The sequence below is a fragment of the Tachyglossus aculeatus genome, chromosome X3 (assembly GCF_015852505.1).
Source record: "Tachyglossus aculeatus isolate mTacAcu1 chromosome X3, mTacAcu1.pri, whole genome shotgun sequence".
In the NCBI taxonomy this organism is placed as follows: domain Eukaryota; kingdom Metazoa; phylum Chordata; class Mammalia; order Monotremata; family Tachyglossidae; genus Tachyglossus; species Tachyglossus aculeatus.
The window spans coordinates 24717716-24789804 of NC_052099.1; the positions used below are offsets into that span (position 1 = coordinate 24717716).

General features: G+C 44.0%; 1 protein-coding gene across 1 annotated transcript; it reads right to left on the reverse strand.

Moving 5' to 3' along the window:
• Positions 1-11971: 11971 nt before the first annotated feature.
• Positions 11972-34002, reverse strand: ANKRD33B (ankyrin repeat domain 33B). The gene is made up of 3 exons (XM_038770505.1): positions 33898-34002; positions 18152-18292; positions 11972-12825 (listed from the first exon to the last, which is right to left on the reverse strand). Exons 2-3 carry the CDS (start codon positions 18204-18206, stop codon positions 11972-11974), a joined length of 909 nt encoding a protein of 302 aa, XP_038626433.1. The 5' UTR covers positions 18207-18292; positions 33898-34002.
• Positions 34003-72089: the final 38087 nt, after the last annotated feature.

Here is a 72089-nt window from a genome sequence, read left to right on the forward strand (position 1 = left end):
ATATAAAAAAAGAGCCTAGGTTTAGAAGTCAAGAGTTCTGGGTTGTAATCCTGGCTCTGCTTCTCACATGTTGCATGTCCTTGGGCAGGACCCTTAAATTCTCTGTGCCTCAGTTTCCTCATTTGCACACAGTAAGGGCTCCATTAGGGAAGCAGCGTGGCTCAGTGGAAAGAGCGCGGGCTTGGGAGTCAGAGGTTATGGGTTTGAATCCCGGCTCCGCCACTTGTCAGCTGTGTGACCTTAGGCAAGCCACTTAACTTCTCTGTGCCTCAGTTACCTCATCTGTAAAATGGGGATTAAGACTGTGAGCCCCAAGTGGGACAACCTGATCACCTTGTATCCCCCCCAGTGCTTAGAACAATGCTTTGCACATAGTAAGTGCTTAACAAATACCACCATTATTATTATTATTATTAGATTCCTTTACATCTGCCAGGGCAGATCAGATTCCTCCAAATGTGGAATATAATATGGGATATTGAACCGTTAGAGCTCCAAGCAAGAGAGTCAGAAGTTAAGGAAAGGGAAACCAGGAAAAGAAAGGAGTAACAGTGGTGATAGAAGTTGTGGTAGCATTTACTGAGCACCTATGTAGTGTGATGCACTATACTAGGTGCTAAGGAAGTACAGAATGAAGTAAATTCCCTTCCCACAAGGAGCTTAAATTCTAATAAGGGAAAGAAACATAAACATTTTTTCACCTCTGCCAAAATAAATGAATTGATCAGACATGTATACATGAGTGCTTAGGACTGTGAAATTAAGGTCATATGTGCTAGAGAATGGTTTTGCTGGGGGATAGGAAAGGGAAACCAGAGTGCTGCAGGTTGTGCAGAACCTTGGCAAGGTGCTAAGGGGGAAGGCCCAGGTGTCCCCAAGACTATATGGTGTGTGTGGGGGGGTAAAGGGTGGGGAGGGTTAAGATCATTCCTTATAAGAAGCCTTCACAAGGCAGCCCCCTGCTTGTAAATGCTCTCAAGCTCCTTGTACAGTGCTCTGCATTCAGCAGGGGCACAGGAGGCATTGCTGACTGTGGAGTAAATGTGACAATATTCTTTGTGCTGCTAGTAGAAAAAGTTGCCTCTCTCTTTCTTCCCCTTCGTTTGGGGACACTATGTAGAACATCCAGCCAAGAGACAATCAGGATCCAGAAATCACACAAATTTCCAACAGAGCTTGAAGAGCCAGGTGACAGAACTCCACCTTCCCACATAAGGAGAGGTCGCTCCTTCCCCTGGCAAGTAACGGTCACTGCTCTGTCCCTGTTCGCTATTTTCCACCACGCTCCACCCTCCGCCGCATGGAGCTGTAAGGTGGCTCGTTGCACATCATGGAAGGCCCTTCCCGGTCTTGATATTTTCCCTGTTCTAAAGTTGCTCTTTCCCCAGAAGAACCTAATAAGAATAATACTAGTAATGACATTTGTTATACACTCACTGTGTGCCAAACACTGAACTAATCACTGGGGTAGATATAAGATAATCACATCCCACATGGGGCTCAAAACCTAAGTAGGAGGGAACACAGGTGTTGAACCCCCGTTTTGCAGAAGAGGGACTGAGGCACAGAGAAGTTAACTGATTTGCCCAGGGTCACACAGCAAGAAAGTGGCAGAGCTGGGACTAGAACCCAGGTCCCCTGAGTCCCGGGCCCAAAGGCAAATCTTTCCACTAGGCCATGCTGCTTCCCTACATGTTTATGTGGAACCCACCTGCGTCCCAGGCACAGATTAACAGCAGATTAAGGCTGGCAGTGACTTGCAGAAAAGCATCATTTAAAGGTTGCTGTGTCTTCCTAGCATATCTACCAAGGGAGCGAGGGCCTTCTCTCACTAAATCTACTCTGCTTCCAACCTAAAGAGAGTCTCCATTTTAATAATGAAAGATGATATTGGGGCAAGACATTCTTAGAACTGCGCTCTAGCATAGTGAGTAAAGGTAAATTATTTCTAGTCATAAAGGAATTTAGCTCACTGCTCCAGAGCCAGAGCTGACCTTATCGTGGGTGAGTCGCTATATCTGGGGCTGCCCGGCTTAAGGGCGAGGGGAAGCCTCCCCACTGCCCCTGAGTTACCCCTGTGACCTGTCCTCACTCTGCACTGTCCTCTCTTGTTGGTATTCATGGTTGGCAAATTGGTAGGGACAGGTAAGGGATCACTGGAGGTGCTGTGGGTTCCATTCATTCAATCGTATTTACTGAGTGCTTACTGTGTGCAGATCACTTCTCTATGCACTGTTTCATCCTCTCCTGGAGAAAATATAAGGTCTCCCAAGTCCTATAGCAAGAATGTGGTGGGTGGCAGGCAGGGCCAAGGCACAGAACAACTTGTTGCTTGTCTTCCCACCCCTTAGTGCTTCAGTCACTTCACTGGGGTGATGGTGTGTGGGAGTCTGTCTCTGTGTCTGCATATGTACATGTGTGCAAGTATGTCCATGCATGTGTTGGTGTGCATGTGCGCATATGTATGTGCATTTCCATCCCACTAGGTCCTACTGCACCTGAGCCAACAGCACTAATAACAATTCTCCCCCCAGTTTGGGGGTTTGAGCACTCAAAAATTCTTAATCACAGAAAACAAAAGTTGAGTTAATAGGGCAGACATTTATAATTCAATTGCCTGAATTATTTCACTCCTTTGTGGGCGGTAGTAAAAAAAACCTAAAAAGTGAGTGGCAGGCGTGAGCACTGCATCCCATCAATTTCACCCAAGCACATAGTGAAAGCAGTGAAAGGTGAAGACAGCCCGTTTTGTCATGGCCTAACCAGCTCTCACAGGAGAGCGTCTGACAGTGAGATAGATACTGCCTTGATCTGCTGCAACAAGCCCAGTCTACAGTTCCCAGGTGACTCTAATCCAGGAGCCTCTACTGTCAGTTCCCAGTCTCTTCTGCTAGAGAGAGATGTAACACTGTTTGGACCGTGCAGCTGCTGGCTCAGACCCCACAGATGATCTCGTGCTAGAGAAATTGCCACAGTTAATTTGGACAGGAGAAGCGAGACAGACTTCTGGGCAAGTGCAAATATTCTCCTTTCAAGGCCCTACGGAGATTCAGCCCAGATCAGCGGTGAGGGGCAGTAGGGTGACAATGCACCCCATTGCAGACAGGTGTTTCCCTCTAGGACATTTAACCCTAGTCCTACCCCAAACCCTAACATTAACCCTAAACCTAGCCCCAACTCTAAGGGCCCTACCCTTAATCCTAGTTCTAGCTCTAGGTCCAACACTAACCCTGCCCCTGTACCTGGGAGCCCCTAGGAGTAAACTCTGCTAGTCCCCAGAATTTTGTTCCCCCAGCAACTCTTTGCATGCTATGTGCACACTCTGTTTGCAAAGAGTGTTTTGCACACCGTAAGCACTCAATAAATATGACTGAATGAATGAATTCTCACAGAGCAACAAATTCTCCTCTAGGTGTTCCCCTGTGGGACATTTACACCACTAGCAAATTTAGTGGTGGGAGTGGCACAGAGCAGATGCCAATGTCTGGGAAATTATTCTTAGTATGCTATTTGTTCAGCACACCCTATGTGCTACGCGCTAGAGTAGACTCAAGATAGTTGGAACTGACAGTCTCTGTCCCTTACAGAGCTCACAGTCTAAGCAAAAGGGAGAACAGGCATCTCATCCCCGATTATAGATGAGGAAACTGAGGTAAAGAGAAGCTAAATGACCTGCCCAAGGAAAATGAAACTTTAAGTAGCCTGTACTGTTTCCTGTATCTCCTCCAATGTGTTCCTGGATCACAACACACTGGGATGATTGGGCTTTTCTTTTGTTCGGCTGACATTACTAGGCCCTTCCCTTATCTACAGTCCCAGGGCTAGCTGTTTGAAGGTGAACCATTTTCATAATCCAGCATCAGGTCTCCAGGATAAGAACTGAGACAATGATCCAAATCACTTAGTAAAAAGTGGCTTGGTGGGAATCCGGGAGTTAAAATAATCCAGATAATTTTATCAGCGTACTGCTTCAGTTAACCAGTAGAGAATCTCTTCCACCTGGAGGATGAAAGAAATACTAAATGGAGCAAGCACTGAGCATGTGACATTATCCTCTCTTTCAATATGAGAAGCCACAGAAGCCAACTGACAGCATGGAGACTAATGAGGATACACTCCCGTGGGAGCATCTTCTGGAGGGCCAGGGGACCTGACTGTCGTCCCGTTGTTGGGTAGGGACCATCTTTATATGTTGTCGGCTTGTACTTCCCAAGCACTTAGTACAGTGCTCTGCACACAGTAAGCGCTCAATACATACAATTAATTGAATGAATGAATGAATGGTCAGCCAGGGGCAGAATTGTGAAAATGAAGACATGGTAAAACCCCATCCGTATAAGCAGCCCACGCTCAGTACATGAACTGTTTGGTGCCTGGACTGGCGGTCATGTGTTGAACCATCCCAGGAGGGAATGGGATTAAAAGTGTCTGACGAAGAGAGCTGCGGTCTCTGTGTTCTCTATGCTACCCCTCACTAAGAGGGGTAGCAAGTGGGACATGCAGTTACTGAAGATAACCCTTTGCTAAGCAAAAATAAAATTAGAAGGTCTCACTTCTTACCTGGCAGGGATTAGTTTTCAGGCATATATGGCAATTCTAACACTTTGATCAAATGAAGCTAAAAATGGCCTTTTGCTCTCCATGTTTTTGGTCTTCTACTCTTCACTTAAAACTTCCTTTTATTTTCAGCTGGAAAAAAACAAAACAAAGTTTAACCTCTATCACCTCCTTTGATTACATCCAAATTCTAATTCAGAGACTCTCTCTCATTTTAATCAATCAGTCAATCAATCGTATTTATTTAGTGCTTACTGTGTGCAGAGCACTGTACTAAGCGCTTGGGAAGTACAAGTTGGCAACATATAGAGACAGTCCCTACCCAACAGTGGGCTCACAGTCTAAAAGGGGGAGACAGAGAACAAAACCAAACATACTAACAAAATATAATAAATAGAATAGATATGTACTAGTAAAATAAATAAATAAATAAATAGAGTAATAAATATGTACAAACATATATACATATATACAGGTGCTGTGGGGAAGGGAAGGAGGTAAGATGGGGGGATGGAGAGGGGGACAAGGGGGAGAGGAAGGAAGGGGCTCAGTCTGGGAAGGCCTCCTGGAGGAGGTGAGCTCTCAGTAGGGCCTTTTAAAGTAAATCCTTGATGGTAGGTACAAATGTTCACTCTGCATTGCATAGTTAATAATCTTACCTGACTCTCCAGCCCCCATTCACAAAGATACTCTCAGAAATACAGTCATAGACCGTAACAATTTTCCAAGTGTCTTCAGAATAGGATGAAGTTACAAACTTTACATTTTTCTTTTTTCAGATGGGTCTCAATAAACGGCACAGTTATTGTTTTCCAGGAGTTGGCTTTCAAACCTTTAATAAGTTCAGTGGAAAACCTACAGAAAAATACTTCGCAACATTGCTAGCCCAATCAAGAGTACAAATGAAAAATTGTATTAAACAGGTCAATGTCCACTATAGATCTTATAAAAACACACAACAGTGAGCCTGCAAGGACATGGTTATTTTAGAGTCTAACAGTCGTTTGAAAAGTAAAGTGAAGTAAAATAGTAGTGAACCAAGAACATCCCTTCCATTGTAAATGAAAATAAATAACTCATGGTTTTAAAAATCATACCGTATAAAGTCTTTCTATAAATTAATACACAAATTAAGTTTATTCAAGTAATTTATCCACTACTTTAGTTAGTACAAGTTTGCATTACCCTTGGTTGTTTTTATTCTTTAGCACTTTTATCATCCCTTGCTCTTTACCAATCCTCTCTGACTAGCTTCTTTCTTTTAACATGAGATCCAAATTTGTACAAGTTCATGACAAAAATGCCCACTGTTTATTTATCAAATATCATGTGGCATTTAGCTGAACAAATTTAATGGTAACATATCTTATCATTTCAACCAGTAAGATTTTAATTTTCTAATTATGCAATTCCTAAACAACGATGATCTCCCTCATCAATTTGACAGTTACACTTAAAAACTCTATTTGGAAGCAGTGGGTCACATATTCTTTACCTCAAAATTGAATTATTCTCATGACATAGAAAAAAATCCAGACGAATGGAAATGCTATTTTTACCCCTCAGAAAATGAAGTGTACATACAGATACTATTTTCTAAACCATGGATCAGTAAATCCTGTAGATAAGTATGTAACATGTTAAATATTCTGAGGTTATGTGGTAGAGCAGTTTACAAAGGCCAAAGAATTTTGATGTGATTGATTTTGAATTTAGAGCCGTGCATCAATATTCCAGTGGAATTCCCTTTTACTGTTTCCCATGTATACTGGTCACAATCCTCAATATCAGCAAAAAAAGCCTCAGGGATCAATTTTACATTTTTATCTCCTTAACATTCCTTCTTTTATCATTCACTGCAGGTTGTTACCCAGGTTCCAACCTCATATTTTTGCTATGAGACTTCAAGACCTCAGATCATTTCCTGGTGTTTCTGAATGCAGCAAAACTGAGGAAGCCGTATATATGCCTTTCATGTGTTTTGTTTTTCTGACCTTGTCTCCTTTGCAAAACAATGTAAGCAAATTCCACTGGGTTATGACATCCAACAGTGGAGATATTGGATATAGTCAAAACAGAGCTCAGCCCGATAGAGAGAATCCTCTGCAGCACTTTGCTTTATTAAGTGTAGGGAGGGGATGCTGGTTTCAAATTGAATGCTTCTGCACAGTAAAAACAATCTATTTGCAGGTTTAGGTCTCTGGGTCCTATGTTCAGGCAAGTCACGCACCACTGCCGATGCCCTTCAGTCTCCAAAATGTTGTTGTTGTTTTTCCACAAGTTTCTCTTGGGAGTAGAATACACTACATGGCTAGCAGTACCCACTATCATCCCCCCAATCACCCTCAAACTTCAATGCTTAATAGGAAAGTGGGTTATCTATCCCCTAACCCAGGAGGCTGCGGGAAGTCTCCCTTTCCCCACCTGCGCTGGCACGGCCATCTTCTTTCGGTGAGTGCTTTAAAAACTTTGTTTTTGGGCAGGAGCCTTCAGATGATACCTGGCCCTTCATTCTGCATCAAAGGAGGACCTTTGCAGGAGCAGGAGTCTCAGAATTGAGAACTAATGCAATACACGCACCTTCAAAGCCTTCTTAAGGTCACATCTCCTCCAGGAAGACTTCTGTGATTAAGCCATCTTTACCCTGACTCCTCCTCACCTTCTACATTGCCTACGCACTTGGATCTGTACCCTTTGGTCACTTGGTGTTCACCCCACCCTCAGCCCCACAGCACTTATGTACATATCCATAATTTATTTATATTAATGTTGGTCTCCCCCGCTAGACTGTAAGCTTGTTGTGGCTACCAGCTCTGTTGTAGAACAGTGCTTTGCACATAGTAAGCACTTAATAAATGCCATTATTATTATTATTATTATTGTACTCTCTCAAGTGCTTACTGCATATAGCAAGAGCTCAATAAATCCCAATGATTGAACAATGGAGCCAATTTTCACAGCAAGAAACCCATTTGCATCACAAGATGCCCAACAGCTCCTTTCAACAGATGACCCTTATCCTTTCTTGGGAAAGACAATACAACAGTAGCTACCCCAGTGTTTTGGGCTGTGAAAAACCAGTAGTACTCCTAATATCATGGGTTGAAAAATCCTGCTTTCAATAATTCCATTTACTGCTTGCCACTGGTTACTGATTCAAAATCCCATAAGTAATGTTTTTAATCTCCAGTCCATCATTTGAAGTGGGGTTTTTAGGCTATTTTTCACAAATGTCAATACAGTAGCAGCTGAACCTAGCATATGGGTCAAACTCGGAAGTGAGTGATTGACCAACTGAACCAGGAAATGGACAGGCAAGATGCTCCTGCACATCGAACACATTTGGGAAGAAATTTATAATGGGTGAAGTTATTACATGACTTTGTCACTGAACTAATGCTGTCACTTCTCTACTTCCAAGTGGGGCTGTATCTCTTTTTGAGGACCTGGATTTTTGAACTTGAGCACTTTTCATTACTATCTCTCCTTGGCAAGATGCAGTCACGTGAATCCGGATCCTCAAAGAACACGTGTCAAAAAGAGTTGGGTTGCATAGCTTGAAGTGTCATGGCTAAGACAAGTACCTGAGCTAATCTGAAGTAGAAAGTGCAGAGATAAGGGCAAAGAAGATCCACCTTAAGAATGAATGTGACTTCTTGTGAAGGAGAGGTCCTTTCTTGTAGGTAATAATAATAATGATGGCATTTGTTAAGCGCTTGCTATGTGCAAAGAACTGTTCTAAGCGCTGGGGAGGATACAAGGTGATCAGGTTGTCTCATGTGGGGCTCACAGTCTTAATCCCCATTTTACAGATGAGGGAACTGAGGCACAGAGAAGTCAAGTGACTTGCCCAAGGTCACACAGCTGACAAGCGGTGGAACCGGAATTAGAACCCATGTTCTCTGACTCCCAAGCCTGGGCTCTTGCCACTGAGCCACGCTGCTTCTCATTGTTTCAGGTAGTATTGAAACACCAACTGAGGGGGAAAATGCCCCAAGATAACTCTGTGTCACTGGAATCTCTCAAATATATAGTAGCAATAAGAGAAGAATGAGTTGGCATTTTCAAGGTATTTTTTCCTTTCCATTGGTAATAAAATATTGGAGAAAAGGTACAAAAAATAGCCATTAACATCATGGGACATACAATTCAGGTAAAAAATGGGAAGATGGCTAAGTCAAACAAGGGTTATTCCTCATGAACCCCAGACTCAGAAGTTACAAAGATGAGAATGCAATGCCTTCACATGCTCTCCTTTAAATTATCTCCCAAAACTACTACCTTCCTGGGTTTAAAGTTCCACAGAGAAGAAAACTACATGGAGCCTCTGTCCACACTTCTTGAAGATGCTTTTTTTTTCCTTCTCAGTATTGGCTAGTAACTATTTTCTTCTCAGAATAAACATGAGTAGGTTTTTGAATATTTGATTTTATACTCATATTGTGCCACACACCTGAGAATTTTAGTTTTTAGACAGGCTACCACATGACTCACTCACATTTTTTGGAGTCTCACTGATGCATCTCACGAAATACTCATTCGACACTCCCTAGTGCATTTAAGAAATTGGGCTGTATGCTCGACTCAGAGGAAGCTGAGGTGGTCCTGCAGAGCACAAACTCCTGCCCTTCCCAGACCATTCCATTTTCCAATTGTGATATTTAATCCTCCAACCAATATAATCAGATCAAAGAATATCAACAGGGCTCAAAGGTCAGACCATTTGAGCAGGTGATCTGTTTTCCAAATTCAAGGGCTGCTACTACATCCCTGAAGCTTAGGCATTTGCCGTTGGGAATGGCTCCAGAGAAATAGGATATTTGCCTGTTTTCTTCTGGGATGCTTTTATTCTAGTATTGGAAGTGTTAAATAAAGTGCTTAACTGTGGACAACTCTAAACTGTAAGTCTTTTCATTATGAATTTAGTGGTGCAAATTTAGTGGTGCAAAAACTTTGATAACTTCAATTCACAGAGCAGATGAAGAGAAAGGAAAGGACATTATAGATGTCCTGTCACACCTGCCCCATGCTGCTAGCTGCCAAATCCATAATCCAGAGTTTTATGGAACAGAGAGGAACTCATGCTCCATACAATGGGACCCACTTCCTCTCTAAGAACCCTGTCCAAGAAAGGGATGAGAAGTCACTCTCCACCATCAGGGCCTTATCTCAGATAAGCTTCCTTGACACCATCCTTCTCTCCCCATTCTAATGTCGGTTTTCCTGGCTGGTCAACAAGTCAGCCAGTCTACATTTCTCTTCTCTTTCCACCTCCCTCCTTCCTTTGCAATTTACGTGACACCATCAACACCCGAGATGATTTATGCAATGCTGATGCTTGGTGACTTCCACCTGAGGAGGTTATTCGCTAAAGGGGAAGTCTTATCCTAGAAAAGAAAAGAATGGGCGGCAAATAATGTTGGATGTGCAAGCTTTTTGCACTTCTCCCTTCCCATCCCTTTCCTCTGCTTTCCTTCTCTGAGACAGCAAGGAAAAGGAAAGGTAGCTCCCATGACAATGGAAGGGAGGAAAAGCTGCAAACCTCTTGTCTGGGTTGGGAAATTTCCTGCATCTGTGAAACCTGCACTGATGAGGCAAAAATGAACACAGTCACTAAGAATCAATCAGTTCAGAGCCAAGGAAACTGCAAGAAATCATTCATGGAAGAGGTGGGTGCCCATAAGTGATTGCCCGGAAGTGCTAACATTTTAATTGTTTTAAGTGCTTTCTGTTTTCTGCAAATAATTCTACTTTAACACCAACACAGATTTTAAAGGAAACTTCCTTTGACCAATTAAAATATTTTTTTCCAGAAAAAAAGGTAACGGGTAGGCTGACAACAAAATGCTTGTTTTTTAAAAGCTATTAGCTTGACAATGTAAAAGCAATACCCAAGTGGCACTGAGTGTTTTATGCACCACTAACACAATCTGCATACTGACCCAAAATGTCTTTTGCCACCAGCAGAAGTTGTATCAAGTGTTTAAAATTCTCACTTCAGGAGGCCTTAGGATGTTGAAAGGAATACAGGGCATTTCGTTGCCAGCAACTTTGATGCCTAGGATCTGCTCAGGATCAAGAGTCTGCTTACGGGCTGAATCTACGTAGTGGCCTGGGCAGGACTCTTAGAATGGGACGTATTCATAAGTCTCTCTGACATCCGTGCGGAAAGATGATGCTCGGCCTCTCGAGTAGCCACTGCTTGTGCTATTCCAGAAAGGGACATACCATCATCGGTAGGGGATTTGGCTACATTTGACCATCCTTCTCAAAGGGTCTGCCTCATCAGAGCAGGGGCCTGCAGAACGTTTCTCCATGTTCGCTAGAAACTGGGACGTATCCATGATATATTGGTTGTAGGAGCTAGTGACAGGCAATTGGCCCAGCACTGAACCTCCAGACTGGTAAGATCTGATGGACAGGCCTAAAGGTGCCAACCTTAATTTTTGAGCCTCGGGGCAAAAAGCACACAGGGATTTTAAGGGGGCTGAAGGCTGGAAAGGGAGATCATTTCAAAAAGCTAATAGGCCAAAATACCACCCTTTCCAGTCATCCCCGACTGGAAACTCTCAGATCTTTTCAGAGACCTGGGATGAGTAAGTGTGAGAGTCTAGTTCAAAAAGTTCCAGGGGCCAGCACCTCGTTTCCTCCATCATTCCATGAATTGAGCACTATGGGCAGGACCTCATTCCTAGTAACCCTGATGACCCAGTCACTTTTGTTTATTATGTAGGTTGGTGTTCCCAAAAAGAGAATGAGATAAGGGAAGTAGGGATGACTCAGTATACTTAGAAAACTCCTCTACACTATAAGCTCATGGTGTGCAGGGAATGGGTCTATCAACTCTGTGTAATGTACTCTCCCAAGTGCTTGGTACAGTGCTCTGCACTTAGTAAGCACTCAATAAATACGATTGACTGCTCTCCGCACAGTAAGTGTTCAATAAATACCACTGACTGATCTTACAGTGCCATTTTTCTAATTGCAACATCAGTCATATAAAGTGCTGCCAATAGTGCATATGTTGAAACACTCAAGGTCAAGCATGGCCACAAATTCCTCCCCTTTCCCCACAGGCTTTTACACATAGGGAGAGGCTTTAGCAAATACATTCAAATAGGAGTGTCTAGTTGCAGTCTCGATTGGGCCTTGGAGCAGACCATACACAAGCTGAGCCTGAAGGTCTCAGCACCTGAAGAGCAATAGAGGGTAAAAAGGCCTTTCCTCCTCAGTTTCTAGCAGCCAATTTCTGGACACTTGCTTTCCTCCATTCTGACTCCTTTCCTCCTTCCCCAAACTTCCTCCTCCCTGGCCCAGCTGGAAATGATGCCATCATTTGGCAGATCCCTGAGCTGACTGCACATTCACAACCTGGGAGCCGGCACTGGAAGGCATAGAGGAACTCCACCCCGATTCAAGTCTTTCTCTTGAGGGATGCCCGCTTCTCTTTCTGAGTTTGGTCGGCTTTCTTCTTTTCCTCCTCCTCTGCTTTTCTCCTCTCCTCCCTCACCTCCTTGTACTTCCACCTGGGAATCTGGAGGTAGGTGCCATTCCGGGTACCGCTGCCGCTCTTCCGCCGGTCGTGCTCCGGCTGGAAGGTTGCCGGAGGCGCCTTGTCGATCCGGACCTTTGGGATAACAAAGCCCGGCCTCACGCTGCTTCTCCTCAACAGGTGGAGGGGCAGGAGGCTGGTCTTGCGGGTGGCCGCCGGGCCCGCCTGGGAAGCTGTGCTGGGCAGAGCCTGGAGGCTGGCCCTCCTGTCTTTCTTCTTGGGGACCACCACGACCCAGGAGTTTGAAAACACCTTCTCGTAGCTGTTCACGGGGTCCCTCTCCTGAGATTGCAATTCCTGGGCCCTTCGCCACCTCAGGATCTCCTGCACCGCCAACCGGCGCTTCCCCACGCAGGGTGGGCTCTCTGGGCACACCGTCCGACAGGATGTCGCCACGAAGGGGCTGCCCAGCCCCGTCGTCATCCTGACCATGTGATCGAGGGCTCCCTCATCCGCGGGCTCCCGGGGGTGGCGGAAGAACAGCGTGGCCCGCACGCAGCCCGACAACCTCTGCAAGCAGCTCTTGGGTTCCACCGCCTTGGCCGTCGTCTCCTTCAACCCGGGCCACTCCGGCTTGTACCACTCACTAAACTGCTCGGGGCAGGGCCGGTCCAGTAGTCTCTGAATGAGGGAGGCCGCTTCATACCTTCCTGTAAAACATGCCCACTCCCGTGCGTTCATTTTACGGGTGGGGTCGGTCGCGTGAATATTCGCCCCTGGAAAAAGACAGCAAAATCAAGGATGAATTGAGCCCGTGGAAATTTTCAGGGGGACCGGTGTGGGGGAGAGAGGCGGTCCCTTTTATTCTTAGTTTTAAGTGGCATGAATCCAATTATCCGGTAGCCCATCAGGCACCACAGTTACCTTACCTTGACCAAGCTGATTCCAAAATTCAACTTTTCTCGACTAATTCTTACAAAATCCCACCAATTTACACTCCCACCCAAGCCTTCATTTTGGCATCATATTTCAGTGCTTTACAATCTCATGTCTGAGCATATCTACAGTCAATCCCATAGACGGTGGTATGTCAGTGCAGAGTCGCCTTGTTCACCTTGTGGAAAAGCAGCGTGGCTCAGTGGAAAGAGCCCGGGCTTGGGAGTCAGAGGTCGTGGGTTCTAGTCCCAACTCCCCAACATGTCTGCTGTGTGACTTTAGGCAAGTCACTTCACTTCTCTGGACCTCAGTTCCCTCATCTGTAAAATGGGGATGAAGACTGTGAGTCCCACGTGGGACAATCTGATTACCTTGTATCTACCCCCCGCACCCCACCCCGCATGCTTAGAACAGTGCTTCGCACATAGTAAGCACTTAACAAGTGCCATCATTATTATTATTATTGTTATTATTATTCAGCAGCATAGTGTGCTTTGAGAGTGTAAAAAGGAAGACCAAGATGTGGTACTTCTTCTCTTCTTGATTTGAGGCAATAATATTTAAGACAACTCAGAGGGAAACAAACAGGTTTGCATCATTTCACTGTCCTATCTCTCCACTGCACTATTGGAGATCTACCCGGAGTAAGCAAGGGTGGGTTTTTCTTTCAGATATATTTTCTAAGAATGGCTAAATTGGGAGTAGTTATCATCATTTAGAACAGGAAAATCAGGAAATACCTCATTAGCTGAAGTATGATTTATAAATTAATAACTAAAAAAGGAAGGGGCAGTAAAAATGTCACCATACAAATAAATGGCGTATTAAAATTTAATTAATTGCATGGCACTTAAAAGGGAACAAACTGCAAAATTAAAATCTTAATGAACAATTCATTTTTTGAAAGAGGCAGTTTTCAATTGCTAATGAAAAACAAAAGGAATGCATAATAGATGTAAAAAGTTTAGGCATCTCTTCTACTATGAAGTAGGTCCCCTATGCGATCTTGGGCTGCCCCAGAGATTCAAGATGTCGAAAACTTTCTGATGCAAAATACTACATAACTCTGGACTTTCTGGTGGGTGGATAGTAAATCAGAGTGAATTGTCTACCCAGAGGTCCCATATTATTCTTAATATTAATTATTGATGAAGATGTGGGCATTGTAATTAAATCATTCATGAAATACTAAGTAATGTTTAGCTTCCTCTTACAAGGGAGGGAACCACCCTGGCTCATCTTAAGATGAGAAGTCCATCTCTTGGCCCTCACAGTCTTCACGTTTGGTAAAATAAGGCTCCCCGGATTCACTTCACTCACACTTTCCCTCTGAGCCCAGGAGGGAATGTGGAGGAGAGAAGAGGGAGGGAATGTGGAGGAGAGAAGAGGGAGGGTTTGACCGGTAAACAGTCCTGCAGATTCTCCTCACAAGTATACCAAGAGTGTCCCTTCGAGAAAAATACAACCAGAGTAGCCTCTAGAAAGCAGCCAGGTGGTAGCTGATTCTCACTTCTCACATCTCCCATTTCTATCCAAGGAAAAAGGATGCTCTGGGGGGCAGGAGGGGGAGGGCATGGATAGCTCTTATTCAGACCAAATGGAAGAATCAGTTCCCATGTTAGGAAAATCATAAGCTTATGCAATATCTGACACCCAAGAACACGCACACACACACATATCCAGGCATGAATTTCACCATCAGTGGCACCTTCAAGTATAAAGAACAATTACACACACACACACACCCTGACATAAGAGGAGCTCAAAGTTCTTCAGCAACATCATCCATTAAATATTAATCTTCCACTGCAATGACCACTAACCACCATGCTAAAATGCTGGGTGAAGTAGAAGAAACAAATGCAGGCCTGGTCTTCTAGAACCTGCAGTCACAAGGCAACATTGATGCAGAGAAGCCTGGAGAATGGTGTGCAGTTAGAGAACGATGTGCAAACCAAGAGGTTAAACAACAGCAAGAGGCCAGGAATAATCACAAATTTTATTTCCATTTAAAACAAGAAACCAAAGCAAGGGGAAATTTAAAAGCTTCTCCAACAAGGCCCAGAAAGTTAGTAGCAGGGGACAGAGATTCCCCAACCAGTGTTCTCTCAAAAGATTTAAAAACAAAATGTTCAGCGATGCTAAAGGCTATATTCTGAATAGTTCTTATTTAGCAAAACGAGAGTCCATGCTCAATTTCTTTTGCCTTCAAACACAAAGGGCACCAGAAAAGGCTCAAAGAAACGACAGTGTTTTCCCTCACTGCCTAATTTAACTTAATGAAGACGTGCAGTTCGAACTGGCCTGAGGCGAGCACCATATCTCTGAGCTGGCAAGTTCATCGTGTGACTACCCTCATGGCCTGTGTAAATTCCTCATGCAGCCAAATTCATTACAACTTCACTAATTGGGATCAGCATGAATATGCAAATCTTTTTTAAGATGTTCAGCTGTCTAACTCACCATTTTGTGTGTGTGTGTGTGTGTGTGTGTGTGTATATATATGTATATATATATATATATATATATATATATTACTCTGGTTTGGGGTTCTGCAGCTCCTTTTCAAGAAACATATGCATGTTCACTGAATTCTGGCTTTTGGAAGATGAAATCAGGCCCTGAATACTGTTGCTCGGGGTAACATATTCATACAGATCTGTCACTTTGGGATATTAATATTTTTTGAATTACCATGGCTTCCATCCCTTGAGATTGTAATTGGCACAGCTGGTATGCCTACTTTTGTGCTGAGTAGCCACTGTACTACTTTCAGTGAATCAGAATTTCAAAATTCAGCATGGAGAAAACACTGGATTGGGCTATACTTTTTTTATTAAATTCATTCATTCATTCAATCGTATTTATTGAGTGCTTACTGTGTGCAGAGCACTGTACTAAACACTTGGAAAATACAATTCGGCAACAGAGACAATCCCTATCCAACAACAGGCTCATGGTCTAGAAGGGGGAGACAGACAACAAAACAAAACAAGTAGATAGGCATCTATAGCATCAAAATAGATAAATAGCATTATAGATATATACACATCATTAATAAAATAAATAGAATAATAAATATTTTCAAAAATACACTAGTGCTGTGGGGCGGGGAAGTAGGTAGGGCAAAGGGAAATTCAGTCAATCAATCAATCAATCGTATTTATTGAGCACTTACTGTGTGCAGAGCACTGTACTAAGCACTTGGGAAGTACAAGTTGGCAACATATAGAGACGGTGAGCCAACATATAGAGCCAACAGTGGGCTCACAGTCTAGAAGGGGGATACAGAGAACAAAACCAAACATATTAACAAAATATGTGAGCCTCAAATTTCTACTATGCATTTGGTCTGCTAGATCAGAAATAAGTAAAAATGTAATCTTAAATATGTGCCTTCAAGCTGCGTACTTTAAGAAGATCTAAACAGTTTTGGGGGGTGGGGAAATCTGATAAACTACTTAACAATTCTTAAAAAGAAAACCTGGCCCTGCTGAAAAAAAATAATAAATCAAGATTTTTGAGACAGTCAATTCTCAAAGGAATACTAAGCACAGCTGGTCAGCTTGGAAGAATTAAGATAGAGTACATTTTTCCATCCTAGGCTTCAATAAATTTGCTACAGTGCTTAGCTTCTGGTTTTCAAGCATGCTATCCCAACTTCCAACCAGTCACTAAAATCGCCACAAAATAAGCCCAATAGATCCTACCATCCCCTATCTTCACAATACACTGAAAATTCCATGTGTCATAACAGCAAGAACTATATCTGAGTCATAAGCTACCATTTTAGGGGGTGGGAAGCGAGGGACAAAGAGAGAGAACATGCACAGGAACTGAAGAGAAGGAACTTGAAGACTTCTGCCGAATGGTCTACAGGAAAGAGCATGGGGTTGAAAGTCAACAGACCCAAGTTCTAGTCTCCGCTCTGCTCCAGACCTGCTGCATGTGATCTTGGGTAAGATACTTAACCTCTCTGCATCTGTTTCCTCATCTGTAAATCGGAGAGAAAAATATCCACCTCTGCCTACCTACTTCACAGGGAATTTGTAAAGATGAAATGACATTACTGATGTGAAAACTCTTGGGGAAAATAAAAGTATTCATCCAATTCAAGGTCTTTAAAGAGCTCAGTGCTCCCATTAACCAGAACCCACTTCTATCAAGAAGGCCTTAACCCTCTAGAAGATCTTAGTATGTGGTCCTTAACCCAGACCTGGTCTTTGAATGTAGCAAGGAATCATTAGATTATTGATTCCTCCAAGTCCAACGTTTGACCAGGGACTTTGAGCTTGACCAGGGTCTGCTGAACAGCACAAAAAGCTTGCAAATTTGGCTCTAAAGAATAGAGGAAAATGAATCAAAATAGCTTTAGGGGAAGGTTTGAAAACCGTGGTAGCAAAACAAAGCCCCAGAGCAGTTCAAAGTGCTGGAAGAGACACCAGTGACTGGGTTCAAGAACAAGAGGAGCCCCACTGTTCCTTAATAACCATGCTGTGTGGAGCGGTGTTCTTAACTACGGATTCTAGAATAAGGGTTGTTTTGAGGACCAAAAATAACAGCAAATGCTCAACTTATTTTCAAAGAGGTAAAGTTACTATGAAATTTACAAAACACTTTTATGCATCCTTGAAAGGTTGGAAATTGTAAAACGAAAATCTTTGGCCTTTCACGGTTATGCTGTGATGACACAGATTCCTCTTTCTCCATTACAGCTAGGTCAGTCAGTCAATTGCATTTATTGAGCACTTACTGTCCTAAGCAGTACAATAAAACAATAAACAGACATATTCTCTGTTCCCAACGAGGATTTGTTAAGAACTCTGTTCCAAGCACTATCTTAAGCACTGGGATAGACACGGGATAATCAGTCAGGCCCCAATCCCTGTTCGGACAAGAATTTAATCCCCATTTTAAAGATGAAGAATTCGAGGCACCGAGAAATTATGTGACTTGCCCACATCAGGCAAGTGGAGGGGAAGGTTCTAAATGTAGGAAAGATTCTCTGAATAACAACCATTCAAAATGAACGACTATTCTACTGAACCCCTTGTGGTTATGTAATTGGATGCTTGTTCTTGGAGTCTCCATATTTGGGGGCAGACAGGATAAAGGGAATTTGTTCCCAAACCAGGCAGAAGCAGTTGAGGCCCAGCGTGTACTTACCGGCCAACATCAGGGCTCGGATGCACTCTGTACGACCTTGCATCGCAGCTTTCATCAGGGCGGTGTACCCAAATGCATTCCTCTTCTCTAGGTCCAGGCCAGGAAAATAGTTCAACAGGTAATTGGTGATGGTTACGTGCCCTGAAATGATGAGTATATTTCTGTTTAAAGGGAGAGGGGAGAAGGGCGAGTGGTAAACCATCCCTGCCTCTAAAAAGCACTCTAGCAAGAAATTCTTTTGTGGTTCCTTCCGATGAAATTACCACCCCTGGAAGCTAGCAAATGCACAGTTATATAATAAACTCTCTTTCTTCAATTTTTCATAGTTACTAGCCGTCATTATTCACAGGCACAGCTGGTGGGTCAGAACAAACGAACAAGCCGGAACCCAAAATAAAATTCAGGTAGAATCGCTGGGGATTGCTTTGCAGAATTAATTCTCGGGTTACTAAACGGCTCACCAGAAAACCGTTTCCGAAAGCAGGCCTGGGAAGGGATGGGATTCCAATGGAACCTTTTGACTGCCAGTGTCTTGACCCGGTTTGTGACCCAGATCAATCTCTCTTGGTATTGGAGTGAAATGGAGATACGGCTACTTTTATAACTGTGGCTACCGCAGTGGAGAAGGATGGGGAGGGAGGAGGGGTGAGGGAGGAGGAGGGGGAGATGGGAGGACAGGCCTCTTTTTTGACCCTTCAGATGGAGTGGGCCGGGTTTGCAAGGCGCAGGTCAGGGAGAAATGTGATCAGGAGCCTGAAAGCAAGCTTTCCTAGTCCTGCCACCCATAAACACTTTAATAAACACTAGAACCTTCACCTCACGCCTTTCCCCCTCAGTAGCTAGATACATACTTTTAAACTCAGTTACTTCCCCCTCCCTGTAACTTATTTTAGTGTCCATCTCCCCTGCTACATAATAAGCTCCTCAAGGGCAGGGATTGTGTTACTGACCCTATTGTATTCTCCCAAATGCTTAGTGCAAGCAGTATGCACTCAATATGTACCATTGATGATTGAATCTGGCCACAGCTACTGTGCTCCATCTTTTCAACTCCAAATCTAGCCACAGACTTGCTGCGCAACCTGGGAAAACATATCACTATTTTTTGCCTTACAGTCTCCATTTACAAAACGGAATATCTTCTGTCCACACACTTTCCCAGATGCTCTGAAAGTTAACAGTGCCCCGGACAATAACTCTCCCTGACTTCAAAGCCTTATTGAAGACACATGTCCTCCAAAAGGCCTTCCCAAACTAAGCCCCAATTTTCCTCATCTCCCACCGCCTTCTCTGTCACGCTGACTTGCTGTCTTTGCTCTTTCCCCCTCACAGCCCCACAGTACTTATGTACATTATCTGTAGTTTTATTTATTTGTCTTGATATCTGTCTCCCCACTTCTAGACTGTAACTCATTGTGGGATGGGTATGTGACTTTATTGCTACATTGTACTCTCCCAAGTGCTTAGTACAATGTTCTGTACACCGTAAGTGCTCAATAAATACAGTTGAATGAATCTGTTAGAAAATTCTGAATGACACAGAAGAAAGGTCAGAAAAAAGTGGAAGGCATCGGTGACATCATTGCCTTGCACAGGGGTGAGAAAAATGTGTACTAAACACTGAGGTAGAAACAATGTGATCAGATAATGCTCTGTCCTCTGTGAGGCTCACAGTTTAAAGGAGAGAGAAAATTGATATCTCATTCCCATTTTATAGATGAGGAAACAAGCGCAGAGAAGTCAAGTGATTTGCCTAATATCATACAGCTGGCAACTGGCAGTGCCGGGATTAGAACCCAGGCCTTATAACTCCCATGCCTGTGCTCTTCCCTCGAGGCCAGCTACTTATCATCTCTCCTAGAAGTTTCCATCTTTTCTCCAAGGAGTGATATTTAGTTGAGTTGAGTTCCCTGGCCTCCCTCCAAGTGAGGAAGGGAAGGAAGAGGTTCTCTATTTGAGAGCCAGAATGTAACTCCAGGCTCTGCCCTGGTACAAGTGGCTTGTCCATTCTTCTCAACAACTGCTTATCAATCACTAGATCAGGGGTCTTTATTGAACGCTTAGATGGCCCAAGTTGGCTTCCCGGCCATATTTTTTTTTTAAAAAAGCAGAAATTCTACTTAAGGAGGTTTTGGCTCTGGTTGGGTGCATTTATCAAATCCCTGCCTCCCTGCAAACAGGAACGGAAGCAGTGGGGTTGCATCGCTGTGTTACGGGGCTCATGCATGGAAAACGAATGAATATCGGACCTTCAGTGTATGATTTATGGATTCTGACAAATATCTGGTGCCTTTTCATCTCATTTACACCATTTTTCCCCTTGTCATTTATTTTGTGATGGTTTAAAAGTTGGCATAATAATGCAAGCTGTCAGGTGGCTGGAACAGCTTAATTGCTGTATGCTGTAAAAAAAAATTTTCTTTGATCTCATTTTGTAGTCCAGTTGAATGTTTTGTGGTGCATGTCAGTTAAATTTAAGCAGGAATGTAAGTGGAGCAGATTGCAATTCGTTCAGAGCAATTAAAAAAAACCCAAAAAACAAATAGCATATCTAGTGCAATTTTCAACGGAAGGGCTTTGCACTGACAATTATCATAGCATTTTTTTTGGAAGAAGAGAAAGGAGGAGCAATCGAATATCCATAATACAAACTGATCGTTCGACATGGTTAGCAGTGTTTAATTGGTTTCCTGCTCTCCTGCTCTCCTCGGGAGAGTCATCAGATAGCCAATGAGCGTTGATTATGGGTTTGATTTTTCAATGATCCATGAAATTACTCAACTCTCTGTGACATGTGCCGGGCCTGGAATGAGGGGCTGACCTTTGTGGTTCAGGTCATCTTGTCCCACAAGATAAGGGTGGGTTCACCATCCCCTGTGGATCGGAATAGGGAGAAATTCTCTACTTTCTTGAAAGAAACCAATCGTGGGGAACCTGAATCTGCTTTAGTAACCAACAGGCCTAAACTCTTCTTCAAATGAGGTGCTCTTGTGACACTGGACTGTGGCTTCTATGCTCACCATGACCCTGAATCTTTCGATATGAGCATCTCAAGTGAGATGCATATAAATCAACTGAGCTCCTCTCAAAATCAACTCCATTCCCTGCTAAATTAAGAATTTTTAATGATGATAATAATAATAATTGGTTTTTGTTAAGTGTTTGCTATGTGCCAGGCACTATACTAAGGAAACTGGGTTGGACACAGTCCCTGTCCCGTATGGGGCTCACAGTCTAAATCCCCATTTTACAGGTGAGATAACTGAGGTACAGAGCAGTAAAGTGACTTGCCAAAGGCCACAAAGCAGACAAGTGGCAGAGCCGAGATCAGAACCCCTGACCTTCTAACTCCCAAACCCGTGCTCTAGCCGCTATGTCTTGCTGCATAATAATAATAGTGGTATTTGTTAAGTGCTTACTATGTGCCAGGCACTGTACTAAGCCCTGGAGTGGATACAAGCAAATAAGGTCGGACACAATCCCTGTCCCACGTGGGGCTCACAGTCTCAATCCCCATTTTACAGATGAGGTAACTGAGGTACAGAGAAGTGAAATGACTTGCCCAAAGTCACACAGCAGAAAAGTGGTGGAGTCGGGATTAGAACTCAAGTCCTCTGACTCTCAGGCCATGCTCTTTCTTCTAGGCCATGCTGCTTCTCCCTTGAGGGCAAGGAAGCATGTTTACTAACTAATGCCTGACTTGCTCACGGTCAAACAACAGGAAAGAGGCAGAGCCACAAGCCCATGCTGGGTCTCGAACTGACTTAGACATTGGTAGCGAACAGTATCAGCAATAATGTAACAATGATAATATTGATAAAATGTGATTCCCTGGCCTCCCATGTCCTATGAGAAGCTGGATATTCCCCTCCTCGCAAACCTCCAGTGAGTCCCTGCTCCTCATTTAAAACAAAACTCCTGGCCATTAACTTTAAAACACTCCAACAGGGGACTCCACCAAATGTATCCGCTTCCTTTTCTCGCTGCATCCACTGTTTGTGCATTCCAAAGACAACTCCCTATGTGTCCTTTGCTATCAACATTCTCACCGTCAATCATAAGCTTCCGAAGCTTGAGAGAGCAAAAATGCATGGAGTGGAAATTTCCACTATTCGTTTCATTGTTCTCTGTTCTAAAATGGCACCAATTACTGAGGTGTCTTGGACCGAACCTGGAGTTTTGATTCTACGACTAATTTTTAAAGGAGATTTTTTGCACGACACATAGCCAGGGAAGCCTAGCCATTGATGTTGTCTCCAATAGGCCCACTGGTATATGTCACCGTTTTGCATCGCTATGCCCACAAAATGTTCATCCTACTCTCCTTCACTTATACACACCTCCTTTCGGGTCATACGCAGGAACAATGTGTACACTATCATCATCCTTCCTGGGCCTTCAATCAAATCTATTTATGTCCCAAGTGCTTAGTATGGTACCCTACACATAGTAAGCGCTCAATAAAGATCATTGATTGGTTGATTGATATATGGGTTTCTGAATGAATATGTGAGAATAAAACCTTAGTGGACCCTCAAATTCTATTGTCTGACACAACAGAGCCTCGTGCTTCAAAGGTGTTTCCAATCTTCAGGAGGGTGTCTCTGTCTTGACGCACCCCAAAAAATAGGGGGATGGAAACTCATTACAGCAATTCCATACATAAATATGTAAATGAGAATCCATGGCCCAAATGAACCCAGAATCTGCACACGATCACTTCCAGACAGACTGCCCGTATCACAGGAAACTCGGACTTGCATTCTGTTTGCCTTGCTCCATTTGAGCAAGCTCTTATGGGGAATATTTATCAGGAGGAATAAGCTGGCATTTTCACATTATGCTGTTCTCTTTGTCAGTAAGAAAGCTACTTAGATGTCAGCATCTTGCAAAGCTGGGTTGCAGCTATAATCTGCAGTCCAGGATTTTCTAAAAGTTATGATCCATACAGAAATTCAGAGGCTAACCACAACTGACTCAGAAAACTCTTCCCAGGCAACTTCTTTCCAAATGTTGAATTAATTCAATGAAGAGATGCCGCTTGAGATCTTACATGTGACTTAGAACAGTGCTTTGCACATAGTAAGCGCTTAATAAATGCCATCATCATCATCACCATGTGACTGCTCTGTTTCGTTGAAAACGAGAGAAGGATTAAAGAGCTAAGAGCTATTAAAAAGTCTTGGCCATCAAAATCAAATAGTTATGGATAGAAGATTTTAATGGATAGAAACATAGTGTGGATTGTGCAAATCTGTGAGGTTCCCTAACTTTAAATTTGCCTTCAGGTTCTGGAAAGTCAGTTGGTTTTGCTTGACCTTGAGGAGACTTCTAATCTCCTAGGTGACTATTTACTAATTAGGATGAGATAGAAAGCATGAGCCTTAAAATCTTCAGAGGTGCCAGGGACAGGATGTTTTGAGAAACAGGCCTTTTTGATGCTATCAGACTCTCTGAGAACTACATTTCCCAGCTATTAAGGCTTACTTGATGGATTCTACTTTGCCAATCAATCAGTCTTATTTATTGAGCCCTATACTGTGTGCAGAGCACTATACTATGGTCTTGGGAGAGTTAGAAAGCAACAGAGTTGGCAGACATGCTCTCTGCCCTCAAGGAGCTTACAACCTCCTTTTTAATAGATGCCTGAATCCTGGTACAGCTCTGTCTCTAGACTGGAAAAAAATAGACTGCTGAGTTTCAGCTTCGGTTCAAGCTAAAACACTAAAAGAAAGTTTGATGATTTTAATATGAAGTGATTGATGATGATGATGATGATGATGGAGTCCCCGCTGAATTCTTACATAAGAGAAATTAAAAGGCACCATAAGTACAAGTGAATTCAATCCAGTAATAACATAATAACTGCATCGTAACTGCCGAGAGTAACTTTTCAAAGGTTTTAGTGCTGGTGTCAAATTAGCTCTCAGTTGCTATGATAGGCTCAATTTGTTCAGGCCAGCATTTTAAAAAACCCAATCTGATAACTAGAGAAATGAAGGAGGAGAATCATAATTTTACAAACCTTAAAAGTAAGACTTTTACGTTATCTGTTAGATCAAGCAGTTATGGATAGAAGATTTTAAAGGATAGAAACATAACTTGAATAATGCAAATCTGTGAGTGCCAATAGTGCAAATCCCTAACTTTAAATTTGCCTTCAGGTTCTGGAAAGTCAGTTTGCTTTGCTTGACCTTGAGGAGTCTTCTAATCTCCTAGTTGACTATTTACTAATTAGTGGCTTCCTTCTTCTAAGTCCCTGATTTTCTCTTTTCCAGCAGCACCAAGGTTCTTGGCTTAGCTACTCTGTTCAACTTCAGGTTTCTTTAAGAAACAGAGAAAATGAGGCCCCACGTGGGGCCATCTGATCACCTTGTATCCTCCCCAGCGCTTCCAAGTTTTCAGGCCAGGGCTCTGCCTATAGTACATGCTCAGTAAGTACTACTGATTGATTGAACTTAATTTCAAATACAAAAAAGGGAGCTTGAGAATCCTGAAAGCATTGTCCTTCACCAACCTTGCTGAAAAGCTGAATCCCGCCTAACATTCAACAGTATTTATGGAACACGAACTGTGTACAGAGTACTGTACTGGGGAGTTCAGAGAGGACAACAGATGATATGGCCGTAGCCTACAGGGAGCTTGCAGTCTACCTGCCAGAAAAACCACAAAAGCATGCCAAGCTTGAGAATGTGGGTTTGTTGCCTTTATTTTTTCTTAATTCCCTCACTGCTTTTTATATGTGAATGCATCAATTGTTCTTTCATTCTTTTAGAGTAAGGTTGCAGTCAAACAGTGGAGAACTGCTATATATAGTCAAACATAAGTCTCTTTGAAGACAGGCTACAAAGCAACATAGGCCCTAGTGGAATAGCAGAGGCACCGTTATTCCCAGAAGAAAAACTAAATACCTGGGAACACAAAAATCACTAAATTAAGAACGTCATTAACAAATTGCTTTCTAAGGACAGGACCAAATCTTGTGAGGGGAACTGGAAAAGCTCCCCTAGGATGTAAAGGCAATCCTATATCACATAGTGATCCCGGAATCTGATTTCCTCAAATGAAATGCACATCACCAACCATTCAGTCTTTCTTTTACTGCTATTCATGAAGTGTTTCCCAAACAATGACCCCTGGTTACAGCAGTATGACTTGGAGAATTACAGTGGGGGCCACCACATACACACTGAAAAGTATGGGGTATCCTCAACTGAGAAAGGTTGGGATGCGCTGATCTTCAGCACAGGATAATAATATTCAAGATGGTATTTATTAATCGTGAGCCCACTGTTGGGTAGGGACCGTCTCTATATGTTGCCAACTTGTACTTCCCAAGTGCTTAGTACAGTGCTCTGCGCACAGTAAGCGCTCAATAAATACAATTGAATGAATTGAATGAATTCAATCGTATTTATTGAGCGCTTACTGTCTACAGAGCACTATACCTAGCACTTGGAGGAGTACAATATGACAGAATTGGTAGACAAGTTCCCTGCTCACATTATGCTGTTATTCTTTGCCAAGCACCATGCTAAGCTCTAGAGTAGATACAAGATAATCAGCTTGGATACGGCCCTTGCTCAGAGGGGCTCACAGGCCAAGACGGAGGACAAACAGGTATTTTATCCTCATTTTACAGATGAGAAAACTGAGGCACAGGAAGTTAGATGACTTGCTCAAGGACACACAGAAGTCAAGTGGCAGAATGAGGACCAGGCTCAGGGTCACCTGACTCTCAGTCCTTGCTCTTTGCATTAGGTCACACTGAACATTTTAGGAATACAATATGTACTTCTCAAGTTACCCTCTGCCTTTAGATCATACACTGTCAAAGCAAATATGTCAAGGTACACAGCTGTGCAGTCCTTCCCTGAAATAAAGAAGCCTGTGGAAAATTAAAGGCTATTCATTCATCTAAGGAAGTCTTGTTGAAACCCACTGTCTTGCCTTTTCCTGCCTCATTAAATACTATTAAGTACAATCCTATGGTTCCCATCTTATTTATAAAGCAACATGCAACTGTTAAATAATATTCGCAATGTTTAGAAATACCGGTGTAATGGGGGATAGGTTGAGTCTTTGGGGAATCCTGCACATAGAGTCCTAATAGTCCCAGGAGTCATCCATTGCATCAACCAAGCATCTGGGTACTCCTACCCCTTTATCTCCTGTTTATTATTGCGTAGTACTCTGCCAAGCTCTTTGTACAGTGTTCTGCACACAGTAAGTGCTCAATAAATATGATTGAATGAATGAATGTTGCACAAATGTCCATATTTTACACCTTATAATAATAATAATTATGGCATTTATTAAGTGCTTACTATGTGCAAAGCACTGTTCTAACCGCTGGGGAGGTTACAAGGTGATCAGGTTGTCCCACGGGGGGCTCACAGTCTTAATCCCCATTTTACAGATGAGGTAACTGAGGCCCAGAGAAGTTACGTGACTTGCCCAAAGCCACATAGCTGACAATTGGCGGAGCCTGGATTTGAACCCATGACCCCTGACTCCAAAGCCCGTGCTTCTTCCTACATTTAATTTATTTCGGTTTCTGTCTCCTCCACTGAACTGTTAGCTCATTGCGAGCATATGTCACATCTACACATTCTACTGTACTCTCCCCTCTGCTTGGGCCACTGCTCTGCACAGAGTTCACAGTTTGCCTAGTGCAGTGCTCAATAAATACTACTGACTGACAACCGATTGATCAATCAATCAATGGTATTTAAGCATTTATTGTGATCCATTCAAACAGAAGAAAAAAGCCAATTCAAGAATTTAGTAGCTTCTTTACTACATTCTACCCAGTAGGAGCCAGTATAATTGACTAAGAATCCCCAAGGCGCAATTTCAACCTATTAGTCGTCAAAGCAACTGCCAACCGTGTCACTTACAAAAGGAAAAGACACACACAAATACTCACAGGTACTCCATCCTTTTAGTTCCTTGAGTGAATGCATCCCCAAACAACTGTAGTTATGGCACAAACCCTCTGGTTTAGAGCAAGAAATTCTAAGCAGACATGAGTTCTTTCCTAAGAACCAGCTACCGATATGCACTTAACCAAAGCCACGCATGCATCACTGTCCCCAGCCCTGGCAAGGAAATGATGGATTGAAATTTAGACATTTGGCTCTAAACATCACCGGTCTCGATCTTGTTTGCCTGCAATGTAACTCACTAAACGAAGCCGTAGAGGGACCTGTAAACTGTACAGAGAAATAATTTTCTTTCTGCAGCTGCATCCTTAATTCCCTGCGGGGCTGCCAGTGCCGAAGGACCCCTCCACTCCAAGGATACCTGTCCCTAAAGTACTCCTGGTCAGATGCACGAGCACTAAGGAGGAATCATAATGGCCATTCCCCGACTTTCCCTGGAAAAATAGGTGTGTGAGAGGGGAAGCCAGGCTCTGCACATAACTCAGGGAACCATTTAGACTTTGCTGCATTGTATTATCGTTAAGAAACGTAACAGTAGCTTGCCTATTTTTGAAGAATTTTGATATTTTCTAGTGTTTAATATCCAAATGCATCTTTCCGGTCTAAAGCATCAGATTTTAGGGGGGATCATCATCAGTCCGAGGTTGACTTGATTGGGCTTTTTTGATTTCCTGCACCGTGTTGTCTTCTCTTCTAGGCCAGAGCCAGATCCTGCAGTTCTTTTGTAGCTCTTCACAGTCTGGGTATGGCTCTCTGCACACAGTGGGAATTCAATAAACAAATACTGTTGCCTGACTAGGAAGAGAATGAAATGCTGGCATAAGACATATCTCCCATTGCTCAAAAGTCTTGCCGATTCATTCTCTTTGTGACTTTAGATGCAATGTTCCTTTCTGTGGCTAGACGATTGACTCGTCCAGGAATTGTTTACTGCTGGAATCTTGCATTCAGATTTATTCAGCTGACAAACCAAGTGAGCGAGAAAGGCTCAGCCAGGCTCGTGGGGGCTGTTTGTTCAGAGAACACAACCAGATACACCACACCACACCACTGGAGAGTTGATTCTGATTCTCCTTAGGAAGAACAGAGATGGGCTAGGAGGGGAATTACCTTTCAGTCAAAATCTTTAGGCAACACGCTGGACTTTGCCCACCAGTTGCCTGTCTTCACCTGTTTTGGTCTGTCTCTCACTTCCAGCCACATTAAACATTCAAAAGAGTAAATAATTTCAAGAAAAAAATACAAGACTCTATGGGCAGTCTGTTCGGATAACTAAACAAAAATGAATCCAAGTAAAATTTCAAATTATTTCAAGCGTCATTCAATAGACACAGCGTTAAATGCACCATGCTTTCTTTTCTCAGTATGAAAGCTGTCTTAAGATTGCTTTTTTTTGCCCCTCTTGGAGTATTGCTCCTTTTGTCCTGTAACTGGTATTGATTTGATATAAATACTCCATTAGCCACTTAGGTTAAACAACATAATTCCAAATCAAATACCAAAAAGCAGCAATCCCGGTGTTTTGCATTTATGAAGTTATCTTTCATTGGAGGATAATACCAAATCAAATACCAAAAGCAGAAATCCCAGTATTTTGCATTTATGAAGTATCTTTCATTAGAGGATGAAACCAAATCAAATACCAAAAGTAGAAATCCCAGTATTCTGCAATTATGTAGATCTTCCACTGGAGGATCTCTGTATGTTATTCAATCTTATTTATTGTGCGCTTACTGTGTACAGAGCGCTGTACTAAGCACTTGGAAAGTACAATTCGGCAACAGATAGAGACAATCCCTACCCAACAACGGGCTCCAGAAACGTGACCTCATTACTCCGTACAACATACCCAAGGGAAAGATAAAGTATATTTTTATCCACATTTCTCATATTAAAAAACTGAGGCCCAGAGAGGTTCACTCATTATGATCAAGGGCAGAAAGAGTATCAGAGCAGAATAAGAACAAAAGCAAGAACCCTTGACTACCCATCCATCACTCATTTCATACTTGGTAAATGGCCATTTGTTTGCCAAGCCTCAGTGAAGGGTCAGCATAAGGGATAATAATAATAATAATGTTGGTATTTGTTAAGCGCTTACTATGTGCAAAGCACTGTTCTAAGCGCTGGGGTAGATACAAGGTAATCAGGTTGTCCCACGAGGGGCTCACAGTCTTCATCCCCATTTTACAGATGAGGGAACTGAGGCCCAGAGAAGTGAAGTGACTTGCCCAAAGTCACACAGCTGACAAGTGGCAGAGTCAGGATTTGAACCCATGACCTCTGACGCCAAAGCCCGTGCTCTTTCCACTGAGCCACGGAGCTGTCTCATCGACCCCTACAAACTCACAGACCACATAATCCTCATGATTGTTGCTGATCAAATCTACCATCCTACTGTATTGCACTCTTTCGAGAGCTTAGTACAGTGCTCTGCACAGAGTAAGCGCTCAATAAACACCACTGATTGAGGAGACCGGAGAGTAACAACAATCTACTGGTTTCCTCCAATTCACCCCCACCCCGTCCTCTGCACTTGGGCCTCTTTATATTTCCAACGGTTAAACATACCTCCCCCTGGCTTCAATGTAATGCTCACGGGAAGAGGTGGAGACTACCAATCAATCAATCAATCAGTTGTATTTATTGAGCGCTTACTGTGTGCAGAGCACTATACTAAGCGCTTGGGAAGTACAAGTGGCAACATATAGAGACAGTCCCTACCCAACAGTGGGCTCACAGTCTAAAAGGGGGAGACAGAGAACAAAACCAAACATACTAACAAAATAAAATAAATAGAATAGATATGTACAAGAAAAATAAATAAATAAATAAATAAATAAATAAATAAATGAGTAATAAATATGTATAGACATATATACATATATACAGGTGCTGTACTCCTTACCAGAAGTAAGGAAGTGCCTGCTGGGATTTTACCCGCAGGATTATCCATTGCTAGTGAAGTTCTGACCAACATATCACCTATTGGGTCTCATATGATGGACAAAATCAGGAGGCATCCTGAAAATACCTGGTTGACATGGGGCAGGAGAGACTGTTAACAAGTACCAAGGTGGACACTCTGTCAACTGCCTACCTGCTTATAGTGCTATGCCTGGTATCAGCACCATGCTGTGGTCACTCGAGCCATTAAAGGGTATTGGCTAGAAAATTTTTACAAGAATTTTACACTCTTTCCATCTCCTCCCGCATTGTGAGAATCAGCATGGAGTAGTGGACAGAGAGCTTACTATGTGCCAGGCAAATTGTTGGACAGAGTCCCTGCCCCCCACATGGGGCTCACAGTCTTAACCCCAGTTTTCTAGATGAGGAAACTGAGGCCCAGAGAAGAGAAGTGATTTGCTCAAGACCAAACAGCAAACAGGAGCCGGAATTAGAATATCCGAGTCCTTCTGACTCCAAGCCCGTGCTCTATCAGCTAGGCCATGTTGCATACCTCAATTATTATTGTTGCTACTCTTGTTACTCCCCAAGCCTCCCCTACTATGCAGATCCTTCCAGACCATATTGCCAGGAACCCCCAAAGCCACAGGGCAGTAGTAAGGACAAGGTGATGATGTCCCAATTCTGCATTTGTGGGAGTCCTGTGACATGTGTGGGTGGAGGGGGGGGGGGGGGGACGACCCTCAGGGCACAAGAAAAGCCAGAGTGGCAGTGATAAGACAAATCTTTTTTTAAAAAACAAAAGAAATAAAAGGAGGGTTTGGAGCTATGGGATCTGGCCCGGGCCTAAATGAGAAGATGCAGGGGATGAAGGGGATAGATGGGTAGTCTTGGGGCCTGACACTTGGCGACTGCAGAGTGGCCTAGTGAAAATAATAATAATATTTATTATTATAGTATTTGTTAAGCGCTTACCATGTGCCAAGCACCGGGGTGGGTATGAGCAACTGGGGTGGGTACAAGCAAATTGGGTTGGACACAGTCCCTGTCCCACTTGGGGCTCCCAGTCTCAATTTCCATTTTACAGACGAGGTAACTGAGGCACAGAGAAGTCACACAGCAGACAAGTGGCAGAGCCGGAATTAGAACCCATGACCTTCTGACTTCCAGGCCTGGGCTCTAGCCACTTTATCACAGGCCTTGGAGTCAGAGGATCTGGGGTCTAATCTCCATCTGCCACTTGCCTGCTGTGTGACCTTGGGAAAGCCACTTAACTTCTCTGTGCATCAATTTCCTCACCTGTAAAAAGTGAAGATAAGATACCTGTTCTCCCTTCCACTTAGACTGTGAGCCCCATGGGAGACAGTGACTCTGACAGATTCTGCTTCACTCAGTTCATTCAATCATATTTATTGAGCACTTACTGCGTGCAGAGCACTGTGCTAAGCGCTTGGGAAGTACAATTGCATTGTAACTACCCCTACTGTTATTGTACTGTTATTGTAGAGCAGTGCTTGACACACAGTAAGCTCTTAACAAGTACCATAACCACCAACCATTACTCCAGCGGCTAATAGAGTTTTGTTAGTAAATGGTGAAAAAATACCACAGTTACTACTGTTATTATAGGGGGAGATTAAAGTAATGGTGGATTGATTGATTGTGCCTCAGTTACCTGTAAAATGGGGATTAAGCCTATGAGTCCCATGTGAGACAGGAATTGTGCCTAACCCAATTATCCTGTCTCTACAGTGCATGGCACACAGTAAATTCTTAACAAATACCGCAATCATCACAATTATTATCAAAGTATAATAGAGCATAATATCATTAACGTATTGCAGCACCTGCAATGTGACACAGCGGCATCAAGTGTCTTAAAATATATGGTTCTTCTAGACTGTGAGCCCACTGTTGGGTAGGGACCGTCTCTATATCATCATCAATCGTATTTACTGAGCGCTTACTATGTGCAGAGCACTGTACTAAGCGCTTGGGAAGTACAAATTCTATATGTTGCCAACTTGTACTTCCCAAGCGCTTAGCACAGTGCTCTGCACACAGTAAGCGCTCAATAAATACAACTGAATGAATGAATGAATAACGGGAGATTCAAAGTTTAAAAGAGGGGCAAATAAAGGAAAATGTAAAAATTAGTCCTACCTGGATGACAGGTGGCAGTGTCATCATGAATGCAAATATAAGATGGTGACACTTAATCGGCTGAGCACCCCATCTCCTGCCTGCCCCAAACTTCCCCAATATTGGGGTACAATTCCAGCCACCCAGTCCACCTGCCCAGGCCCTCTCTCTTCTCACCTTCCTGCCGCCTGCCACCAAGTATCTTCAGCTGCTAAATGTGCTAACGCTCTGCTCGCTACAAGGAAAGCCAGAGTGGCAGTGGTAAGACAAATCTTTTTCAAAAAACAAAAGAAACAAAAGGAGGGTTTGGAGCTATGGGATCTGGCCCGGGCCTAAATGAGAAGATGCAGGGGATGAAGGGGATAGCGTTCACAGTCTTGGGACTGCTAGTCCACCAGAGAGCATTTCAATTCCTGTCCAAGCCACTAAGTGCTTGGTGCTTCTCCCCATTAGTACATCTCTGCCTGGATCCTTATCGCGCTCGCGGGCTAACAAATGTAGACGACACTACTGAGACACTGCCTTGTCCGGACACTCGGTTTTCCTCGGCCACGCTAACCCAATTCATCCAGAGCCTGGCAGTCCTGAGAGCAACAGCTCTTTTCCTTATTTGTGACAGTTGACGGTTCTCGCCTCCCTGCGATGAGGAGCTCCATCTCGGCTTTTTGCTGTCATTTTTCGATGCTCCGGTGCTACCATCTGATGGATCTCAATGGAACTTCAGGACTGGAATGGCAGTTTTCCCAAGCCACTTAGGGATGATTAGGGAGATGAGATTAGGAGGACTCGCCCCACTGGTCTCATCCCTCCTAAAAAAGAGGAAAGCCTGTGATTCTCACCCTAGGAACTACTGAGCGTACTTATGGCAGTAATCTGGTACTTTCTGTGAACCTGCAAAGGAGTTTAATGTTAACAAAATCAAAGAAACATTAAATATGTTCTCTTGCAGCCGGAAAGGTTTCCTCTTTGTTTTAAACCTTGTTAAAGTGCTGGGGCAAAGAAGTCCTTTTTTGTTTGTTTTCAAAAAGGTGGCTTAGTGGAAAAACAGAGGCCAGGCAGTGAGAGGACGTGATTCTAGTCCTGGCTCCTCTACTTGTCTGCTGTGTGACCTTGGGCAAGTTACTTTCCCTCAATTTTCTCACCTGTAACATACTACTACTACTACTACTACTACTACTACTACTACTACTACTACTACTACTACTACCACTAATAATAATAATAATAATGGCACTTATTAAGTGCTTACTATGTGCAAAGCACTGTTCTAAGTGCTGGGGAAGTTACAAGGTGATCAGGTTGTCCCATGGGGGCTCACAGTCTTAATCCCCATTTTACAGATAAGGTAACAGAGGCACAGAGAAGTTAAGTGACTTGCCCAAAGTCACACAGCTGACAATTGGCAAAGCCGGAATTCAAACCCATGATATGGTGATTAAACATTTGTTCTCCTTCCCTCTTGGACGATGAACCCCATGTAGGCCAGGGACTGAATCTTGTATCTACTCCAGGGCTTAGTACAGTGCTTTCACATTGTAAACACATACCACAGTCATTATCATTTTCAAAATTAACAGATAAAACAGTAGTATCTTCAACCTCCTGACATATTTCTCACTACTCTTCCTCCAATACTTAAGATGCACGGTATTGTCCGTGAGTCATTCTCTAATTCTTCAGAGACAGCTACCAAATTCCGCTACATAAATGCAGACATTATTCGTACCGGTGAAATGAAGAGCAAAATCTTACCTGCCTGTGCCGCTGTAATCAGAGCTGTGTTCCCTTCGTTGTCCTGCCAGTTCACATCAATATGGGGACATTGTGCTAAGGCTATTACAATATCCACAAAACCTTCGTAGCAGGCAACAATAAGAGCAGTCTAAAAAATAAAAAAGGGACTCAGTTCAGAGAGGGCAGATTCATTAGCAACAGCAGCATCCACAGTAAAAATTAGTAAAAATTCAGTACAAATCATTAGAGGATGGGGACGCAAACTGCCGAAAGGATTTAGTCCCTGCCCTCAGGGAGTTACCATTTTGGGTTAGACAAGATATGTGCACGCTATTGTTCTCTCCTGAGCACTTAGTACAGTGCTCTGCACACAGTAAGCAGCTGATAAATACCACTGATTGACTAATAGTTCTGCTACAGTAGGGTAGTTGTATTCTCAAACAACCTTGAGTTATTAAAAAATTGCATCGCGGTAATCACAGTAACTGCTGCCATGCGCATGAGTTAAGTTTCTTCTTCCATTACATCAACTTGCGCTGACCAGAGGGTTGCGTTCAGCCAGACCAATTGTGTTTTGGAAAAACTGTTCTCTAGTTCTTCCAGATCACATAACGAGAGCATGCACTAGAGGAGAACTGGGAGCCAGAAGGACCTGGGTTCTAATCCCGTCTCTGCCACTTATCTGCTGTGTGACCTTGGGCAAATCTCTTCACATCTCTGGGCCTAATTCCCTCATTTGCAGAATGGGAATTGAATACCTGTTTTCCCTCCTACTTCAAACCATGAGCCTTATGTAGAATCTGATTAACTTGTATCTCTTAGCTTAGTACAGTTCTTGGTACCTAGTAAGCACTCAGATACCACAAATATTATTATTATTATCCACTGTAGTGTCTTTTTTTAGTTAGACTGTTGCCATGAATGTTGTTCATCATAGCAATAGAACCTTGGTTGTATATAGGGCTTTTCTTCATGAACTTCACAGTACTTAACATGCACAGAATTATTCTTGAAAACAATTTATAAGGTAATGGGGAAACAGGAATTATTATTCCCAACTCATTTATCTTTTCTTTAGGAACATTGCCAAAACCCCCAAATCTCTTGGGAAATCAGAAAACCATTTAAAACCATATAACAGATAGACTAGGATTCAGAGAAGACTAGACATTACACATGCAGCCTCGAGCTAATAATTATTGCTTAATGATAATGAGTTTGGAGGGAAAAAATGATGAATGAGAGCCAAAGGGACAAGAGCCCCAGTTATCATTAAGCTCCACACCAAAGCATTGTCCAAGAGAGGGTGAAATTGAGGCCACTTTGCTGTACAATCATAAGAGAGGATCCAAATCAGCCATCCCATATTTTTGCTTCCAAAGGGGGATGTGGAATTAGGAACTCCAACCAGGAGACAACTGGGAGCTTCCAGCAACTCTGGCTGAACCTGATTAACATCCAAGATGACCTCAAAATCCAGATTTGATGAGCGACACAATTTGGAAAAAGTTTGCGACAGAAAATATGAAATCAAGGTTTGACAAGGTAACATTTAAAGCCACTGAGGTTCGAGACCATGAGAGCTAAGCTGGGGATTTGATGCCACATGCTAGGCCACGTGGAGCCAGACTTGGGGAAAAGGCTGCAAAATGGAGTTAGTCTAAAATAATCCCCAAACTACGGTAAAGACAAAAATTAACCTGCTCTGCCTACTTCTGGCCCCAAGAATAGCTTAGGTAGAGAGAAATATAATTACCTCAATAAATCCTTCTTCTGGCTGGGTCTCAGAGCAGGAAGCAGATAACACCACAGCCAACAGGATGTTCCCAACTGCCCGACTTCTCTTTACTCTGCCTTCAGAATAACTTGTCTCCCGACTCAACTCACCCACTAAGGCAAGGTTTTCCCACTATGGGCAGAGGGATCAGTCTCTGGGGGCTCCCAGAACTCTCTTTGCAATTTTTTTTTTGGTGGGGGGAGGAGAAGGGGAAGAGTTTGTCCTTCAGGTGGGCCTGTGAATTTGCTACCTAAGAGATGTATCCTAATTCCACTCCTGCATTCGACTTGAGGCAATTTACTGCCCCTAAATTATTTGATTCAGTGTAAAATATGGAAAGAAAGATATTCACTGGTCTTCTTAACATGGCAGAGATACCATTTCATGGCTTAAGTATGTATCAGACTCCCCCAGCTATTTACAGGAGAATAAAGGAGTGAGTAGTGATGGGGATAGTGGTAAAGACAGCTACCAGTTTTTAGATGCCCTTAATCAGGGAGGAATATGCAGCCAAATCTACCTGCTAAAGTTGTGAATGTTGTAAAATTCACAGAACCTGAAAAATGTGATGTAAGATTTTTCTGACTGTCTGATAGCAGCTAGCTCTTAAGATTCCTCTTCTTTATGGAAAACAACCATGAGGACTTTTAAGGGCTTTTTCAATTTTACCAGCATCTGCATCAATTAGCATTAGGCACGGACCACAACTGGGAGCCATAAATCATCTCCACCAAAGAGGTTTGAATTTTCTCCCCAAAGGCCAGTTATATTCTTCATAATAATTATTGCGTTGCACTCAATATAAGGTCTGCTTTAAAAGCTGGCAGGCTGGTTAGGCAGAAAACCTGACCATCTTCACTGGACAAGTTAAAAATAAGCAGGGTAGAAGTACTGAATAAGGAAGATTGACTTTGGTCTGCAACAGAATAGAAAAAAATGGGCTAAATATATTAAAACAAGTAAGATACAGATATTTTTAATGGTATTTGTTAAGCGCTTACTATGTAGCCGGGCACTGAATTAAGCATTGGGGTAGATACAGGCTAAATAGGGTGGACACAGTCTCACGTGAGACTCACAATGTTAACCCCCACTTTACAGATGAGGAAGCTGAGGCACAAAGAAGTTGGGTGACTTGCCCAAGGTCAAAGAAAAGACAAGTGGCAGAGCCAGGATTACAATACAGGTCTCCTGACACTCAGGCCCCTGCTTTAACCATTAGGACACACTGCTTTTCTAATTCCATACAACAACCCACACTACACTTTTTAGAGTGTCTTTTCCCTGACAAACAGAACTGCCTAAGTCTCATTTCAGGTGCATCATTAGGCATGCACAGAAACACAGCACAACCATTTCTATTTCCTAACATTGGCACTTATTTCCTTTCTAGACTGCGAGCCCGTTGTTGGGTAGGGGCCGTCTCTACGTGTTGCCCATTTGTACTTCCCGAGCGCTCAGTACAGTTCTCTGCACACAGTAAGTGCTCAGTAAATACGATTGAATGAATGAATGTATCAATATTAGTTTTTCTCTAGCTTAATAGGAAACCCCAACTCCAGACACTGAATTAAATGTGCCCTGTCCTGAATTAGAGCTGCCAAGCTGACCCCCTGTAGGCAGTGACTGGGTCATTCTGTTATTCTAGTATTCATTCATTCATTCATTCATTCATTCAATTGTATTTATTGAGTGCTTACTATGTGCAGAGCACTGTACTAAGCGCTTGGGAAGTACAAGTTGGCAACATATAGAGATGGTCCCTACCCAACAACGGGCTCACAGTCTAGAAGGGGGAGACAGACAACAAAACAAAACATGTGGACAGGTGTCAAGTCATCAGAATAAATAGAAGTAAGGCTAGATGCACATCATTACAAAATAAAATAAATAGACTAGTAAATATGTACAAGTAAAATAAATAGAGTAATAAATCTGTACAAACATAGATACAGGTGCTGTGGGGAGGGGAAGGAGGTAGGGTGGAGGGGATGGGGAGGGCGAGAGGAAGGAGGGGGCTCAGTCTGGGAAGGCCTCCTGGAGGAGGTGAGCTCTCAGTAGAGCTTTGAAGGGAGGAATAGAGGGAGGGAGGTACAGTATGTTACCCCAAGTTCATGCTCAATAAATATGACTAGTACTACGTTTATCAAACATACATTAAAGTTAATAAATCTCTCCTGTATTCATCCTCAAATGAACTGCTAATAGACACCCCGGGAATTCAATCCCTAGTCTCCCTCCTACTGTGAGCCCCATGTATCATCATCATCATCAATCGTATTTATTGAGCGCTTACTATGTGCAGAGCACTGTACTAAGCGCTTGGGAAGTACAAATTGGCAACATAAGGTATCACCTGATTATCTTGTACCTACCCTAACGCTTAGTACAGTGTGTGGCGCATAGTAAGCTCTTAAAAAATACCACACCTCACTGGTTTGGAATAAGCAGTGCATTCCTAAACAAGCCCCCCTAATGCCAGCAAATGCTACTGTGGTTCTTCAATCAATCCCTGGAATTTTTTTTGAGCACTTACTATGTGCGCAGCCCTCAACTAAGCACTTGGAAGGGTACAATTCAATAGAGTTGGTAGATCTGTTCCCTGCCCAAGGAGTTTACAGTCTATTTCAGCCACTAAACCCAAAGCTTGGGCTGTTGATTGACTTGGGGATCTTTGTTTTAGAGTAGCCCAAAATGTCAGCACATTTGAGTTGTTTTTCCACTAATGGAAGCAGAAGCAGGCTGTGCTGAGCCATTGACATTCTTGTGGTTGTGGAACTGAATGTCTCTCTGTTTTTTCCTCAGCAGCAGATGTCTACTAAGAGCTCCCCGTTCCACATGCTGTTGCCGAGTGGGGCTTTGGCTACTGCCATTCCAATAGCTGGTTCTTAAATGGTTAGCCCAGTTACGCTCAGGTGAACATGGGAGGGAGTGGAAGTGGTATGAAAAGCAGTGTAGTCTAGTGGAAAGAGCCCGGGCTTGGGAGTCAGAGGTCAGGGGTTCTAATTCCAGCTCCGCCACTTGTCAGCTGTGTGACTTTGAGCAAGTTATTAACTTCTCTGGGCCTCAGTTACCTCATCTGTAAAATGGGGATGAAGACTGTGAGCCCCACGTCGGACAATCTGATCACCTTGTATCCTCTCCAGAGCGTAGAATAATAAAAATAATGATGGCTTTTGTTAAGCGCTTACTATGTGCAAAGCACTGTTCTAAGCGCTGGGGGGGATTCAAGGTGATCAGGTTGTCCCACGTGAGTCTCAGAGTCTTCATCCCCATTTTACAGATGAGGTAACTGAGGCTCTGAGAAGTTAAGTGACTTGTCCAGGGTCACACAGCAGACATGTGGTGAAGCCGGAATTCGAACCCATGACCTCTGACTCCAAAGCCCGTGCTCTTTCCACTAGGCCATGCTGCTCCTCTAGAACAGTGCTTTGCACATAGTAAGTGCTTAACAAAGGCCATAATTATTATTATTATTATTACTAATTACAAAAAAGTAGGTGCTTATCAGGAATGCATTAGACTTGCCTGGCTGTTCAAATACTGGAGGCAAAAAACTGAGATGTCCAAAATGATTGTCCTCCTTTACAATGAGTTTTCAGTCCCAGCAGTCAGGGAAGAAGACCACAGATGCTGCCCACCCAGCCTACAGATGACTGTTCCTAAATCCTCTACCCCCTGCTTCCTAGATGATATCCTGTTCTTGTAAGCTCCTTGAAAGCAGAGAGCGTGCAGGGCTAATAATAATGATAATAATAATAATAATATAAAGCGCTTCTATGTGCAAAGCACCATTCTAACTGCTGGGAAGGTTACAAGATGATCAGGTTGTCCCACGGAGGGCTCACAGTCTTAATCCCCATTTTACATATGAGGTAACTGAGGCACAGAGAAGTTAAGTGACTTGCCCAAAGTCACACAGCTGGCAATTGGTCTACCGATTCTCCTGTACTCTCTTCAAGCACTTAGTACAGAAAGCACTCAATTGATTATTTGATTGATTATTCTTCACAGGAGCTTGAGAGTTATACTGGCAAATACTTTTGTTCCAACTGATTAGACTGATAGTCACTTGAAAAATATATGAAACTTGGATTTTAAAAAAAGTTGGAAGTCTGCCAGCTGTGCATTCTCCTCCTATTAAATGACTATTTTCCAAACTCCTACCAAGCCATTCCAGTTCAAATATGTGGGTAAGGCAGTCTAACTTGCCCCCAGACCAAGTCAAAGTATACCTTTACTTATAAGCATAATTAATGCTAATAAGAATCGTTGTTATGCTAACAGTCGTGATTAATGTTAATTTGGTAAACAAGAGGTAATTACATTTACCTAGCTAAGGGCAGTTGTATTCATAGTGACAGGAGTGAATTATCAGATTTTTAAAAATAACATCAATCGAAATCATTTAGTTGTTTTACATTGGGATCTAAAATGATTTGGATTTGAATGATGTGGGTGAGCCTTTGCTCTATTCTAATACGAGAATCATTTTTCTAATCATCTGAGGTTTTCTTGTAATTAGGTTCGCTGATGAGGTCAGCATGGAATGATTCAAAGTAATTATCCAGGTCAACAATCCCAAGAGGAAGACCCATAAAAAAGACATTAGACTGACCTTTTGGAGCTAGAATAGCAATAGAGAATTTATGTGTTTGTTTACAAGAGGAAGCCAATTAAAAACACCAATGCTGGAGAAATGAAAATTCAGGATTATTCGCCTAAAATGAGTATGGGTTGTCTTCATGAGACAATTCTAGACTGTGAGCCCATTGTTGGGTAGGGGCCATCTCTATAAGTTGCCTATTTATACTTCCCAAGAGCTTGGTACAGTGTTCTGCACACAGTAAGCGCTCAATAAATACAATTGAATGAATGAATAGTTCCTTTACTAGACCTGTGAAGACCTGGTCACCGGTTTGGAGTTCTCCGCGGGAGCGTATACCTTCAATTTTTTTTTCTTTTTTAATTTAACTGGAGGTGGTAAGAAGAGGGAGGGAATCTGTTAAATGCAATACAATAGATTCCCTTCCAAATGACAAATAACCACAACTTTTTCCTGCTTAATAGGCTGGCTTTGGGGGAAGGTTTTCAAAATATGCTGTCAGCAGCAGACAGTTTGCAGCTGTAACAGTGGTTGCTAGTCCCAGAGTTGGCCGTATAGAAGGAGAGATTGTACTGCAAAAATATCAGGCTGGAAGGTATGCGAGCCATCTTAGGTTAAGCAAAATTGACAGGCTGAAACCAGCAGGAATGGAGTGGGGGTGAAGGATACTACTGTTGTGTTACTGGGCAGGCAATAATGTAACAAACAGTGAGATGAACTCAGAGCCAGTTTGGCAGAAAAACAAGTGGTTGTAAACTTACTTCTCAGGATATTTCCCTGACTCACCTCATGTTTAGTTTACCTCCAACCTCCAATTAGCTCCAAGTTGAGATGCTGACAGTTGCTTGTCTGAGAACTAATAAAGCCTTTTGGATAATTTCCCCAATTCCACATTCGAGGCAGGAAATCACTTACTTCCTTAATAGAACCCACAAAAGAGCCCGATATTTCCCTTTTAGTACTCTACCATTTTCTAATTAATGAGGAATGCATTTTTAAGACAGACATACAGAAAGGAAGTCTGTCCCAAGTGATTTAGCACTGCCCTCGAGACCAGGAGAAGGCAGGAAAACGTTAGTTGCCACTGATATCACTGGTATCCTGCATCGGCAACTGATTCACGGAAGCTGGCCTGCTAGGGTTACAGTTTAAAAGCAGAGCTGCCAAAGGCTGAGCTCACCAAAGGACTAAATTGGCCTTAAAAATAATCTTAGCTGCTCAACCACAAGCCATAGTGGAAGCCCAAAGACCCCACTTGCGAACTGCAGTGGTGTGACCACAGAGCCACAAGGTAGCTCTTAAATTGTAATAAATAATAATAATAATAATAATGGCATTTATTAAGTGCTTACTATGTGAAAAGCACTGTTCTAAGCACTGAGGAGGTTACAAGGTGATCAGGTTGTCCCACGGGGGGCTCACAGTCTTAATCCCCACTTTACAGATGAGGGAACTGAGACCCAGAGAAGTTAAGTGACTTGCCCAAAGTTACACAGCTGACAATGGGCAGAGCCAGGATTTGAACCCATGACCTCTGACTCCAAAGCCCGTGCTCTTTCCACTGAGCCATGCTGCTTCTCTTGTATTCTGGCCACACTGTCCTAGGCAAACACAATCTAATGATGCAACCTAGGTGTGACTCCTGCAAGCTACAGAACAGTTTCCACTGGCTGTTCAGATTGCAAGCAAGTGACTTGGGAGACCCAAGGGACTTCATGGAGTAGCCGAGCTCCCTTGGTCCAAAAATTCTGGCAGAAATGCATTTCCCTCAAGGAAATCCCTCACTTGGGGGGCAGCTGTAAGTATCTTGACCCAGTACTGGCTTTGGAATGCCCCCAACATGGGCCTAGCCCAAGGCTGAGGCCCTAAGCTTAATGCAGTGGGTATAACAGAAACAAAATCCTACTTCAGTTTTCCAGTGTGGATGAGACTGATGAAATGTTTTTTTCCCTCGCCAAATCTATGGGGTCATCACAATTCCCTGAGCTGTTCGTGAACCACCCACTAGTCAGAAGCCATATATGATACTGCAATGGGTGATCATCAGTGGCGCTGGAATTCCCCTTCCCTGGAACTTTTTAAAACAAACTACACTGGAATGGGCCTGGTTTGGGGGTGGTGTTGCTTGGTTTTACTGACAACTTAATCTGTGTAGAGTAGTAGACTAGAATTAGTACACGACGTGATCCCTGCCCTCAGTGAGTTCAAGAGGAGACACACACTAAAATAAATTAGAGATAGGAGGAAGCAATAGAATATAAAGATATGTACATAAGTGCTGCAGAGGAGAATGTGAGTACCTTAAATGCTTATGTAATGCAGAAGCACTGAAGCGACAGCTTGGGAGAAATATAAAATGGAGAGAAGTGAGAAGAGAAGCAGCACGGCCCAGTGAATAAAGCATGGGCCTCAGAGTCAGAAAGACCTGGGTTCTAATACCGGCTTCACCGGTTGTCTGCTGTGTGACCTGGGCAAGTCACCTAACTTCTCTATGCCTCAGTTACCTCAACTGTAAAATGGGGATTAAGAGTGTGAGCATGAGCGTTAGACTGTGTCCAACCTGATTAGCTTGTATCTACCCCAGCCACTTAGTACAATGCCTGGCATATAGTAGGCACTTAATAAATACCACAAAACGAGAAGTGTATTAAATCAAGGAAGGTGTATTAAACCAGAAATGATTTCAGAAGGGCTTTAAAAACAGAGGTGCAGCACTCTGTCAGAATGTAGGGGGAGGGAGCCCCAGGCAGAAGGGAAGGCATGAGTAACACGTTGACAGCAGGAGATATGAGAAAAAAACACTGTAAGTAGGTTGGTTTGAGAGGAACAAAGCAAGTGAGCTGGGGTGGAGGGGGAAAAGAGTGAGTCTAGCAGAGGAGACAACGGACTGAGTGTCTTACATACTATGAGCAGAGGTTTCTGCCAGAAGGAAAGCAGAATGGGCAACTGCTGGAGGATTGTGAACAGTGGAAAGATTTATGCAGAACGAGGTTTTAGAAAAATGATCCAGAATGAAGTATGGGATGGAGAGGCTGGAGGCAGGGAGGTCAGCAAGGAGGCTGGTACAGTAGTCAGTTGGGGATCAGTGTGGTGGCAGTTTGGAAGAAGAACTGGTGGTTGTGGGGAGGAGATTCTGGACATGTTGTAGAAGAACTAACAAGATTTGGAGACCGATTGAATATGGAGGTTAAAAGCGAGGGAGTCAAAGATAATACCAGAGTTGGGCCTCAGAGACACGAAAAATGATGGTTTTGTCAACTGATGTGGGAAGGTTAAGGGATGAAGAGGATCTGGGAGGGAAAATGAGCATTTTACAGTCCAGTTTAGTCTTCTCCAAATGTTCAGTTTCCTTCAGGTTAATCAGCCTGTCAGATTGAATAGCACTGACGCCTGACAGTACTGTACTGTATTAGTCCTAACTTGGTTGTTTGTATAATTATGTAATTAGTGTTAATTGAATCAACAAGGAATACAAAGTCTTGATGGTGTTGTCAGACACTTTTAGACTCAAAATGAACTGAGAGTTCCTTCCCATCATAGCCAAATCCTTAGGATTTTATCCCATCCACAGTTTCGTGCCCCCCACGTGTCCTTTGGAATCTCCACAGTGAGTTTGTCTGGATACAGGGCAGTGGCCACAGAAGTCTTTGATCTCAGCACCAGAAGGGAAGTGACAAGTGACTTCTGTCTCCAGCAATACAAACTTCCGCCCCCTAGCAATACAAACTTTCAGCAAAATGCCAGAAAACTGGGAAAAGACTTGCCAGCTCTTTTTTTCATAAAATATGTCATTGTAATAAAACCCCACAGGAAAGAGAAGATTACAGAATCACGTTTGGCATAATCTCTCCATCAAATCCAAGTACAAGGGTGATGCAGAAGGGAATGGGAGAAGAGGAAATGAGGACTTGGTCAGGGAAGACTTCCTGGAGGAGATGTACTGTCATTAAGGCTCTGAAGGTGGGCAGACTGACGGTCTGTCAGATATGAAGAGGGAGGACTTCCAGGCCAAAGACGGATGGGAGAGAAAGGTAAGCAATGAGATAGATGGGATCGCGGTATAGTGAGTAGACAGACATTAGAGGATTGAAGTGTGAGGACTGAAGTAGGGAATCAGGGAGGTAAGGTAGGAGAGGTCAAGGTGCTTGAGTGCTTTAGAGCCTATGGGAAGGGGTTTCTGTTTGATGTGGAATTTGGCAGGCAACCGCAGGAGACTCTTGGGGAGTGGAGAAACATAGGCTGAATGATTTTGTAAAAAAATGATCCAGACAGTAGAGTGAAGTACGAACTGGAGTGGGAAGAGAGATGGGGCAGGGATATCAGAAAGGAGGCTGATGCAGTAATCATTATGGGACTGGTTAAGTGTGTGGATCAACATGGTAGCAGTTTGGGTGAGGAGAAAAGGGTGGATTTTAGCGATGTTGTGAAGGTTGAACTGATAGGATTATTTTTGTAAGCCACTAACCTTCAGGAATATGTTATTTCAGGTTTCCTTAGATTGGTGTTACGGCTTTCCTCGTTATACCTCTAGGGGACATGTGGAAAGAATAGATATCAGCAGAAAATCCAAACTGCTCCTGAAAGGGGGTACATGCAACTCCAAAGGTGGAAAAAAACATTTTAAGACATGGAGTACCACCATAACAGGAGTCTGTTAGGAGACGCTGTGTGAGACAGACAGCTGGTGGGCAGAAATCAGGAGAGAGGTTGCTCTCCAAGGAAGGGCTTTGTGAAGATTTGGAAAGAAAGAAACAGAATTAGAAACACAGACAGGTCTGATGAGGTACAAATCTAATAGCTCAAGAAGAATCCATCCTACTTGTAAACCAAAGCAGGGGGTGTGTGTCAGTGAAGCATTAGTCTTTTCACCCACACTCACAAGTGCAAATAGGAGAAGAAGCATGTTCTAGTGGCCGGAGCACAGCCTTGGAAGTCAGAGGTCGTGGGTTCTAATCCCAGCTCTGCCACTTGCCTGCTGTGTGACCTTGGACAAGTCACTTCATTTCTCTGTGCTTCAGCTACCTCAGCTGTAAAAGGGGATTACCTATCTGTTTTCCCTTCCCCTCAGACTGTGAGCCCCATGAGAGACAAGGACTGTGTCTCACCTGATAGTCTTGACTGTGTCTCACCTGATAGTCTTGTCTATGTCCCAGGCTTAGCCTGGGGCTTGGCAGATAGTAAGTGTTTAAAAAAAATACTACAATGGCTATTATTGGCGGTAGTCGTAGTAGTAGTATTAATAGCACCAACTTAAAAACGGAAGGACAGTTATAAGAGATAAACAGGTGTGTATATGTATGCACACAAACATATGTAGATGTAAATAGCTGATAAAAAACAGGGGAAAGTGGAAGTGAAACAAAATCTCATCTTGTCTGGATTTACTTGCCACAACATTAAAGTTTAGTTCTACCAAGTTCCACCTAGAGTAGCTTCCCTTTGCAAAAAGAAATCCCATACTGGATTTCCTTTCCATGTATACATAAAAAAAGTGCACAAGCACATATTTGATGATCTGGAATACTAGAAGTCCATCAGGCAGTCTTAGAGGCAGTTTTCCAGAATGTCATGTTGTAACTCTGGCCAGAAGCTTGAGTGGTATAGCACTGTCATTACCACACCAAAAGGAGTAAGCAGAAGATGGGAAAGTTAAAAAATAGGGATGGGGCTACGTCTTTTTCTAAAAGGAAAAAAAATCTTAAGAGGAATACTGCCTTTATAGGTTGGGATTTCTACAAAGAACAAATGAATATTTTAACCTCATGAGCTCCCAAATGAAATTAAACAGCACTTTAATGACCTTGCACGTTAACCTGATAGAGTCATTGCCATAGTCATTAGCGTTTGGGCCCTGGTTCTTCCTGCTTCCAGTGAAACTGATGAGGAATTTCCTGAATAAAGACAGATTTACCCTGCTTAGTGACTTCAGTGCCAGAGTTGAAAAGGACCTGAACCTTCTTTTCAGGAAAGGAGTAGAAGAAAGCAAGTATACTGGCATCTTATTACAACATCCTACAAAAATGATAGCTCATACCCCTCTTCAGCACTTATACAGACATGTACCAATGACTAGGTAGTCAAATTATTTGTTCTGATTGCCCTACTTGTAAAAATGTTCGTCTGCCTCACCTGTTAGAATATAACTTCCTTGTGGGTAGGCAGCATGTCTTGCACTTCTGTGTACTTTCCCAGTGGACATTTATTGTATTTTCCCAGTGGGCATTTAATAAAAGACTTTTTACCACTATTATATGAGTTTAACTGATTGAAGTACTAAAGCACTATCTCTGGGAAGACTATAGTACAAATGCTCCTAAATAAATTCCTTCCATTTAAAACACTACAGATCCCAATGGATATGTTCTTCACCACTGAACAAGCAAAGGGATAACTGCAAAGAACAACCTTAATCTTTTTAAATGGCTTGCAGACTCAATGCAAAACTGATCACTGGGTCATGCCATCCTAACAGCATTCCTCCAGGGTCACTTGCCACACAGATACACACCACCCAGAGAGTCCAACCTGCCTGGCCAGAGTAGAGCTGGGGAGGACCGAAACAGCAGCACCACAAGTCTTCCACAAACTTGAGAATGTTGGGAAGTTTGGGGCTTTGATGACTCGGGCTACTAGTCTCTAAACAGCCCTACCAGAGCTGTAAAAAATCTGAAAATGGCTCCTTCAACCTGCGTTCTGGAGCAATTTGGGTTGTTCTTCCGTTACGCTATTTTGTCTTTATCTTTTCCATCTTTCCTCATGCCCATCACCAAGCTCCCAACCCTATTAGATTGTGAGCCCCCAAAGGCCATGTTTTAGTCATCCTTTATCGCACTCTTCCCCGGCACACGGAAGGAACTCAATAAACACAAATGAATGAATGAATGAAAGGGAAGGTTTTGAGCTGTCAGTCAGGAAGGTAGCTAAGATTTTTTCTAAATTATAGATGCACACCAAAATGTGTCACCCTCCTAGTCTTCCCTGTGGCAGAATATAAACCATGGTCTTCCACAGTGGATCAATTCAAAGCTCTTTAAGGTTGAGATGGGAGTTAAGCAAGGGGGTATTAACTCTCCAATACTCTTTTCAAGACTTTTTTATCTGCTCCTAAATCTGGCTAGTGGTAAAGTCCCACTCAGAGAATTAAATGCTCAAATGGAGGAAAATCTGTTCAGGCTCAGCTGGCTTAGGGCTAAAGTTAGTTCCACCAGCACTTTAATTGATAAACTTCCAACATACCAAAGATACCGTAGCGTGTAGTCAGTCAGAGGCAACTGTTGATGCCTTTTCCAAGGTCTATGAAAAATGGGTTGGTTGCCTAATAACAAAAAGACTAAGGTATTTCGTCAAAAGACTCCTAATGACCATACTACAACCTTGGCCATTCAGTTTCCTGGTGGAACATTGATAAAAAGGGGATATTTCACATTCCCTGGAAGACATCGCTCACAGAAAGTTGACATACTCTATATCAGTCTGTAATTCAATCACCTCAAATGTGCAATTGCAGCGTCCAGAAGAAACAGGCATTTGAAGACTGTGACATTAAATCTGACCCCAAACTTACGTTTTAACCAGCGGCTACGATCGCCACTTGTACGAAGTTGCTTTGCGGCCCAAATACGGAAGCCCGTGACTGTGAAAGAGACTCCACGTCAAGTGGGCGGTCAGATCCATTAGTATGCATTGCTGTCCATCATTTTCGAAGACTGCTCAGCCGAGAGGTCTTCAATCACACAGATAAGTGTGGCTAGAATGGCCAAAACATGCTTAACAATTCCTTCCACAGGGTGCACAAGTAAAAGTGTTCCTTTCTGTGATAATGCATTGGTCCTATTTAGAATCTGACTGTGTTTTCAAGCCTGACTCTTAGTATTCTGATCTTTGTGAAGCCTCTGCCCAAGGAGCGTAATTCTAATTGCTTCCTACCAGGCTGGCCTTCCTGCTACAGAGGTCTCCCAACAGCCCACTGTTTTGTCACATTGCTTGAAACTGCACCTCATCAAGTCTTTAAAATAACGTTCTGCTCTCTGCAGTGTTCCGCACACCGTAAGTGTTTTTAATTAGAGGGAAGATGAAGAATTGTAAAGGAAGGCCAGACAGGATGCCTGAGCAGTTTTCTTTAATTGTGGTGATGGTGGGTTGTTACCTATGTGGTTCACTTCAAGTAAAAGTACCCTTTTTGTGGCTAACTTTGCTCCTTATCATCAGTTTACATAAAGTCACTATCATTAGTCATAAGATTACGTGGGGTGATTTACTTCACTGGAGTAACAGGAACTTACTGGGTTGCACAACAAATGTTGGAAAATACATGGAAATTTTATTTGCTTTCCCCCTGCTCAACAGCAGTTTCCTCAGTCTTTAAGTAAAAGAGAGTAGGTGAATGTAAGAAATGATTACAACAAATACAACCAAATTAAATAGGTATCCTCCCATCAGTAGGCCTAAATGTAAACATCAAGTTCACTGCAGCCCTTTTGACCACCAAAATGGTGTTTCTCAGAATGATTTAAATCTCTTCCTGGAGAAATCTATGACTTATAAAAACAATTTGGTCATTACAGGATCACCAAGTGAGTGACAACAAGGAGCTACGTGGACTGGTCTGACTTTTAAACTTACTAAATAATGCTTGTGGTCAGAATCTACCACCAAAATTGTTAAAAAAAAATGCAGGCATATTTCAATGCGGGAGCTAGGGTGGTAAATATCTAGATTAAAGCATGGCATTTAATCCTTTGGACTACCATATGGTATTTTTCAACAGACGGAAGGACTCTGGGCAGCTACTTTCAAATGGTAATCATGAAAAATGTGTCATTCACCCTAGTATACATGAAAATACATCCTGAACCAAAATAAGCTAAATACTCTTGAAAAATGCAGACAACGCTTTGTAGATCCTTACATCCTGAGCAAATACATCCTGAAGCAGCGTGGCTTAGTGGAAAGAGCACGGGCCTTGGAGTCAGAGGTCATGGGTTCAAATCCCAGCTCTGCCACTTGTCTGCTGTGTGACTTTGGGCAAGTCATTTAACTTCTCTGGGCCTCAGTTACCTCATCTGTAAAATGGGGATTAAGACTTGTGAGCCCCCCGTGGGACAACCTGATCAACGTGTAACCTCCCCAGCGCTTAGAACAGTGCTTTGCCATCATTATTATTATTATTGAATAAAACAGATATTGATTGAAGCCTACACTACAAATCATAAGGTATGCTCATTAGCATACGTAACAGGGATGTCAAAATTGGAGATCTACAAGATTACTTAGACCATTACTAAGCCAAGGACTCCAACACATCCCTGAAAAGTGTATTTGGATTTATCTCGCACAACTAGATAATAGAGACTGGTTCACCCTCACACTAAACAAAGAAATCTTGAAGAAACGTCAGGAGCACTTGAATGGAGTCTTTTGATAGCATTTCAATGATCTTATCAACCTCCTTTGCACCCTTGATGAGGTCTACGAGGAATAGCTCGCCTGCTCCAAGACTTAGTGAAGTCACCATGGCAGTTAGAGCCAGAGGAATGGCAAAGCTCTAGATCTGATGGTACACGAGCCAAGATCTACAAGCAGGGAAGGCCTTGCCTGCTTCGCAATAGTTGTCACAGGCTCTTCCTCGGCACATGGAACAATCAATCAATCAATTAATCAATCGTATTTATTGAGCACTTACTGTGTGCAGAGCACTGTACTAAGCGCTTGGGAAGTACAAGTTGGCAACATATATAGACAGTCCCTACCCAACAGTGGGCTCACAGTCTAAAAACTGAGGCAATGTTTATATTCAGGCACTTACAGTGTGTGAAGCGCAATATTAAGGCTGAGGTAACTGCCCGAAAATCGGTGCAAATCCTGTCTCTGACCCACAATAGTTTGAGAATCTATGCTGGAGAAGACATATAAAAGAGAGGAATAATTCAAAAGAGAGGGCAAAATTCAACGTCTGAAATTTCAACTGCTAAAAACGTAGGCATCAACCACTCCCGGCCCTTCGCCATTTCAGGCGGAATTGTCCTTTTCCCTGCCAGCAGAAAATGGGTGTTAGGGTCCCTTGATGGTGCACAGAAAGGACAGGGTGGCCCCAGCTCTCAGGCCAGTTCCCCAATAGCAAGGAACTCCATGATCCAGTGCCCCAGGGCTGGTGTCTGCCCTATGCTCCTTCCCAAGCGCTTAGTACAGTGCTCTGCACACAGTAAGCGCTCAATAAATACGACTGATTGATTGCTCCTTGCATTGGTCCCATGACAGGAAGCAACAGGATAGGGTGACCCCAGCAATCAGGCTGCCCTGCTGCGGATCTCAGAGCACTGACTGTAGGACACGTGATTAAGGGAAGATCTAGACTGGAAGCTCGTTGTGGGCAGGGAATGTGCCTGTTTGTTGTTATATTGTACTCTCCCAAGCACTTAGTACAGTGCTCTGCACACAGTAAGTGCTCAATAAATGCAACTGAATGAATGAATGAATCCAGAAGGGGTGTCGGGTTAGAGACTCCCTGGCCACCTTTTCTTCTCTTTAGACTGTAGATCGCTTTTCAGTTTTGATGCTTCTCTAATTATTTCACCACTAAATTGGTTCAACTGAGTGACGCTCCCGGCTCCTTCCAAGCTGATGTCATGTCTATGGTGCACAAGAGGTGAGGTTGATATCCTGGTTCCTTTCTCCCTGACCGGTCCACTCATATTTTGGTAATTGGGGCATGTGGCATCTCCAAAAGGCACCAAAAATATGAAGTTTGTCCACCTACCACATCTAATATTGGTCATGAAAACCAACCCAGCAACAGAGATGTGTGCATATATAACACACATATACACGTGCATGTATTTGTGTGCAGACACAACATTTTTCCAATTTCACACTCTTTCCTGCAGCTGTTCCGTGCTCAAAATTCCTTATATTACAATTCTAAATAATGATAATAATAATAGCAGTATTTGTTAAATGCTTACAATAATAATAAAAATAATAATGGTATTTGTTAAGTGCATACTATGAGCACTGTTCTAAGTCCTGGCGTAGATGCAAGTTAATCAGGTTGGACACGGTCCCTGTCCCACTTGGGGTTCACACTTTTAATCCCCATTTTACAGATAAGGTAACTGAGGCCCAGAGAAGTGAAGTGACTTGCCCAAGGTCACACAGCAGACAGGTGGCGGAGCCGGGATTAGAACCCAGGTCCTTCTGACTTCCAGTCCCGTGCTCTTTCCACTAAGCCATGCTGCTTCTCTAATTCCCCAAGCCAGACCATGCTCTAGAGAGAAAAAAAGTGTGTAACTCTGCAATCGTGAAACAGAATACATCTCCTAATAGCCTAGGGATCACTTAGGCCAAAAGAACCATAGTGATAAGCAATGTGGGAAACAAATGGAGAGAAATTAAAACAAAAATCAGAATAAATTTAGATTGTGAGCAGCTGACTAAAATAGAACAGAAACAACTCAATTATTTAACTTAATTAGGTTTACAGGCAAAAATATAGTCAAATTACTGCAATCATTTTTACAAGTTGATAGATGCTGTGGTTACACTCAAACTAATTTGCTTGTGATTGTTTAATTACCTTTGGCTGGGACTAATCTGTTAGCTATTACCAAACGACGAAGAAGGTATAATCATGTTAGCAGAAACCTATTAGTGCATCAAAGATTCATTAAAATATATGGGAGATCAAATTACAGGTAGTGAGATGTGGCATTCATTCTCTACATCATTTCTGGAAGGTGATGTGTCTTTTAGGCATGCCCCGGTGCTGTCAGCCTGCCTCATGGGCTAAGATCAGCATTGTTGCTTTTCTTGATTTACGGAAGGTGTCTTTAAAAATAGCTCCACCTAATTCCTCATTTCCCAAGACGGTGCTCCATGGAAGCTGCCACAGCCTATTTGGATTGGTGCTCATTCCAGATCAGACTCTAAATTTAACTCATCAAATGGAAAATGTCCAATCAGCTCACTGGGAGTTAAACGGAAAGTGATGCAGCATGGACTACGGGAAAAAGGACAGGCCTGCGAGTCAAAGGACCTGGGTTCTAAACCCTGCCTGGGTTCTGCCACTTGCCTGCTGTGTGACCTTGGGCAAGTCACTTAAGCGCTTAGTACAGTGCTCTGCACATAGTAAGCGCTCAATAAATACGATTGATGATGATGAAGTCACTTAATTTCTCAGAGCCTCAGATACTTCATCTGTAAAATGGGGATTAAGACTGTGAGCCCCATGTGGAACAGGGACTGTGTCCAACCCGATCAGCTTGCATCTATTCCAGTGCTTAGTACAGTGCCTGGCACACAGAAAGCACCTAACAAATAGCATAAAACAAATAAACAAATATTTAGTGAGCATTTAACAAATACCATTAAATAAAAGAACTTCAACTAAATGGCCTAGAAGTGATTGGCTGAATCCACAACTGAGAATGCGAAAAGGATGGCTCCTTGTGGGCAGAAAATGTGTTTTTCTTCTGTTGTATTTTCCTAAGTGTTTAGGACACTATTCATTCAATCATATTTATTGAGCACTGACAGTTTGCAAAACACTGTACTAAGCGCTTGGGAGAGTACTTGAAGACATTTAATAAATACCACTACCAGTACTACTACTACCACCCTCCTGTCAAATCACTGGATGGGCCCATTTCCTCTGTTCATTATGCAGTATCCTATTCTCTATTTTATATGGGGAACATTTCTAGTAGTAGGAACAATAGCAATAACAATAATAATAATGGTGTTTATTAAGTGCTTACTAGGGGCTATGCTCTGAGGCAGATACAGGGTTAAAATTGGACATAGTACCTTTCCCACAAAGGGCTCACAATCTATCTCCCCCATTATATGGATGAGGAAAATGAGACCCAGGAAAGTTCAGTGACTTGCCATTGGTCCCACGGTGGGTCAGTGACACAGTTTGGGCACTTGAACCCAGATCTATTAACTCTTTGTCCCAAGCTCTTTCTACTAAGCCATGGTAAGTTTGTGTAATCCACTGTACTAGGCACCTGGGAAATAGAAAATAAAGATATGACACATTCCCTGACTAAAGGAAGCTTATTATTCCCTAACAAGGGAGAGTGGGCTGGAAATGAATTTATTTTTTCCAAACACTTAAAAACAGTCAATATGGCTCTCTTGTATAAATTTATACCTGTCCTTGATATTCACAAATGGCAATATGGTGGCATAAAAAGACATAAGTATGACCATTAATCCACTCTGGACCCTTTCAGATAACCTTCTGACTATGATATATTTGCCACTTGCAAGACTGTGGTCATTTTGATCTACCTCTTGATAGAAGAGAAGCACATGAGAGATGCCTCCTGTTATTCTGCTAAGTAGTGCAGTTACTGAGTTAAAAGTGAGGGAAGGAAGCAACTGGGATATGCTCTGGCAAAAAAGCTTTTCTTGACAAGGTAAATTGGACTACTTAATTGGACTGCATGATTACAGATTAAGAGGAGTAGCCTGGCCTAGTGGCAAGAGGATGAGTTTGGAAGTCAGCGTTTGTGGGTTCTAATTCCGGTTTTGCCACTTGTCTGCTGTGTGACCTTGGGCAAGTCACTTATCTTCTCTGTGCCTCAGTTACCTCATCTGTAAAATGGGGATTAAGACTGTGAGCCCCACGTGGGACAATCGGATTACCTTGTTTTTACTCCTGTGCTTAGAACAGTGCTTGGCACATAGTAAGCACTTAACAAATTATTATTATTATTACATGGGGAAAACACTTTCTGATATCACACCCTTTATCCTCCAATTAAAAAAAAAGGTCTAAAAAGGAACTGGGAGATGTTTCTGGTTCCAAGCATGATTTAACCTCATTATCTTGCTGTCTGAGCCTCCCAACTACACTCTATTGATTTGGATAAAATGCCAAGTTGAAGAGTAGTTCAGTGGTTCCTGCTTTTTCCTGCAAATTTGTTGTTAATATGGTTAATATTTTATTCTGGGGCTGATGGGGACAGATGTCACTTGTTGCGTTTGTTCTTACTCATTTCCTCTTTCCTCACGAGTTTTTCTTTCACATTTTGGGGGATTTCCCATTACTTGGGGACTTTTTAGGGAAAAATGGTCTTTCAAGGGTTTTAGGATGCTGTTTTTTCTACACCTAATAGATTGATTTTCCTGCTTCTTACAGGCGAGCTATATATATTTTTTTCTCAATTTACAAACTAAAAAACAAATAGCATTCTGGAGGTTAAGGGCAAACTAATTTACTTTCAGAGGCACACTACACTTCTTCCCATAGACGACTGTGTAAATTGTTAAGCTACATGTTTTTTGAAATGCTTTTATTCATACTATACATACTGTATATCTCATGTTAATAAAATGATTCTAGCAACAGATTCTTTCAGAACCTTGGATGAATTCAAACCTTAGAAGAGAGGATTCAGGCCCTGACTAAAATTACTTTTGTTTATTCTTCATGAGATATTACCGGATGATATAACTTAGAATATTAAAATTTCTTCTAACACATGTAACAGTTTCCACTCTCAAGCCCCTCAGTGTTGCACTGAATGTAAGTCTAGTCCAAAATTCAAACAGAGTAAATTCCTATTCTGACAACTTAATTGTGTTTCCCAAGGGCAACAGTTACATTCAAAAAAATGTATCTACCAAGAGAATATATTTCTTCCATAATGTCCCCAATAGCTAGCAGGGAAGACAGAATATTGTTCTAACAAGCAGCTAGAAAAGAGGAATGTTCTATGAACAAGTGAAATGAAAGAGCAGTTTAGCCTTGGAAAATGTCTCAGTGAACAACCTTAGGGTGAGCAAGTGGCATATTTAAGATTTGTGTGCAAAATAACTTAAAAATATAATCTCGTATTTTCAATCATTGTGATGAACTTCATGGAAATATCTGACACATATTTTTAAACATAACATTCAAACATAGGGTTTGAACATATCCATCTACTAAAACAACAAAGACAACCATGAGTTGCTTAGGAGATGGCTGTACTAATCGATTAATCAATAGTATTTATTGCGCACTTTTGTGAAGGGCACTATATGAAACTTTGGGATAGTACAATAGAATATACAATCCCTGCTCTTAAGAGACTTACAGTCTAACAGGCGAGAGAGGCAGGAGAAAGAAGGAAACGAGAAGGAGGAAGAAGGGTAAGAAATAGGGCGTGTATCATGTTATGAACAGAAGCGTTGTAGTTATGAGTAAACAAATGCATAATCAGGGCAGAAATACTGCTATAGTAGTATGGTGTTACTATGGTATTACTATGGTATTATTATGGTATAGTAGTATGGTAGTATGGTATCCAGGCTTTGGAGTCAGAGGTCATGGGTTCAAATTCAGACTCTGCCAATTGTCCGCTTTGTGACTTTGGACAAGTCACGTAACTTCTCTGTGCCTCAGTTCCCTCATCTGTAAAATGGGGATTAAGACTGTGAGCCCCACATGGGACAACCTGATCACCTTGTATCTCCCTAGCACTTAGAACAGCGCTTGGCACATAGTAAGCGCTTAACAAATACCATTATTATTATATTATTATAAGCTGGGGAGAAGAAAAAATATATCAGGAAAGGCCTCTTGGAGGTAAGATTTCAGAAGGGCTTTGAAGATGGGGAGGGATGTGGTCTGAAGGATTTGAAGGGGGAGGGAACCCAGGCAAGCGGGGAGGAATGAACAAGGGATGGAGATGGAAGAGACGTAACTGAGGCATAGTGAGTAGGCTAGCTGGAGAAGAATGAAGAGTCCAAGCTGAAGTGAAGTAGAAGGAGAGAGTGGATAAGTAGGAGGGAGAGCGCTGACATTAAACCTCCAATTTCTACAACAGGTAGTAGCAGTAATAATATGTGTGCTCTGTGTGCCAAGCACTACTGTACTGAGCCCTAGAAGAGAGGTTCAAAAGTAATATTTCTTTGCATTCAAGAGGGTCAGAGGACCTGGATTCTAATTCTGCCTCCAGCACTTGTCTCCTGGGTGACTTTGCGCAAGTCATTTAACTTTTCTGGGCCTCAGTTCCCTCATCTGCCAAATGGGGATTCAATTCCCTCCTACTTAGCCTGTGAGCCCCTTGTGGGAAGCGATTATCTTACAACTATCCCAGTGCTTAGTTCAGTGCTTGGAACATAATAAGCACTTTAAGAATGCCATAATTATTACTACTCTTATTATTATTACTAATTGATTGCTTTTGGCCCTCGACGGCACTAAGTATGCTGGCTACCCCTTTGGCCAAACCTGCATCATAATGCCATATTCAGGACACAGACAAAAACGCTTTTTGCGGAAGCTTGCAAGCCTCTCTATTGTTCCTGAACATGTAGGCAGGGGGACTTCAGACCCTCACATTGCTCCACAGCTGTTACATTTCCCCTTCCTGAACTGTGTAAACGTAGGGTCCGTGTCAGAGCTCCGGGAGCCAGCAGCAGGAGTCTAAACCAAGAGAAGCTGAACATTTAGAAAGAAAATTACTGATCATAAAGGCACCTTTGTTCTAGGACTGGTATTAATGCACACTGCAAAGTCCCGTAAAAGAAAATAACAGGGAGGATTTATTTCACTGTTCTCTATTTAATGATGTAGGCAGTTTAAGTTTCTGTATGCATTAAAAAAAAAAGCCTGTGTGCATTTGGTGCCTTTCCTCGAGACTAACACAATTCACTTTTATTGCCATCTTTGTTATCAATTTGTTAAAATGCAAGGATACTTCATTCAGTAGTCTAGCTGAGATGATCCCAAAAGCCTCCTACCTTTTTGTCAAGATGTTCTTGCTAATTATACAAGAAACTGCAGGTTGGGTGTGATTTGTGTCTAAATTCTGGGTTGCTGAGTTATTGATGCAGCTCTAATTCTTATTCCTATGATGGGATTAGTAAATAAAATTCTTCCTTTTTTTGAAATTACCTGCTGTGTAGCAGCTTGTAAAAATAGGATGCTTTTTATTCCAGTGGTATTCATGGATAAAGTCTAAAATATAGCAGAAACTAGGCAGTTTGGTTTTCATTATTAGCTCATCCCACACAATATTCTCCCTAGTGTACATCAGTCATCCTTGTTTTCTATTATTTTGGGATTTCAATATCTAAAAAGTCCAATATGGACCCCACACAAAAACGCTAAATTCTGTACAAATCCTAAAGTGTTATTACTTAGTGACTGGTAATTAAAACATGCCTTGATTCTCCCACATTGTCAAAAGAGTGTAAATTCATCTCAGTTGGACTGCAAGGTCAAAAGAGTTTGTAAACCCAAAATATCACTGCCATGTGCTAAATTATGACAACTTTCCATCAATCAAATTCTTATACCTGGATTTACTAGGCCTCCCCAATATAAACGAATTGAATATTTATAAGTTTCTTCTTGCTATGGGCTGGGAACTAAGTAGCCTCTCTCCTCGCTGCTCTGAGCTGATGAACCGCTCTCCTCTCTGGTTTCTGGGTAACTCCTTTGGCTTGGACTCAGAGCAGCATGATGTAATGAAAGAAACGTACACTTCTCCCCTCTCCCCTCAACACAAACCCCAACTGGGCCCCAGAAAAGACCCTGATTTGCTCCGGTTTTGACCGCCTTACCCCCAGCCCCAGTTTTATTCTGGCCCAGAGGAAGGACCCGATCTGCCAGGATGGATTCATGTTTGAGTAGCATCAATACTCATGATGGCACTTAATCCCTACTGGACCAACTAAGGATTTAAGAGTTAACAAGGCTCAGATCCGCAGGAGTGCTAAATGGGTTCCTAACTCCAGGAACTTTTGTCCAGGTACACATTTACATGCAGAAGATACGATGGATGGTGGACAATCAATCGATCGTACTTGGTGAGCACTTACTGTGTGCAGAGGTTGGGAAAGTTGGAGACACTCCCCCTGCCCACAGTCACAAGCATTCTTTTCAATGACCATAATGAATATCCTTAGGGAAGATGAAAAAGAATATTTTAATTTTAACACAGTTGGGTCTTGAGTTGGGCTCCCAAACTCCTATTCCACAGCATTAGTAGAAACAATGACATCCTCAGTTTTTGTTGCTTGCCCTTGAGTTTCTATTGTTTGAGCTAAAAGGAGCTCCAGGTAATAATATAATGACCAGCAAGGCAGGTGGAGGGGTGAGGCATGGTTATATGTTTCAACATTACCAGCTCAGAGAGGGGAGGGAAAAAAATTATAAAATTCATCATCGTTTGGTGTTTTTCTTAGAATGCAAAAACCCCATCTAACCAAAGGACATGTTTCCAGCACGTGTGTTGTATTACAAAACCCTTTTCCCAGTCACAAATATTTCAGAAAGACAACTACATACTATCCCCAATAGTCTAGCATTCACAAGGGTATTGTAAAAATAAGCTTTTAAACAAACAGAAAGCCAGACATTTATTTACTCTTTCCAAAGCAAACATTTGCCGACTCAGATGAATCGGGGGTTCCAGTTCAAAATTTTAAAAGAGTGGTTTGTGAACAGGAAGCACTTCAGTCTGAATACTTTCAAGAAAATAGAAAAGTAAATAAAATCTCTACAAACAGAGGCACATGGTAAACTCTTTCCTGAATCTGAAGAAAATCCAGCCTCTACCCGTTCTCCCTCCACAAAGCCCTTCGGTTTCCACCTCCACCTCCTCCAGGGTTCTCGTAGTTAGACTCTCAGCTATCACCTCACTGGAATAGAGTGGGTCCAACATTACGGGGAGCTGGCCAGTTGAGAGACCATCAAGTTCTTCCTCTTTCCCTTTCAAATGGTTTCAGTCTAACTCTAGGGACTCAGTTTCCAGTTTTGGAGTATCCCAATCCTGCTCTTTCACAATGGCTTCTGAAGTCAAAGAGATCTGAAATGGGGTGAGGTTCACCCAAACAAATCAATCAAGCAGTGGTATTTATACCATTATACCACTGTAGCACTATACGAAGCTCTTGGGAGAGTACAATATAACCGAATTAGTAGATACGTTCCCTGTCCACAGGGAGCTTACAGTATAAAGGGGGAGACAGACATCAAATGAATTATGGATAGGTACATAAGTGCTATGGGGTTGAGAGTGGGGTGAAGAAAGGGTACAAACCAAAGTGTGAGGGTGATGCAGAAGGGAGAGGGAGTAGAGGCTAAAGGAGCTTAGTCAGGGAAGGCCTCTTGGAGGAGATGTAATTTTAACAAGGTTTGAAGGTGGAGAGAGTGATGGTCTGTCTGATATGAAGGAGGAGGAAGTTTCAGGTCAGAGGCAGGACATGGGCAAGATAGAAGAGACAGGTCAGTGAGTGGCAAGTTAGAAGAGATTGAGGGACAGTGACTAGGTTGACATTTGAAGAGCAAAGTGAGCATGCTGGGTTTTGGTAGAAAATCGGCAAGATAGGATAGGGAAAGGTGGTTGGGTATTTTCAAGTCAATGATAAGGAGTTTCTGTTTGATGCTTAGGTGGATGGACAACCAGAGGAGGTTCTCGAGGAGTGGGGAAAACACGAGCTGAGCAGTTTTTTTGAAAAGCGATCTAGGGCACAGAATGAAGTTTGGATTGGAGTTGGGAGAGACAGGAGGCAGAGAGGTCAGCAAGGAGACTGATGCAGTAGTCAAGCTGCGATTGGATAAATGCTTGGATCAACATTTAGATGGAGTAGAAAGGTGGATTTTAGCTATGTTGCGAAAGTTGAAATGACAGAAGTTGGTGACAGATTGAATATGTGGGTTGAAGGAGCAAAATAAGTGGAGGATTCATTCTTTCATTCAATCATATTTATTGAGCACTTACTGTGTGCAGCGCACTTAACGCCAAGGTAACAGGTAGGATAATGGTGCTGTCTGTGGTGATGGGAAAGTCGGGGAAGGACAGGGTTTGGGTGGGGAGATGAGGAGTTCCGTTTTGGACACGACCCAAGAATAACTCGGCAAAAAGAACATGGACCCTGCGATATTACTGGTACAGTCACGAGAACTTCCCAGGAGGCTCACAACATCTGCCAGCGTGGGACAGGACTGTGTCCAACCCGATTTGCTTGTATCCACCCCAGTGCTGAGTACAGTGCCAGGCACATAGTAAATACGTAAATACCACGATTATTATTATTTAAAAATGCTGCCTTCTAACTGACCCGTTTCAGCTCTTCCCCTTTACAGGAGAAGGGGGATGAGTCGATTCACTACTGCTAGCAGGTCATCGATAAGTGCAAACACTACACACTTTGATGCCAATGAAAACCTCTCGGGGGTTGGTGAGAAAACAGCATCAATCCCAAAAAGGCACGTTAGCTCTTCAACACGTTCGTTCGGGGAACTGGGATGTTCGGCCGTGCATGGAATAAGGAGCTCGGCCTGTCAGGAATCTAAACCACACAGAGGTCAGCAGAGGTACACGTCCTGCAGGGCTGAAGGGTATCCCTACTCCACACCGCTGTCAACTGAAGTGCTGTGGCCGAAAAGTAGATGCCCCTGAAGCACCCATCTTACCTCTCTCAGCACCACCCCCCAACACACACTTGCGGAGTGGGGTCCTAAAACAAACACTGAGGAGGGAAGGGCAGGGGCAGAGCCAGAGGACACCTGAATGAAGGCAGCGTGGCCCAGTAGAAAGAGCACAGGCCTAAAAGTCAGGATATCCAGGTTCTGGTTCCAGCCTCACTGCTTGCCTGCCCTGTGACCTTTGAAAATTCTTATTCTCTCTGCCTCAGTTTAGCTGAAAAACAGAGATAAAATACTTTAACTCCCCCCACCCCACCCCTACCCCAGATTGTGTTTGAGTCTGTATCAGATTGTCTCATATTGACTTCTCATATTAGCACAATGCTCAGCACATAGTAAGTGGTCGCTAAGTACCATCATCATCAAGAAGAGGCTATAAATGCTATTCTTGCCAGTACTTCCTCTTCTCTTCTTCCCCCAGATAAGCACGCCTCCTACCTCTTAGCCAATAAGCCAATTAGTACTTTTCACCTTTTACTGGAATGAAATGACCTCTGAGACCCCAGTGAATGTGTCTGTTTATTGTTGTACTGTACTCCACCGAGCAGTTGGTACACTGCTTTGCACAGAGTAAGCACTAAATAAATATGAATGAATGAATGAATGCTCAATAAATACCACCAAATGAATGAAATGAAGTACAAAACTTCAAAAAAAGTACAACTGGCATGAAAACCAGTTGCAAAGATAAGGGAAATGGAAAAGAAATCCACCCTCTGAATTTTCTAAGATAAAAATTCTCAACTGGTAATAGGAATTTTTTTTTAATATCAGAATTAAGCATTAGCGGAATGGACCGCACCTTTCTAGGGGAATTTGCAGAGTTTTAAAAATAAAATGGAATTTAGTTTCAATTTTGTTTGGGGAATTTTCATCCCATTTGAAGTAACATATAAGTGCTTCAGTGAAAAGCATTCAACTGTTCTTAGTTTCTTTATCCAAAAATGGGGCTGGCAACACCAGCCAAACTCATCCTCACAGGAACAGCAAAACAAAAAGCAATGATATATCAGAGTCCAGTGAAATCCTCAAATACTCTTGGATAGTTTCCCTGTTGGGGGCGAGGGGTAAGGAGAAAAGAAATAAAGAGGAACAGCTTCATTTTGAAACTTTGTGGGTCAAGTAAACAAGTCAGATTAACGAAGTAGCAAAAGCACCTGGAGAGTACCGTTTGAATAATGGGGGGAAGAAAAGAATGGGTGGTTTTGGGGGTTTTATTTTAGTCGGTTTGTGGGGGTGCACATTTTAAGACTTCTAGTCTGGCTTTGAGTATGCTGGACTGAGAGTGTTTAGCTGTGGAGTTTGGTGGTCACCCCGGTTGGGCTGGGGAGGGCTAGCCCCACAAAGATCCCCATCATTAGCCCGGGAGAGGAGAGGCTGAGGAAAGCATCTGCCTTTTCTTATTATTAACATGGTATGTGCTAAGCACTTACTGTGTAACAAGAACGGTTCTAAACGCTGGGGTGGATTCATTCGAGTTAATCAGGTTGGACGCATTCCCTGTTCCACATGAGGCTTAGAGTCTAAGTAGGAAGGAGAACAGGTATTGAATCACCATTTTACACTTGAGGAAAGAGAGGCACAGAAAAGTTAAGGAGCTTACTTGCCTACTAAAGTCGCACTGCAGGGAAGAGGCAGAGCTGGGTTTAGAATTTGGGTCCTTTGGGTCCTAGGCCCGTGCTCATTCCACTAGGCATACCGCTGCCCTTTAGTCTCCTTTTTCCTGTCCCAGCGGGCATCTCACTGGCACCGTCCCCACCTGTCCTGGTGGACCTTGGGCAGCCCTAATCCTGCTCCTCAACCCCTTTCCCCCCCCACCCAGGGATACACACTAGGGCCCGTGGGCACATGGAATGGCCCAGGGGGCAGGATGCAAGGAGACCCTGGGGACTTGGACTTGAGACAGTTGTCACCTTCCTGCCCCAATGTCATGGAGGGGTTGGGGGAGAGGAGGGAAGGCACATCTATGGAGCTCCCTAAAGCCAAGAATCCCAGGAAAACTGCCCTAACTTGTCCTGCCACAGACAGATTTTGATTTTCTTTGAGGCACCTAAGTCAGTGGCCGTGATTATAGTCAGAAAAGCATTCACAGAATTCCTGTTCATCTTATCTTAAATACCTCACATTCAGCAAGTCTACATTCAGAGTATTTGCTATGAATTCTTTTTGACACAATTGGGCCTGAAAGGACTCCAAAGCTCTGAGTTGAGCCTGTGCAGGCAGAATGAGTTGGCAATGAGATTTGTCCCCCATGAATATTTTTCCCTTGGCCAGATTGCTCCCGATTGACAGGTGCTAAATGCTACCCTCACATCTTCCAGGACTCAGGGAATTTGCCACAGGGCAGTAACAAGGTTGAAGGGGTAGGATTTTGGAAAGGCTGGAAAAGTCTAAAATAATCTATCAACCAGGCTGGGGGGGGGGGGGGGGGGGGGGGGGCATTACTAGGGCTCTCCGGGAGGCTCAGAGCACCTTTCTGCAAAGTGCAATCTTCTTTAACGTTAAGTTGGACCCTAATGTTAAATTTTCCTCCATAGATTCAGGGTAAAAATATTACTTATCACAAGAAAATTCCTTTTAAATAATGCCTGTCCCACCCAGGCAAGGCCTAGAGGGTAGCATGGTGTATCCTGATAAGGTGTTACCTTAGATGTTGAATGTGAGTTTGGTGAGCTAGACTGTGAGCCCGTTGTTGGGTAGTGACCGTCTCTATATGTTGCCAACTTGTACTTCCCAAGTGCTTAGTACAGTGCTCTGCACACAGTAAGTGCTCAATAAATACGATTGAATGAATGAATGAATGAATGAAAACTGGAAGGGGTTGTAATGCCCAGGAAGTTGATATACCGTTGAGGGTGTGGTATAAGAGACCGTATATGAGAAACTGTAATGAGCAGAGATGCGGGGGGGGGGGGGGGGGGGGGGGGGTGAGGGGTGTATTGAGAGTTTATGGTGGGACAGCACTACTAGAATAGCAGAAATCTGAAAATGCAGTGGTTGAAACAAAGTTTGGGTTTCCAGGGTCAGCAGCCCCAGCGTGGTAGCTCTGTGAGGTGGAATGAATGATGGACAGGAAAGACCTGACTGGATCTAGGGAAGCAGTGTGGTTCAGTGGAAAGAGCCCGGGTTTGGGAGTCAGAGGTCATGGGTTCTAATCCCAGCTCCGCCGCTTGTCAACTCTGTGACTTTGGGCAAGTCACTTAACTTCTCTGTGTCTCAGTGACCTCAACTGTAAAATGCGGATGAAGACTGTGAGCCCCACGTGGGGCGACCTGATCAGCTTGCATCCTCCCCAGCGCTTAGAACAGTGCTTTGCACATAGTAAGCACTTAACAAATGTCATTATTATTATTATTATTATTATCTGGGGGCTGGGTGGGGGGGTGAGACAAACTTGGCATGGAGATGATGGGATCGGCTAAAGATGAGGGCCAGGTGGGGCTAGGAGTTGGGCAGGAAGGTGAGGGTGGGTCGAGGTAGGAGATGGCAGATGGGGAGGGGAGGACTGCTGTGGGCAAGGGGGGCATGTCGTGGGAGTGAAGGTAATGGGGGCAGGGGGAGGTAAAAGGGGGAAGGTAGGGGTCAGGGGAATGAAGAGGGGATGGGGAATGGGGGGGGAATGAGGAGGGGATGGGGAATGGGGGATGAGGATGGGGTGGGGGAATAAGGAGAGGATGGGGAATGAGGAAGGAATGTGGAGGTGAGGGGGGGTGGGGGAATGAGGAGAGGATGGGGGAAGAAGGAGAGGATGAGGGAATGATGGGGGATGAGGAGGAGGTGAGGGGGGATGAAGAAGGGGTGGAGGATAAGGAGGGAGTGGAAGGGATGAGGAGGGGATGGTGAGAATGATGGGGGGATGAGGAGGGGATGGAAGAGTGATGAGGGGGATAAGGAGGAGGAGGAAGGGGTGGGGGATAAGGAGGGACTGGGGGAATGAGGAGGGAGTGGGGGGATGAGGAGGGGATGGGGGGTGATGGGATGAGGAAGGGATGGGGGAACGATGAGTGGGATGAGGAGGAGGTGGGGGAGGATGAAGAAGGAGTGGAGGATGAGGAGGGAGTGGGAGGCATGAGGAGGGAGTGGGAGGGATGATGGGGGGATGAGGAGGGGATGGGGGAATGATGAGAGGGATGAGGAGGAGGTGGGGGAGGATGAGGAAGGGGTGGAGGATTAGCAGGGAGCGGGAGGCATGAGGAGAGGACGGGGGGTATGATGGAGGGGATGGGGGGCCAGGTGGGGGGGGTGTTTGCGGGGGGTGGGGGATGGGGGGTAAGCAGGGGTGAGGCGCGTGCGGGCCGCCTGGGGGGCCCCGAAGCCGGTTTGGGTCCGGGCCCGTGACTCACCCTGTTGTTGGTGTCAGTGTCCCGCACCTGGTCCCGCCCCATCAGCTCCCGCACCAGCGCCGCGTTGTTGGTGCTGGCGGCCTCCAGCAGGGTCGGAGGAGGCCGGGGGGCCTCCCCGGCCTCCCCAGCCTCCTCCTCCCCATCCCCGTCCTCCCCAGCCTCCTCCTCCTCCTCCTCCTCCTCCGCGGGGCCGGGCCGGGGGCCGGGCGGCAGGGCCAGGGGCAGGGCCAGGGGCAGCATAGCCCGGCCTAAGGGCCGCTGGCTGAGGCCTGCATAGTCCGCTCTGCCGGACCCTGCCCGGATCAGTGACCCTGGTCCGGTCGTTAGCCCCTGGCAGCCTGGGAGATCCTGGTCCGGTCGTTGGCCCCTGGCAGGCTGGGAGATCCTGGTCCGGTCGTTGGCCCCTGGCAGGCTGGGAGACCCTGGCCCGGTCGTTAGCCCCTGGCAGGCTGGGAGACCCTGGTCCGGTCGTTAGCCCCTGTCCGGCTGGGTGACCCTGGCCCGGTCGTTAGCCCCTGTCCGGCTGGGTGACCCTGGTCCCGTCGTTAGCCCCTGTCCGGCTGGGTGACCCTGGTCCCGTCGTTAGCCCCTGTCCGGCTGGGTGACCCTGGTCCCGTCGTTAGCCCCTGTCCGGCTGGGTGACCCTGGCCCGGTCGTTAGCCCTGTCCGGCTGGGAGACCCTGGTCCGGTCGTTAGCCCCTGGTCGGCTGGGTGACCCTGGTCCGGTCGTTAGCCCCTGGTCGGCTGGGAGACCCTGGTCCGGTCGTTAGTCCTGTCCGGCTGGGAGACCCTGGTCCGGTCGTTAGCCCCTGGTCGGCTGGGTGACCCTGGTCCGGTCGTTAGCCCCTGGTCGGCTGGGTGACCCTGGTCCGGTCGTTAGCCCCTGGTCGGCTGGGAGACCCTGGTCCGGTCGTTAGTCCTGTCCGGCTGGGAGACCCTGGTCCGGTCGTTAGTCCTGTCCGGCTGGGAGACCCTGGTCCGGTCGTTAGCCCCTGGTCGGCTGGGAGACCCTGGTCCGGTCGTTAGCCTCTGTCCGACTGAGAGACCCTGGTCCGGTCGTGCGCCCCTGGCCGGTCCTCGCTCCCCTTGCCGGCTCCACTCCCGACTGGGAAAGGAGGAGACAGAGTCCGCTGGGACCAAAGCCCCGGCAACGGAGGGAGGGAGGCAGTTAGGGAGGGAGTTAGGGAGGGAGTTAGAGGGAGGGAGGGAGGGGGGCCCAACGCCCGCGCAGGGTGGGAGCGCACGTGGGGGGAGGAGGAGGGAGAGGAGAGAGGAGGGGAGGGGAGAGGGGAGGGGAGGGGAAGGGGCCCCGCCCCGCCGAGGGGCAGGGCCCCGGAGCCCCGGGACACCCACCCGGCTTGAAAATAATACTAACTATTCTAATCCTTAATAAAGCGCTTACTATCTGCCCAGCCCTCTCTTCTAAGCCCTGGGAAACCTTGGAGGTTGCGGGCATCGCCCCCTGGCCCTCTCACGTGCTAAGCCGAGCCGATTCTCCTCCCCCTGGGCTTCCAGGCTGTCCATCCATCCATCCATCCATCCATCCATCCATCCATCCATCCATCCCGTCGCCCCCTCCTCCCTCCCCTCCCTTCTGTCCTTGTCCAGCCCAGCCCGCACCCTCCGCTCCTCCGCCGCTGATCTCCTCCTCACCGTTAGGCCTCGCTCTCGCCTGTCCCGCCATCGACCCCCGGCCCACGTCCTCCCCCGGGCCTGGAATGCCCCCAATCCCTCTGCCCCGCCGCCAAACTCGCTCTCTTCCTCCCTTCAAGGCCCTGCTGAGAGCTCACCTCCTCCAGGAGGCCTTCCCAGACTGAGCCCCTTCCTTCCTCTCCCCCTCGTCCCCCTCTCCATCCCCCCCATCTTACCTCCTTCCCTTCCCCACAGCACCTGTATATATGTATATATGGTTGTACATATTTATTACTCATTTATTTATTTATTTTACTTGTACATATCTATCCTATTTATTTTATTTTGTTGGTGTGTTTGGTTTTGTTCTCTGTCTCCCCCTTTTAGACTGTGAGCCACTGTTGGGTAGGGACTGTCTCTATGTGTTGCCAATTTGTACTTCCCAAGCGCTTAGTACAGTGCTCTGCACATAGTAAGCGCTCAATAAATACGATTGATGATGATGATGATGATGATGATGATTCCCAGGGCTCTGCGCACAGTAAGCGCTCAATAAAGACGACTGAATTGAGGGAAGGAATGATTCCCCCTCCTCTGGACTGGACTTCGGCCGCCTGGATTCTGATATACACGCCTAAACATAGAAGAAGGCGTCCCCGAATAAGTGGGGAAAGCTAAGAGCGCCTTTGACCACCGTCATTTGGGGGGGAAAAAAAAGAGGGGAAAGCCCCGAGGTGATCCAGAGGAGCAAAGAGGGGAAATAATAATAATAATATTTGTTAAGCGCTTACTATGTGCGAAGCACTGTTCTAAGCGCTGGGAGGGAGGATACAAGTTGATCAGGTGGTCCCACAGTCTTGATCCCCATTTTACAGATGAGGGAATTGAGGCACAGAGAAGTTCAGTGACTCGCCCAAAGTCACACAGCAGAGCTGGGATTAGAACCCAGCACCTCCGAGCCCCAAGCCCTCACTCTTGCCGCTGAGCCACGCTGCTTCTCATAATCAATCGTCAATAATAATGGTATTTGTGAAGCGCTTACTAGGTGCCAGGCACCATACTGAGCGCCGGGGTGGAGGCAAGCAAATCGGGTCGGACGGTCCCCGCCCCCCCATGGGGCTCACAGTCTTAATCCTCATTTTACAGCTGAGGAAACTGAGGCCCAGGGGAGTGAAGTGACTCGCCCAAGGTCACACGGCAGACAAGCGGCTGAATTGGGATTAGAACCCATGACCTGCGGACTCCTAGGCTTCTGCTCTCTAGCCACGACGCCTTGCTACTTCTTAAGCGCTTAGTACAGTGCTCTGCACACAGTAAGCGCTTAATAAATACGATTGATTGATTGATTGATTGATTGCTTCTGGGGCTTGGGAAAGCTCCCAAAAGATCCAGAGGAGATAATAGAGGGGAAAGGGGGCGACACTCCGGAGAATTCCTGCTGTGTAGATTTAAGCGCTTAGTACAGTGCTCTGTACACAGTAAGCGCTCAATAAATACGATTGATTGATTGATTGATTGATTGATTGATTGATTGCTTCTGGGGCTTGGGAAAGCTCCCAAAAGATCCAGAGGAGATAATAGAGGAGAAAGGGGGCGACACTCCGGAGAATTCCTGCTGTGTAGATTTAAGCGCTTAGTACAGTGCTCTGTACACAGTAAGCGCTCAATAAATACGACTGAATAACTGTCCGGGACCCATTTAAAAAGCGATGTAACTAGGGAATACGCAGCTGTCAGGGCTACGTTTTCGCAAACGTCCAAACAGAACCGTAGTGGACAAGTGAGTATTTTGAATTTCAATCAATCAATCAGTCGTATTTATTGAGCACTTACTGTGTGCAGAGCACTGTACTAAGCGCTTGGGAAGTACAAGTTGGCAACATATAGAGACGGTCCCTACCCAACAGTGGGCTCACAGTCTAGAAGGGGGAGACAGAGAACAAAACCAAACATACTAACAAAATAAAATAAATAGAATAGATATGTACAAATAAAATAAATAGAGTAATAAATATGTACAGACATATATACATATATATATAGGTGAAATTTCAGTGAAACCTTTGATAAACTGTTTACCTCAGTTAACCGTGTTTGCTGTTGTAACCTCCATTTCCAAAACCACCGGAGCAACAACCACAATTGGTGTCTAACCATTTCCACACCCTGGAGTTGAACTCGGTGTACAACGTATCCGTGGAGGTGCAATTATACGTGGATAACGAGGAAATGTTGAAAGCCTGTTTGTGGGCTGTGCTAATTTCTAAAGCATTGCTTCCGTCTGATCCTGACTCCGATCATTTTTTTCAGTTTTAATTTTCTGTAGGAGAATCTTGGAGCTGAAATACCGAGATGCAAACTCACCTATTTTACCTTGTGTGCCCGCGTTTTTAACATCTGAATTTCAGACTCGAATCTCAGCCCAAAAATATACCGAGAGAAAATATCGCCCCAGTTTCAGGACTAATTTCAAGACTTTTTCCGGGGGAACTTTCCTGATCACATGAGATGGTAACGGCCGTTTTCAATCCCAGATCATACATTTTAAGGATCTGTGAAGACCAGATTTACGGAGAAGTGAGAGAATATATTTGAGACCTAGGGAGAGAGGTGTTCAACTCTCTTCAGATCTACCCAGTACATCATCTTTGCTGCTGAAGATGATCTTAGCTTGATCTGGGACATTAAATGTCCTTATCCAGTAGTATTAGTATTAGTAGTAAATACTAGTATTTAATAAGCAGCCACTGGGTGCTTGGAAAATGCGAGACAAAAAGTAAGATGCACCATATCCACAAGCGTTTACACTAACAGGGAACATTACCTGGATTATGTGAAAATGAAATAAGCGGTGAAGGCACTTGGAGTTTGTTATGATAATACTGTGTTAAACGCTGGGGTAGATGCCGGATAATCAAACAGGAAAATCTGAGAAAGGTGACGTGTAAATTTAAGATAACCGTATTGACTACGGCTATTAGGATTTAAGAACGCTTCCTTTGTATCCATTATTTGAAGGGATGGGGCATAGCGTGCACTCAGATTTTTCTCTTTTATTATGGAGTTTGTTAAGACCTTACTTCGTGGCAGGCACTGGACTGGACTGGACTTTCCGCTGCTTTCTTGACCATTCCACCGTACCTGACCAGAGCGCTTGCTGAAGAAGCCTATTTTTCAGATAATAATAATAATGATGGCGTTTATTAAATGCTTACTATGTGCAAAGCACTGTATTAAGCACTTACTCTGTGCAAAGCACCGTTCTAAGTGCTGGGGAGGTTACAAGGTGATCAGTTGTCCCACATGGGGCTCACAGTCTTAATCCCCATTTTACAGATGAGGTAACGGAGGCCCAGAGAAGTTAAGTGACTTGCCCAAGGTCACCCAGCTGACAAAATTGGTGGAGTGAGGATTTGAACCCATGACCTCCGACTCCAAAGCCGGTGTTCTTTCCACTGAGCCACGCTGCTTCTCAGATGTTACTTGATTAGAAGATGTCCACCTCTTGAAATCTGTATTTCTCTCTTTTTGGCACGAACTTGGCCCTGGCCCAGTATCATTACTGGTAAGTTATCAACACCAGGTATGCACCAAAAAAGCGATAGTAGTATAGTATCAGCTAAAACAACCGATTACATAATTCCAGATCCCCACCTTTGTCATTTGGGGGGGAAGGTTTATTTTGAGTCTTTGCAACCCTCATTACGTAGTAAGCGTTCAATAAATACCATTGATTGAGTATGCTGAATATTAATATTCGGCATTCACCAGAGAAGGAACTGGAGAGGTTCCAGAGATCAGTGATGTGCCCTGGATAGTTTGGCACAGAAATTCAAACCCGTCCTACACAAGGAGTCACCGTAGTTGCTGCGATAGCTTGCAAGCTGGCCCAGGAGGGGCTGCATCATAGTGGACAGATTTAGGTTTAGAGCAAAATGAAGCCCATTTAGCTTCTTCCTAGAGATCATTCCTCCCTCCGGGTCAGGGAATAGGTACTTTCTATGAGATTTCCTTGACCTCTCAGTTTAACTTTGCAAACAAGTGCTCCAACTACATTGTAGGAGCAGAATTTTGTATTTTAGAGAATAATAAGAATGATAATGTTGGTATTTGTTAAGCGCTTACTATGTGCAAAGCTCTGTTCTAAGCGCTGGGGTAGATACGAGGTAATCAGGTTGTCCCACGGGGGGCTCACAGTCTTCATCCCCGTTTTACAGATGAGGGAACTGAGGCACAGGGAAGATAAGGGACTTGCCCAAAGTCACACAGCTGACAAGTGGCGGAGCCGGGATTTGAACACACGGCCTCTGACTCCAAAGCCCGGGCTCTTTCCACTGAGCCACACTGCTCCCAGAGAAACGAGTTTAACCACAGTATGTGCTTCCACTCTATGTTGTGGCTAGAATGCTCTTGCCAAATTAAGGCATATCTTTCTACTCAGTTGCTTCCCCTAATGGTAATTTATTTTAATAATAATGGCACTTATTAAGCGCTTACTATATGCAAAGCACTGTTCTAAGCGCTGGGGAGGTAACAAGGTGATCAGGTTGTCCCACGGGGGGGTCACAGTCTTAATCCCCGTTTTACAGCTGAGGTCACTGAGGCCCAGAGAAGTTAAGTGACTTGCCCAAAGTCACACAGCTGACAAGTGGAAGAGCCAGGATTAGAACCCAGGACCTCTAACTCCCAAGGCCGGGCTCTTTCCACTGAGCCACACTGCTTCTACCCCCGGCTACTTAGACTGTGAGCCCTGTGTGGGACAAGGGCTGTGTCTGACCCGATTATATTTGTATTAACCCCAGCACTTACTACAACGCTAGACCCGTAGTAAGAGTTTAACAAACACCACAATTATTTTTATTATTATCACTGGCCGGGCACCAGTACTGTATAGTGAATACAGGGTTGAGCCAAATCCACCAAGATCATAAATACACCCACATTGCACAGATTTATGCCCTATATGGTAAACAGATTGAGACTGAATAAAAATCACTTTTAGGAGGCCCTATATTTCTGAAGTTCAACTCGAGATAGGATTCTTTTTCTGGCGGGGAAGCTGTAGGACTCTGAGTCCTTTTGTCTTTAACAATAACATAGCAAGAGAGAAGCAGCATGGCCTAGTGGGAAGAACATGGGCTTGGGAGTCTGAAGACCTGGGTTCTAATTCACGCTCTGCCATCTGATTGCTGTGTGACCTTGGGCAAGTCGCTTAACTTCTCTGTGCCTCAGTTCTCCTGTTCTGTTCTCCCTCCTGCTTAGGGTGTGAGCCCCATGAGGGACAAGGACTATGCCCAACCTAGTTAACTTGTCTCTACCTCAGTGTTTAGAACAGTGTTTTATGCATAGTAAGCGCATAACAAATAGCATTTTAAAAATTACCTTCTGTGTTTACCACAGTGCCTGAGGAAGAGGGGAGGGAGA

Coding starts and splice junctions, on each gene's coding strand:
- ANKRD33B (XM_038770505.1), bottom strand. CDS start 18,206: ATGAAAGCTGCGATGCAAGGTCGTACAGAGTGCATCCGAGCCCTGATG. Junction 12,826..18,151: donor CCGAGCCCTGATGTTGGCCG/GTAAGTACACGC, acceptor GTCTTTTTCCAG/GGGCGAATATTCACGCGACC.